At 42.9% G+C, this 72,089-nt stretch overlaps 1 protein-coding gene across 1 annotated transcript; it reads left to right on the forward strand.

Moving 5' to 3' along the window:
- The first annotated feature begins 10,086 nt into the window (after nt 1-10,086).
- Nucleotides 10,087-56,620, forward strand: OPRL1 (opioid related nociceptin receptor 1). Its single transcript, XM_061630980.1, has 3 exons — nt 10,087-10,307; nt 53,318-53,673; nt 56,097-56,620. The coding sequence occupies exons 1-3, from the start codon at nt 10,087-10,089 to the stop codon at nt 56,618-56,620; spliced, it is 1,101 nt and encodes a 366-aa protein (XP_061486964.1).
- Nucleotides 56,621-72,089: the final 15,469 nt, after the last annotated feature.

The following is a 72,089-nucleotide window of genomic DNA, read 5'->3' on the forward strand; positions in this document are numbered from 1 at the left end:
TTTTCGGCCCCACACAGGCAAAGCCCACTTTGATGTTAGGGGACATGAGGTAGGCTCAAGGTTTCATGAGAAAAACAAGGATCAGCCTTAAATTGAATCAGATCATTAGTCCATCTCACCTAGTACTGTCTACTCTGACTGGAAGCAGCTCCAAAGGTCTCCCATAGAGGTCTTTGCCATCATCTGCTAACTGGCCATTTAACTGGAAATGATGGAGGTTGAGCTCAGGACCTCTGCATGCAAACCATGGGTTCTATTGCTGAGCTGAGGCTCGACTGCCACAGAAACTAGTGCTGTGTTGAAACTTGAGCTCCAGTTTATTGAAAAGTTTCTTCCTTCATGTAAGAGGCTTCTATTTTTCTGTTTCATTCTCAGGTTTCTTTAGAATTAGGTTTGCCAGGTCTCCGGATTTTGCCCGGAGACTCTGGTTTTTGGGGGTCCTCTCCGGGTGAGTCAACTTAATCTCTGGACTCTTAGCTTTCATTTAAAAAAAAAAAAGGTTCGAGGTGGTCTAATTCAAAAGATATAAACCAAAATGTCAGCTCCCCAGCAGCTTTTGTTAGTATTGGCTGCTCTAATTCCTGCCCTTTCAGATTTTTAGCTAATAAGTGAAGTCAGGGTTGTGATTGACAAGATTTGTTGACCCTCAGGCAATACTGTACCTAAACCCTGTTTCAAGTTCTGAGAACAGTTTTCTTTTCCTACTTGTCTCACATCAGGAATTCAGTAAATATATAGCTTTCTGCAGCATAAAGAGTACTTTCTCTGTATAGGATTGGGACATGCATAGGATTGCACTACAACAGAAGATCAAAGAGGATCTTGGTAGGCATAAAATGTAAATGCAGGGATTTTTTAATTACTTACAAAAATGGCATATTATACTTTTATCTTTCAAATAATTTTTGAACAGAAGTTTTAAAAAGTGTACATGCTGCAGTATTATACCCTTCTAATTAAGGAGTCAAACAATTTAAAATTTTACTGGACTGTTGAAGAGGGTAGTTTATTTGTCTTATTCATAACCTGTTTTGAAAACCTTCCCAATACAAAGCTTTTCTGGAAGTAAACCTGCAATGCTAATTTCACATACCTGCACATACAAATTATTATTTCCTCTACATTTTCAGTGTGCCCTTCTTCCTTGGGGTGATCATGGTTCCCCTCTGTTGTTTTCACCCTGAGGGGCAGAATAGGCTGAGAGATGGTGTGTAGCCCATGGTCACCCAGTAAACTTTGTAGCTTATTTCCATTTTAAAATTTAATTAAAATAATTTATATGCATGCAAAGTTTATGAAGTAATGCAGATACACATTATACATTTAAAGAACATCCAATTTGCATTTACAGCACATGACTTCCCCCAAAGAATCCCAGGAAGTGTAGTTTCATTATAGTTCCCACCACCTTTAACCAACTACAGTTTCCATGATCCGGTGGTGGGATTCATGTGCTTCAAATGTATGTTGAATGTGCTTTAAATGCATGGTGTGGATCTGCCCTAGTATGCTATGTATGCATCAAAAAACTGAAAAGAACAATTTTAAAAGATACATTTTCAAACAAGGCTGTAGCTCAGTGGTAGGGCACATGCTTTGCATGCAAAGGTCCAAAATTCAATATTTGGAAATTCAGTATCCTGGAATCCTGGAGAGCCAAGGCTAGTCTATGTCATTAGTACTGAGCTAGATAGTACCAAATGGCCTGACTCAGTATAGAAGAGGAAAGATATCCAAGGGCCACAGTGACTCCGAAATTTATGTATGTATTTTATTTACATCATTTATATACCAATTGATAAAACCTCAAAGGTTTATAGAAGGAATTAAAACAATAAAACTATCGGCAAAAACAGTTAAAGGCGGGTATTTTATAACATTCAAAATAATAAAACCAACAAGTTAAAAACACATAAAAAATAGCTTCTACATGCCCGGGTATTAATTATTTATTTATTGTATTTATATACTGCCCCATAGCCGAAGCTCTCTGGGCGGTTTACAGTACCTAAAAACATTAAAAACACATATACAAATTTGAAAAACATCTTTTAAAAACAGTTTAAAACACAATTTAAACATTTAAAACAATTTAAAAACACATGCTTGCCTAAACAAAAATGTTTTTAGCATGTGCCAAAATGAGTACAATGAAGGCGCCTGCCTAATATAAATAGGCAGGGACTTCCAAAGAGTAGGTACTGCTACATTACAGGAGCGATTTCTTACAAGAGAAGAACAAATACTATGTGCAACCTGTAACAGGGAAAGCACACCTTGAACTCGTCCTGGTAGCAAATTGGCAACCAGTACAGATTTCAGAGCAGAGGTTGTGATGCATGGAGATTTCTGTGACCTTGGCTGACTGGCTGCCAGGTTTTTTTAGTTTTGGTTAGGAACCCTGACTGGTTATGCGATGCTGAGTTTTCTGTCTTACTCATAGGAATAGCCTGGAGAAGGGGAGATATGATAGCACTCTTCAAGTACATGAAATGTTGCCATGTAGAGGAGGGCTGGGATCTCTTCTCGATCATCCCAGAGTGCAGGACACAGAATAATGGGCTCAAGTTGCAGGAAGCCAGATTTCAACTGGACATCAGGAAAAACTTCCTAAGTGTTAGAGCCATATGGCAATGGAACCAATGACCTAGAGAGGTAGTGGGCTCTCTGACACTGGAGGCATTCAAGAGGCAGCTGGACAGCCACCTGTCGGGAATGCTTTGATTTGCATTCCTGCATTGAGCAGGGGGTTGGACTCGATGGCCTTGTAGTCCCCTTCCAATTCCACTATTCTATGATTCTATGAATCTTGTTGTGGTTGGTATGTTATTGCATTTAGGAAATCATCACTTTTTTTCTTTTCCCTTTTCTATTTGCATTTCATTTACATCTGATCTTACTCCCTTACATCCATAGAAGCAACAACAGTGGTTCCATGTGATCAGCTCAACCCCCTTAAGCCCACTGATGATGCACCTTTTATTTGCATGATGGTTTGTTTCTTGCCCGATAGTAGTAAAAGAGAATTCACATACTGCAAAGTGTGGCTTCAATTGCTTTTGTTCCCAAGTTACTGCCTGTGAAGGTAGACCAAACCATTTGTGTTTTCTTTCTGTCAGTTGTTACTCACTGGAATTAGGTTAGCTGTCAAAGTGAGTGTATAGCAGTCCACAGAGCAGGCCAGAAAGAGTAGAGAATCTTCTTAATTCTTACTCATTTTCTCAAATCTCTTTCTGCAGTGAAGGGTCAAGTCTGTAAAGAAGTTTGGAGCAACCATGTTAAAAAACAGGCAGAGTGTTCCTGGCAGGGGGTTGCCAACCTTGCTTTGATATGGATATCATTGCAGATGATCCCTAGTCAAGCCTTACCAACAGCACAATTCTAACAATAACTACTCAGAGGTAAGTCCTGTTGAGTTCTATGGGGCTTAGTCCCTTAATAAGTGTGTTTAGAATTGCAGCCTTCAGGGGCATCCATCTTTACTCCTGAGTGCTCCCATCTAACATCTCCACAACACTAGGCTCCCTTCTTCCTACAATGACCTTCTGGTGACTGGCCTGGCCTGAGGGCACTTAAACCCTTCTTGCCAGAAGCAGGTAGGCTAGATTAAATGTTCCTCTCCCAGGCTGTCTAGGCAGGTGAGAAAGAATGATCCCATCACTTTGGCTGGACCTGGAAACACCCTCATTTAGCTAAGATTTCTATCTTAATTTCTAATCAGAGATTTTTTGTTTCTTTGAATGGTATGCTCCAAGCAACTGTGGTTGATGCTTAATGCATCATGCTTAATGACATCACTAGGACACACACCCCATGAGATCACTAAGGCAGGCCCCTATGACATCACTAGGGCATGCCCCTGAAATCTCAGGGTTTGGGATGCTTCTGACCTGGCAAACCTAGTTAGAATATTGGTGGGCAAAGCCCTCCAGCTGATAATGCCAGAATATGGAATGCTTACGTTTGTTTTCTTCTGTGGTTTTTTTTTTTTTTGCTTTTTTCTTCTTGTCTTATGCAGCTGTGTCTTTTACTGATTATAGCATCACTGATAATGTTATTTTTTTTTTAATTCAAAATGTCACCAGTCCATATTTACATATTGGGGTATTTGTTAAGTTTTGTTATACAAATTTACATGAATTTTGTAATTCCAATATTGTTGATTACATTGCTCACTCTTTCTTTTTGGAAGTAATAAAAATTATATAAACACACACAACAAGAATATTAATAGGAGCAGGATTGATCTTACCTCATTATTGTGCAGTGACTGAGGGTAGTGGGCATTTTTAAATTTCATTTCTCCAATGCGCTGCAGCATCCCTAGATGCCTGCACTTCCTGACCTAGAAAAGGCCCAGATGGAGTGTTACCTGATGGCATTTCCCCTTGGGCTTTAATTGAAGCACAGGAAATGGGGGAGGCTGGCTACCAAGTGCCTGAGATTGTTGCACTTGTTCCTTTTGTTTTTAAGGGAAGTCCTTCCTTTTACCCTTAAAAATAAATCTTTCTGCACTGATTTCTTTAAAAGTGAAAATACTCCACTTAAAAAAAAACACCAATAAAAATGGCCAGCTGTCAAAAGCAGGACAGACAGCCTCCCAGGCTTCCCATGTTGACAGGAAAGCCCAGCCATGGACATAATGGGTTTAAAGGAAGTGTGGGCACCCAGGAAGGCTGCAGAATGCAGACAATCAGAAAAAAATCTAGCATGAAAAAGTACTCACAGAATCCAATGGTCACCTCAAAAGTAAGGTATGCACAATGAAAACCCTATACCCACACACACCATGAGAATTTAATTGCCATTTCTTCTCCCCTTTGAAAATTTGCAATGCAATTTCTTGTCCCATTAGTTGATGGAGAATGGTTGAAAAATGCAGAAAAAAATTATGGCACAGCAAGAGTGGGAAATTTGGCTCCCACAAGGTTCAGCTGCTCTGTTGTCACAGAGGAGGATGGCATACCTTGCGTCAGATAACAGATTGTCCAAGATGTATAGAGGTTGTTCATTTTATTTATTTATTATTTTATTTAATTTAATTTATATACTGCCCTAAGCCCAAGGGCTCTCTGGGCGGTGTACATAAAATAAAACAGTCAGGAATATATAAATACAATAATACAATAAAATCAAGCCAACAAAGGTAAACAAAAATAATCAAACAGTAGCAAAATACAACAATACATATAATAAAACGCATTAAAATGCCTGGGAATATAAAAAGGTTTTCACCTGGCGCCGAAAAGATAGCCGAAGCTGCTATCTTTTCGGTGCCAGGCGCACCTCATCGGAGAGACCATTCCATAGTTCGGGAGCCACAACCGAAAAGGCCCTAGTTCTAGTCACCACCCTCCGAGCTTCTCGATGGGATGGTACTCGGAGGAGGGCCTTAGATGTTGAGCACAGTGTACAGGTAGTTTCATATTGGGAGAGGCGCTCCACCAGGTATTGCGGTCCCATGCCATGTAAGGCTTTATAGGTCAAAACCAGCACTTTGAATTTAGCCCGGAAACAAATAGGAAGCCAGTGCAGACGAGCCAGAACGGGTGTAATATGAGCAGACCTTCTTGTCCGCGTCAACAATCTGGCCGCTGCATTCTGGACTAACTGTAGTTTCCGAACTGTCTTCAAGGGCAGCCCAACGTAGAGCGCATTGCAGTAGTCCAATCTAGAAGTTACCAGAGCATGAACGACTGAGGCGAGGTCGTCACTGTCCAGATAGGGATGTAGCTGGGCTACCAATCGGAGATGGTAGAAAGCATTCCTTGCCACTGAGGCTACCTGAGCCTCAAGAGACAAGGAAGAGTCGATAAGAACTCCCAAGCTACGAACCTGTTCTTTCAAGGGGAGTGTAACCCCGTCCAGAACAGGGTGAACATCCACCATCTGGGCAGAGAAGGCACTCACTAACAACGTCTCGGTCTTGTCTGGATTAAGCTTCAGTCTGTTAGCTCCCATCCAATCCATTATCGCGGCCAGGCAACGGTTTTCATGGCTATGGGAAAGTTTTAGTCAAAGTAAGAAACCAGTGACAGACAAAGGATGCTCACTATGCTTATAAGGTAGATGATATTAGAAAGAAGAAGAGTAACAACAATTTGTGTTAGCCACTGAATATAAGAGGCTTTTTAGTTTTTTTTAAAAAAAGAGTAAGGAGGCATGATAGAGATGTATACTATTATGCATGGCATGGAGAAAGTGGACAGGGAAATGTTTTTCTCCCTCTCTCATGATGCTAGAAACTCAGGGTCATCCAATGAAACTGAATGTTAGAAGATTCAGGGCAGCCAAATAAAGTACTTTATGCAGCATATATGTCACTATATGTTACTATATATATATGTGTGTCACTAGAAGCTAGAATGATGAAACTGAGGTTATCATACTTTGGACACATAATGAGAAGACATGATTCACTAGAAAAGACAATAATGCTGGGGAAAACAGAAGGGAGTAGAAAAAGAGGAAGACCAAACAAGAAATGGGTTGATTCCATAAAGGAAGCCACAGACCTGAACTTACAAGATCTGAACAGGGTGGTTCATGACAGATGCTCTTGGAGGTTGCTGATTCATAGGGTCGCCATGAGTTGTAGCCAACTTGAAGGCACATAACAACAACAACATGCAGCATATATAGTTAAACTATGGAATTGACTCCCTCAGCATACAGTGATGGCCACCAATGTGGATAGCTTTAAAAGAGGGTTCAACAAATTCATGGACATGCCATGATGCCTCCAAATTCTGAAAATCACAATGACTGCCAGCCATGATGGCTATGTTCTGTCTCCACTGTAGGAGACAATATGCCTCTGAATACCAAACTGCAGGGAAAGAGTTCTGTTGCACTCAGGTCCTGCTTGTGGGCTTTCTAGAAAAGGTATCTGGTTGGCCACTGCGAGAACAGGATGCTGGACTAGATGAACCTTGGACTGGATCCAGCAGCGCTCTTCTTAGGGATTGACTGTATTCCAAGTTTCTGCAGTCACAACAGAGAAATGCAAACATTTAGGAGAGGGTGAAGAATTCAGCACTCATCTTTAAAAAAAAATAAAAAATAAGAATTGAAACCCATGGATCAGTTAAGACAAACAGAATTCACTTTAATAATACCCCTGCCTGAAACTCTGGATTGCTGCTGCCAGTCTGTGTAGATACTGCTGAGCTAGATGGACCGATGATATGACAAAGGATAAGGCATGTTCCTGTGTTCCGATGTGCATAGACACCCCTCACTTGTACGTGCATTCTCACCTGGTGGTCTGAGTCCTGCACCTTCATGCAGAACATACACATGCAGAAGTAAATTGTGTTTTAAATTGTTTTTAAAAGATGTGTTTTAAATTTGTATATTTGTTTTTAATGTTTTTAGTTACTGTAAACTGCCCAAAGAGCTTCGGCTATGGGGCAGTATACAAATACAATAAATAAATAAATAATGATTCGCTGCCCTGGGCTCCTGCCAGGAGGAAAATGAAAAAAAATGGCCTGCCTTCATAGAATCATGTAATAGTAGAGTTGGAAGGGGCCTATAAGGCCATCAAGTCCAGCCCTCTGCTCAATGCAGGAATCCAAATCAAAGCATTCCTGACAGATGGCTGTCCAGCTGCTTCTTGAATGCCTCCAGTGTTGGAGAGCCCACTACCTCTCTAGGTCATTGGTTCCATTGTCCTATGGCTCTAATAGTTAGGAAGTTTTTCCTGATGTCAAGTTGATCCCGACTTATGGTGACCCTATGAATAGTGTTTTCATGGTAAGCTGTATTCAGAGGGGGCCTTCCTCTGAGGCTAGTCCTCCCCAGCTGGCTAGGGCCTGCTCAGCTTGCCACAGCTGCACAAGCCAGCCCCTTCTGTGTCCGCAACTGCCAGCTGGAGGGCAACTGGACTCCTTGGGACTGTGCAGCTTGCCCACGGCTGCACAGGTGGAAGGGCACGTAACCCCTGAGCCACTCCCTGTGGGGGTGATCTTTAGCTGGCCTTTTACACCCAGGAGACAGGAGCTGGGATTTGAACTCACAGACTCTGGACTCCCAGCCAGGCTCTCCTCCCCACTGTGCTATAAATCAAATAATAATTAAATAATGATTAACATTTGGCTGGCGCAAAACCTCCCATGGACACAGGTTTGTTATGTTTCGAATGGGCCTTATTTTAGGGGAGGATGTATAACTCTGTGGAAAGGCAACCGCAGAACATTTCTGGCATCTCCAGGCAGGGCTGGAAAAGACCACAATGTGAAACCTGGATTGCTGCTGCCTGCAAGTCTGTGCTAGATTGGCTAATGGCCTGTTATTTCACTGGATTGTGCTCAGAGGCTGCCATCTCCCCTTAAACCCTGCTGCACCTCCTCCAGGTTAGGGACCTTTCCAGCAGCTCAGCTGAACTATTTTAAGATTTAAGTCATGTTGGGGAGTGATGGTGAGGATGCATAAAGCCGAATCTAGCCCAAACACTTGTTCAGATTTTTGGAGGAAGGGTTAGTCTGCATTGTCTACAGACGGTTCTGGCTTGGAGACCCATGGCTTCCTGGGACACTGAGGCACAGGTGTGCGTGCAACACATTTATTTTGCCGAGGCCCGTCAGTCGCAGATGACATCCGCCACACTGCCACCACATCCCCAACTCTGCCGTGTTGTCTGAGAAACTGGTCAAGAGGTGATCTTCCCTCCAGTTTCTTAAAGCAGCTGGGACATAGGGATTTTTTTAAAAAAATTGTGCTGGTAAATAGTTTTTTGTGTTTAAAATTTGTATATTTGTTTTTAACGTTTTAATTGTTGTAAACCGTCCAGAGAGCTTTGGCTATGGGGCGGTATAGAAATGTAATAAATAAATAAATAAATAAATAGGGACGGGGAGGGGGGAAGAAAGCAGCAGCGGGGGGGGGATGCCCCTCCCCCTCTCCTTCCCACTCCCCCCCACAGGTATTTTAGGCTTTGAAAGAATCTGATTGAGCTGGCTTGCAACGGCGAGCCAGACAGTCTGCAATGGCACAGCAGCCTGCCCCTGGCTGGACCCGCTTTCCCCGTTTGATGACAGGCGACAGCAAGTCCTGCTTCCCTCTGCAAGCTCCCTTCCTCCACTCCCACTTAGGTTAGAGACATCTGTGTGCGTGTGTGCGTGCGCGCGTGTCCCTCTTCTCGGCATAGCCCCCACCCCTTCCCCTCTCCAAGTTGGCGTTTTCTTCTGCATCACATCCAAATCACTGCTGAAGCATCAGCCCTTCAGAGCCAGGGCGAAGGCGCCTGAGAGAGAGAGGCAGAGAGCGAGCGCGCTGCCTCTCTTTTTGGCTTGCTTTTGTCTCAGTCGACTCCCTTCTGGTGGACGTCACGCTTGGGCCACGGCACTGCTGAAAAGGAGAGATCACCTGAAAAAGGAGCGGGGGGGCGGGGAGGACTCCAAAGACCTGCTTTCCAAGGTGGAAAGAAAGAAGGTAAGGAGGGAGCTGGCATGCCCTTTGAAGTTTCCCTGGGGTTGGTTGGTTTGGGTAGGGAGAGCAGACCGGATGCAGCGGCAGCAGCAAATCATGCATGACGCTTGCTTCCACATAGGAATTGCTGTTAAGAAAAGCCCCCCTCCACCTCCACCCCCTCCGCCCCTGTATTATATGATAATTCACCTGTCAGTGTTGAGAAAGTGCACTTTAAAGGGAAGGTCTCTCTGCAGCAGAAAGCAAGATGGGCAGTAGCTATTCCCTGCATGCACAGAGGGAAAGGGTCTCACTAATGAAGGGGTTCAGAAAGGAAGCCAGCCAGCTGGAGAAAGACGCAGCCTCCTTCTTTGTGCAAAGGGGCGTGTGGCGGCTGCCTTGAGTCCAGAGACAAGTACCTTTAGAAAGTCTTAGCCAACCAAAGCATCTCTCTCTTTCTCTTGTAGATCTTTGTGAAGTGGATGGCAAGGCATGATATTATTGGCATCCGTGCATTGCTTTTGCAGGGCATGCTCTCCCCCCCCCCCAAAAAAATCTTCATTGCCCCCTGTGTTTAATTGCGCCAGAAATCTGGGTTATTGCCATTAACTCTGTCTCCTCTTCACACTCCCTGCAGCTCCAGAGCCTGGTTACTACGGTCTTGCTGCTATCGGAATGGATCCGCTCCTTCACATCCAGGCTGAGGATGTCTATTACATGAGGAAACTAGTCAATGACTCGTCCTTCTGGAACATCAGCATTGGCCAGTGGTTCCACAATGGGACGACAGACGGTTTCCTGCCCATGGGCATCAAGGTCACTATTGTGATCGTCTACTCCATCGTTTGCATCGTGGGGCTGGTGGGCAACTGCTCTGTCATGTATGTGATCATCAGGTAAGCAAACGTGTGGATGGCTAATCCGGGACGGAGCAGCCTTCTGTGCAGAAGGGAGTGTTGTGATGAATATAGAAGGGTTCTGTTGAGTGAGAGATCATCATTGCTTAGCTTTGGAAATTGCTTCTCAGAGGGCAGGGGCCATCAGACCCGGTTTTCAAAAGATAGCAATAAAGACAAGGGCGTCTCTGAGTATGTGCTGAATTCCTTTCTCTGTATTTAGTAACTGCAGTCAGACCCAGCATATCTGAGGGGAGAAGGGGAAGGGGAGATTGGAGGATTTTCCATGATGTTATTGTTGTTGTTATTTAATTTATATACCACTTACATGCCAAAATGCCTTTTAAGGGGCTTCATCGTCATCATCACCGAGATGAAAGAGCAACGTTTATGTGGCACTTCCAGACTCTTCAGAACCCTTTACATGCATCACCCTGTCCCAATCCTTGCAGTAACCCTGTAAAGTAGGCCACTATTATTATCTCCGTATTGTAAATGGGGGTTGAACCTGAGCGAGAGCACCTTGCCTAAGGAGAACCAGTGTGATGTAGTGGTTAGAGTGTTAGACTTGGACCTGGAAGACCAGGGTTCAAATCCCTGCTTAGCTATTAAGCTTACTGGGCCAGTCACTATCTCTCAGTCTAACCTACCTCACAGGGTTGTTGTTAGGATAAAATCAGGAGGGGGAGAACCATGTTTGTATGCCACCTTGGGCTCCTTGGAGGAAAGGTGGTATATAAATGTAACAATAAAAAGCCCTCCTAATAAGCAAATGGATTAGTAGTTTATTAGGATGATTGCCATGAAATTTGAACTGGGGACATCCTACGTCACAGCTCAGGTACTTAGTAACTACTTCTGCAAAAGAGGGCAGAAGACCAAAACAAAGTCCCAGCAACTCTCTGGATAGCTGGTGTTTGTTTGCCTGCATTAGAATTGAATAACAGAATAGTAGAGTTGGAAGGGGCCTATAAGGCTATCCAGTCCAACCCTCTTCCTGGCAGGAATCCAAGTTAAAGCATCCCTGACCAAATAGAATCACAGAACAGAGCTGCTTGAAATGGATCCAATGGGGATGCCATCCCAAGGAGGCTGTTATGCTAATATTGTGAGGAAATGGAATGCTTTGTTTAAATGTGGGAAACCCAGGTCCAGATCCCAGTGCTTAGACATGCACCTCATGAGCTGGCCCTGGATAAGACAGTGTCTCCCACTCTGAATCTCAACCTTATGAGGTTGTTGTGAAGATACATTGAACATGGACTTGTGGAACTCTTGGGCCACACAGAGGGCTATGGGAAAGCATATAAAAGACAATGAACCTGGGTTTGTTTGTATGTGTCTTCTTGTTCCAGGTACCTTGCAACATTTTCAAATATTGTTGTTGCTATATTTAATAATGTATATATACAGTACTGTCAAGATACGTAGACCATCGGGAGACAAGGTTAGTTTTTTTTCTTGCTAATGATGTATTGTCGCAATAGTACATAGTCCTTTGCAAGAGTTTTAAGAACATAACCTAGGAGAAATTCTCAGATTAATTCCAGAACTGGAGCATGCTCAGTTTGCTGGAGACGGCAATTTCTTCATTCCATTTGCATCTCTTCTCTCCCCTGCCCCCATTCTACATTACCAATGCATTCATAAAACTCTGCAAAAGAGGCAATTTTGATGCAATTGTACACATGATTGTGGCAAAATTCTTGTTGTAGGGTGTTTGTTGCACACAATGCTGCAATGGTGCATGTGTGAAACACAGAGCATAAAATGAATCTTGATACAACCATATATACACAATCAGGTTTAGAATGTTTTTATCAGTATTTTATCAGTATGTTCTTTGGGCAGTTTACAAACAATAAAACACACTTCCTCGGGGAGACTGTTCCATAGTTCGGGGGCCTTCAGGTCACCTGGTCCCAAGCCTTTCAAGACTTTAAAGGGTACTTTGAAGTGGCCTCAGAAATGGACTACAAGCCAGTATGTGTGTAAATGTTAAAGCACTGGCATAATATGGTCAAATCATCCAGATCCTTGTTAACTGTTTTGCTACTCTGTTCTAGATTAAATGAATATTCCAGTTCCGCTTCAGGAACAAGATAAGAGCCCTGTTCAGTCATTCTAAATCTCATGAAGTTAGATGCATGGGTAGCAGAGCTGGCCTTGCCTCTTCCGTTGCATTGTCCCACTGCTGCTCGTCCGATTGAGGAGCAGTAGGAAGCCTTTTCCATGCCTGTAGATTCTCCACATGATTTAGAACCTGGTGTAATCAGGGCTCTAAATCATGCAGGGAGCCTACATATGTAGAACAGGATCTCTGCTTCAGACTGTGGGCTGTATTCAACTCATTTTTACTCGGAGTAGACCCACTGGCATTAATCACCATGACTAACTTAGGTCCATTAATTTCAGTAAGTGTACTCTGAATAAAATTAGCTGAATACAAGCCCTTCTCCACAGTTATGTGGATGGTGGTGGACCTGGGCAGCAGGAATACAACAGAGAGGCAAGAGCCAAGCAGCTCATCCTAAGGGATGGGCAACTCTGTTAATTTTGGTTTCTCCCAGTTTCTCCTTTTTTCCAGTCTTATATTTTCCACATTTCTACAGCACTTTGTGATTATTATTTTTTTAAAGTCCCCATGAAAATTCATCAGCATTTTAGTGCAAATTTTGCCTAATATGCACATTTTAATGCATTTACCTAACATGCACATTTTTTGCAAGTAGTTTCCCCAAATATAATGCATTTTTGTATGTTATTTTTGATATATGAATTTTAATGCACATTTTACCCTAGGAAATGCATTTTTGTACACAGTACTTGGCTAGAGAACAAAAAGCAGTATATAAATGCCTTAAATAAATAAATAAATAGAGAGCTGCGTTGCAAAAATTCAGAGATGTTCAAATTTTGGAGGAATAGCTCCATTTGGTTCACATATTGTTTCAGGAAGTACAAACTAAATAAGTTTACCTTTAAACAAACTGAACTGAATTTCTCCCCCAGTCTCTACCACATCTCCATGCTCTGCTTCTCACATGATGAGATTTCGAATCACCGAATAGGATTAAGATAATTTGGAATCCCAGATTCCAGGGAGAAATTCAGATGAGCAGAATTTCAAAAGCGTCCCTCTAAAATAGAGAGCTGCCTGCCCACAAGGAGCTTACAGTCGACATTTTGATAGTGCTGAAAACCTCACAGCTTAAAGAGGAGTGAGAGAGAAAACAGGAGAGCAGTGCCAACAAGCTAGGATATTTACAAAGTTCTCCCCATCCAAATTTCATCCTCAATGCTGGGATTCACAGTGACCTTATCACTTCTTCTGAGGGATAAGAGTACATTGGCAATGTACTATCCTTCCATTTTTGACTTGCAGACTTTGTTCAAACTATAGTGAATGTGAAATTTGCAGTAGTGGTGAGTTCACATCTACCCCCTACCCCCCCCCCCAAATAGGGTACCATCGTATATGAAATTGATTGAAGCTGGGGATGGATAAATCTGTCAGTTTTACTTCTCTCAGTTTCTCATTTTTCCAATCTTAAATTCAGTTTTCCACAGTTCCGCAACAGTTTGTATCTTTTTTTGAAAAAAAAAATCCTCATTTAATTTGACAGTACTGTAGTGCAATTTTTTCCTAATATATATAGTTATTTATTACATTTATATCCCACCCTAACTCCTAGAAGGAACCCAGGGCAGCAAACAAAAACACTAAAAGCACCCTAAAACATCTTAAAAACAAAAGACTATAAAACATATTAAAACAAAACATCTTTTTGCATTTTTTTTAAAAAAACATCTTAAAAAGCAATTCCAGCACAGATGCAAAATGGGATAATGCCTCTACTTAAAAGGCTTTTTGAAAGAGGAAGGTCTTCAGTAGGCACTGAAACGATAACAGAGATGGCGCCTGTCTAATATTTAAGGGGAGGGAATTCCGAAAGGTAGGTGTCAATACACTAAAGGTCTGCTTCCTATGTTGTGTGGAACAGACCTCCTGATAAGATGGTATATGCAGGAGGCCCTCACCTGCAGAGTGCAGTAATCGACTGGGTATGTAAGTATAATAGGTGGGAAAACCTTTTCAGTCTGAGGGCCACATTCCCTCATGGACAACCTTCCAAGGGCCCCATTCCAGTAGTGGGTGTGGCCAGGGATCAAAAATGGGCAGAGCAACAGATATGACTCTTGCCTTTGTATAGTAGACTACATTTCTACTACTCAAAGATCAGAAGGTTCTACACACAGAGATGCGCACATACTCACACCTCTCTCCATCCTTCATCCAGGCAGGCAACAGACATTATTTTCAGAGATGCATTCCAATCAGACAAAAGCAATCGAAGGGGGTGTGGAGCAGCATCAGTGAGGCGTGTGGCCTCAGGAATATTCTGAGGGCGAAATAGAGAGACTGTGGGTGGACTTCATTTAGCACTTGGGCCTGAGGTTCAGGAAATCCACTGACATTCAAACGCAAAGGCAGTTATGTGCACATTGGCCTTAGTTCAGCTAGTAATGGCTATGGGCCAGGCTTCTCCATCTCCAGATGTGCCTGTGCCTGCACTAATATTTTCAGGAAGGGAGTCCGAGGTAAACAGTGGTAGTGAGAGATGAGGTTCTAGGCCTATCAGACAAAATAAAAACTGACAAATCACTGGGTCTCAAAGTACTCAAATACAACATTGCTGATCTTCTAGCAAAAATGTGTAACTTGTCCCCTAGATCCATCTGAATACCTGAGGACGGAAGAGTGGCTCATATAACACCAGTCTTTAAAAAGGTATTGTGGGGGGGACTCAGAAATTACAGGCCAGTTAGCTTAATGTCTGTCCTGGGAAAACTGATAGAAAGTATTGTTAAAGATTAAATAATCAGACATATAGAAGAGTGAGCCTTGCTGAAGCAGGACCAGCATGGCTTCTGCAAAGGTAAGTCCTGTCTCACTAACCAATTACAGTTCTTTGAGAGTGTCAACCAGCATATAGACAGAGGTGATCCAGTGGGCATAGTATACTTGGAATTTCAAAAAGCTTTTGACAAGGTACCTTACCAAAGAGTATTGAATAAGAGGAGAGGTCCTCTTGTGGATCAGGAACTGATTAAGTAACAGGAAGCGGAATAAACTGACAGTTCTCCCAATGTAGAAAGCGGAGGATTAGTTTTGGGACCTGTGCTTTTTAATTTGTTCATAAGCAATTTAGAGTTAGGTGGCCAAGGCTGCTGATTATACTGAATTATTTAGGGTTGATAAAATGTAGACAAGTGTAAGATTATGCATATTGAGGGGGGGAATCTTAATTTCACATATATGCTCGTGGGGTCTGAACTGGTGGTGATTGGCCAGAAATGAGATCTTAGGGTCATAGTGGAGAGCTTGATGAAGATGTCAACCCAGTGTGTGGTGGCTGTAAAAAAGGCAAATCCCATGCTAGGGATCATTAGGGAAGGAATTGAAAATAAACTGCCAATATCATTATGCCTCTATACAAATCTGTGATGCCACCACGTTTGGAATACTGTGTACATCTGGTTGCCTCACCTCAAAAAGGTTATTGTAGAGTTGGAAAAGGGTTGGAAATGGGCAACGGGAATGATCAAAGGGATGGGGTAACTTCGCCATGAGGAAAAGTTAAAGCATTTGGGGCTTTTTAGTTTAGAGAAAAGGCAAGTAAGAGGTGGCATAATAGAAGTGTATAAAATTATGCATGGCATGGAGAAAGTGGATAGAGAAAACTTTTTCTCCCTCTGTCAGAACACTAGAATTCATGGACAGTGGAAGATTCAAGACAGAAAAAAGCAAAGTACTTCTTCACACAGCACATACCTAAAGTGTGGAATTCGCTCCCACAGGAGGCAGTGATGGCCACCAACTTGGACGGCTTTAAAAGAAGATTTATTATTATTATTTATTTATTTATTTATTTATTTCCTGCCCTTCCTCCCAGCAGGAGCCCAGGGCTGCACAAATTTGATTAGACAAATCCATAGGGGATAAAGCTATCAGTGGCTACTAGCCATGATGGCTATGCTCTGCTTCCATGTTTGGAGGCAGCATGCTTCCAAATACCAGTTACTCAAAACCTCAGGAAGGTAGAGTGCTCTTGAATTCAGGTCCTGCTTGTGAATTTCCCATTGGGGGCATCTGGTTGGCAACTGTGTGAACAGGATGCTGGACTAGATGGGCCACTGGCCTAATCCAGCAAGTTTTTCTTATGTCACTGTGTGGCGGACTCCAACTCTCATCAACCCCAGCCAGCATGGCCAACGGTTGGGGATGATGATCAAACAATTATAGCCAAACAACATCTGGAAAGCACCAAGTTGGGAAGGTTGGGCTAAGATAAAGGTTTTTATTGGGAAAATGGGGATTTGAGGAGGGATTTGAAAGACAAGGGAAAGATGTGACACCAGGACATACATTGCTACAACATTAAGGATTAGAAACAAAAGAAAACAGAATTGCAGTAAGTGCAATCATGAGCCTGTCCCATGTGTCTCTGAGGATGCACAAAATCAGGAGCCTGTAGGGATGCTCGAGGAATCTGATTTCTTTGCCTATTGATGCGAACTGACCTGATCTGTACCTACCAGACTAGTTTGTGGAACAAAAAGTAATGGTTTTTTCAGATTTGTAATACAAAAATGCATTAAAATAGATGCTCTAAGCTTAGAAAAGCAAATATGGAATAATAATAATAATAATAATAATAATAAATTTAATTTTTGTGTCGCCTATCTGGCCGAAACCACTCTAGGCGACGTACAACATTAAATTCAACAATACATCATAATACAATACATAATAAAATACAATGCAGTCAACAATAACCATTTTAAAAAGCGGCAGTACAGGGCCATCAATAGACAATTTTAAAACAATATAAAGAAATTAGCCCACCCCGGGGACCCCAAAGGCCTGTCCAAAGAGCCATGTTTTTAAGGCTCGGAGAAATGTATCTAGGGAAGGGGCATGGCGAAGATCGAACGGGAGGGAGTTCCAGAGAGTGGGGGCCGCCACTGAGAATGCCCTCTCTCTAGTCCCCACCAACCTAGCTGTTTTCGTTGGTGGGACGGAGAGAAGGCCCTGTGTGGCTGATCTGGTTGGGCGGCTTAGTTGGTGGTACTGGAGGTGCTCCTTCAGGTAAACTGGGCCGAGACCGTATAGGGATTTAAAGGTTAAGACCAACACCTTGAATTGGGCCCGGAAAACAACTGGAAGCCAATGTAGATGAAATAACACCGGCGTGATGTGATCACGGTGGCGGCTGTTTGTAAGCAGGCGTGCCGCCGCATTCTGCACCAGTTGTAGTTTCCAGACCGTTTTCAAGGGTAACCCCACGTAGAACGCATTGCAGTAGTCTAATCGAGAGGTGACCAGGGCATGTACCACTAGTGGGAGCTGATGAATAGGAAGGTAGGGTTGCAACCTCCGTATGAGGTGTAGTTGATACCAAGCTGCCCGGCTCACTGCCGAAATCTGAGCCTCCATGGACAGCTTGGAATCAAGAACAACCCCGAGGCTGCGGACCTGATCCTTCAGGGGCAATTTTACCCCATTAAGATTCAGGTCAGCAACACCCAACCTTCCCCTGTCACCCACAAGTAGCACCTCGGTCTTATCAGGATTGAGGTTCAGCCTGTTTCTTCCCATCCACCCACTCACGGATTCCAGGCACTTGGACAAGGTCTCTACAGCCAACTCCGGTGAAGATTTAAAGGAGAGATAGAGCTGCGTGTCATCAGCATATTGGTGACACCGCAGCCCCAAACCCCTGATGATAGCTCCCAGCGGTTTTACATAGATGTTAAATAGCATGGGAGAGAGGATAGAACCCTGTGGTACTCCACAAGTGAGGGGCCAAGGGTCTGAAACCTCATCTCCCAATGCTACCTGTTGATGCCTGTCAGAGAGAAAGGAACGGAACCACTGTAAAACAGTGCCTCCTATTCCTAATCCCCCCAGGCGATCTAACAGGATACCGTGGTCGACGGTATCAAAAGCCGCTGAGAGATCCAGGAGGACAAGAAAGGTGAATTCTCCCCTGTCTAATGCCCTCCTCATATCATCTACCAGAGCGACCAAGGCTGTTTCAGTACCATGTCCAGTCCTGAAACCCGATTGGTATGGATCTAAATAATCCGTTTCATCCAAGTGTGCTGACAACTGGTTAGCCACCACTCGCTCAATGATCTTGCCCAAAAATGGCAAATTCGAAATGGGGCGAAAGTTGTTCAAAACTTGGGGATCCAAGGAGGACTTTTTTAGAATGGGTTTTATAATTGCCTCCTTGAGGGCCGGTGGCATTACACCCTCCTTCAAGGATGCATTTACCACCGCCCTGATCCCTTTGCCCAGTTTCTCCTTGCAGTTCATAAGGAACCATGATGGGCAAGGATCAGTCAGACAGGTGGTAGGCTTCACCGTTGAAAGTACCTTGTCCACAACCTCAGAAGGAAGAGGCTGGAACCGATCCCACTGAACCGGATTGCAACAGGTTAACTCTGGATCCTCTACTGCATCCACAGCGTATGGAATCGAGTTCTTCAGGTGTTCGACTTTATCGGCAAAGTGCCTTGCCAATTTGTCACAGGAAGCCTTTGAATGCTCCAAGGGTTCCTGAGCGACTGGACCGACCAGGCTTCGGACCACTTGGAACAGCTTCCTGGGACAGCACTCTGCGGATGCAATAGAGGCAGCAAAGAAATCTTTCTTTGTTGCCTTTATTGCCACCTGGTAGGCAGCTATTGCTGCTCTAACCTGTGTTCGAGCATCTTCAGAGCGGGATTTCCGCCACCGGCGTTCTAGTCGTCTCACCTCCTGTCTCAGACTTCGCAACCGAGGTGTATACCACAGTGCTGTCTGAGTTCTGTTCAGGGGGAGAGGACGTTTTGGAGCCACCTGGTCTAATGCCCTGGTGATTCCCTCGTTCCACTCCGTCACCAGGGTTTCAACCGGACGACCTTCAGCAGGTTCCAAATCCCCCAGCGCAGTCAGGAATCCATCCGGATCCATCAGGCGCCTGGGTCGGACCATTCTAATAGGTCCTTTACCCCTGCGGAGGGTGTGTGGCATCGAGAAGTCAAAATTCACCAGATAGTGATCTGACCATGACACGGGGGTAAAAGAAATGGCCCCCAACTTCAGAACACTCCCCGCCACTCCCAGGACAAATACAAGGTCGAGAGCATGACCGGCTACATGGGTGGGCTCAGTGTTACTAAGGTGCAGTTCCCAGGAAGCCATGGTTTCCAGGAAATCCCGAGGGGCTCCAATGAGAGTGGTCTCAGCGTGTACGTTAAAATCCCCCAGTACTAACAGTTCTGGGGTCAACGTTCGCACATCCGAGACCACCTCCAGCACCTCGGTCAGGGAGTCTGCCGTGCAGTGGGGCGGGCGGTACACAAGCAGGATCCCCAGACTGCCCTTCGGGCCCAACCTCCAGTACATGCAATCAACAAACTTGGTCCTTGGGAGCGGAGGCCTGGTGAACATCAAGGACTCCCGATAGATGACTGCCACTCCCCCTCCCCGCCTTCCCACCCTCGGTTGCTGCGCATAGCGGAAAACTGGCGGACACATGGCCTCAAGAGTGGGAGCTGAGGCCTCGTCCAGCCAGGTCTCCGTAATACATACCAGGTCTGCGCACTCATCCAGTATCATATCATGGATGACAGATGTTTTTTGTGTCACAGACCTGGCATTACATAGCAGCAATCGAAGGTCGGTAGGAATCCTGCGTCCCCCAGTTAACTTCTGGTTTTGGGCGGACCCAGAACAGGGGATGGGTATTACGCATCTATCCCCTGTTCTTCTGGATTGACGTGGTTTGCCCTTAGCATCAGTCCAGCGCCTGCCGCCCAATCTTGATATAACTTGGCCCCCATCCTTCTCTGTTCCATCCCCCCTTGGTTTACACATGCCCCTATCCCTGCAGCCTAATGGACAGGCCTACCTAAGACAATAATAAAAGCAAGACCCACCCCATATACCCCGGAGACTACCAGCCACTCCTTTAGGACTGCAGTAAAAATGAAATAGTTTAAATCACAAACTATCCACTTATATGTGCAAACAATTTATAAATGCAAACATACACACTCATTCACAACACACACTCATATGTACACTCACTCCTCCAATTCAAACCAACACGTCAGACATAGTCCTGTACTCTGTGCAACGTCGGCAATAGCAGCTCTCCTTGATATTCCTCCTTCGACGATGTTCCTCTTCCAGCAGGCAGATGGTCTCCCCAAGCTCCCCCCAGCCAGCCAGCCTATAGATCCCTCCAAGGAGGGACAGATGGAAAAAGGAAAACTAGCCCCAGCTGGCTGGAACCAGGGACCTGGTCCTGCAGGGAAATAAAACATATTCACATACGGATTATCCTGCAGATTTAAATTAATTTAAAATGAAATTATTATTATTTTAAAATGCAGATAAATGCAGAAAGGGAGTGAAATGCTTAGGAATAAGTAGATTCTGTACTGACATGGGTTTAGAAACAGTCTGATCCACCTGTCCTTATTAGCATAAGTGCTTTCTACCTTTGTTCTACCTTTGTTCTTGGGGGAGGGCTGTAGCATCTGCTCTGAATGGCTAGGAAAGACTTCCATTTCTGAAACCCTGGACAGCCCCTGCCAGTCAGTGTGCACAATACTGAGCTTGATGGGCTACTGGTTTGACTCTGTATAAGGCAGCTTCCTGAGTTCCTATGTTCTCTTCCCCACCTGTTCCCAACAGCTCTGGAATGAAGTGAGAAAAGGAGGAAGATAATATGCTACTGTGGAGCAATGCCAGTGTGGACCATTGGTCCATCTAGCTCAGTATTGTCTACACTGACTGGCAGCAGCTGTCCATGGTTTCAGGCAGGAGTCTCTCCCAGCCTAATGTGGAGGCACTGGGGATTGAACTAGGGACCTTCTGCATGCAAAGTAGATGCTCTGCCACTGAGCTATGGCTCTTGCCTGTGGTTTGGGCAAACGTTGGCCTCCTCTTTGGCACACAAGGAAATCACCTTCTGCTGAGTCAGGCTATTGACCCATCTAGCTCAGAATTATCTATTCTGAGTGGCAGAGGCTCCCCAGTCCTACCTAGAGATGCTGGGCATTGAACCAGGGACCTTCTGCATGCAAAAGAGATATTCCAGCACTGAGCCACGCCTTTACCACTGGGTCAAGAGAGCTTCCCTTCTCTTTCTCCCCCTTGTCACAGATGATTAAAGATGTGGGTGGGTAGTGAATAGCCCTCCGGTGCCTCCTAAAGGAAACAAATTAATCTAGAAGATGAAATGGGAGGGATGCCCGTTGCTTAAATCAATGTGTCTGGACAGTGTCAGAATGCCTTGAACTGAGAAAGAAACAAGGAACAAGAGAGAGGGAGTGTTCACATGTTACGTTCAACAAGTGTACAATCTGTGTACTTGTGTAGACAAATAGCTGAGCTGTACATTCACACAGTGATTCACATGTTCAATGAGTGAACAGTCTGTCTGCTGGGGTGCACAATGGTTGAGCTGTACAAATCAGTGTGAACATCAGGCATGGGATCCATTGGCTGGAGCCGGTTTGAAACCATTCCATTGATCTAACAGACCGCTATCGATTTGAGTTTGTACTTTGTCTGCTAGCTGCTACTTTAACCGATATTGATATTGTGAAAGGGAATATTGATAAATGAAAGGTAAAGCAATAAAATTGTTTTTAATATCAATATTTCAGAGGTGGATTAAAAAAAAAAAAAGAGAAAAGCTGAGGAAAATCCCTACATAAAAATCCGATCCACAACCAGAGAGAATAAACGCATTAATGGAAAATTCAGCACCATTTCCTAATTGGACAGAAGGCTAGCACATCCTTAGTGTACAGTTTGTGGTTTTCTGCAGGTGTATTCAACATGTCATTGACACAATAATAGTGTATTAGTGGTGGATTTATGCTGTACCTTTCATTCCTCATTCCATTTTGTTAATTATTTTGTGATGCTTCCACAATGGCACCACATGATTGCCGTCTAGTGCAACAAAAATGGGATGGAAAGGAAAATAAAATAAACCCCCCAAACATTTGTGGTATAAAAAGTTACAAAAAGATTTCTGTGGTACATGCATTGACTTGAAACAAAACAGTATGTTTGCCCCAAAACTTTTGCAGACACAAACAGTGTTGAAAGTGGGATGGCATATAACTACCCAAATACCATCATGAGCACAAATGATCATGAATGCACAATAAAAAGGATGTCTGGACAGACACTCTCTCACACAAACATGTGTAAACACTTATGTTCAGTGTAACATGTGAACAAGCCTAATGTTAGCTCGCTTGCTGTGAGCCGAGAGAGATACTTTGAATTCTCATAAGAAGCTCCAGTTAACTGCATTTGCATACAGTTAATTAGCTGCTAACATTTAGATGATGAGCAGAAAGGAAATACTGGAAAGAAAAGGTGTGTACATTGGAAATGGAGGGGAGGTGGAGCTTTAAGGAGCAAAACTATAGCCATTCAAAACATGTAGAACCGCCTCTTCCCAGGATAACAAACCTCAAATAATAACCATACAATTATACCCATCCTCTGACTAATGAATGTGTTGCACAGCTGCCCTCTGATGTGAACCTTTCATTAAGAGACTGCTTCCATGTCCTAAGCTGTTTAAAACCGGTTTTTGTGAATCAAAAACCTACCCCAGTGCAGTTTTCAATGTGCAACTTACACATTTGTAGACCTGCAGGGTAGTCTTTCTACGATGTTGCCACAAATGGTCTCCTGTACAATGTCCCCAAATTTCAGCCAGTTAGCATTTACCGTTTTCCTTCTGAAAACAAAAAACGACTAGTAGCAGCAGCGTATTTCAAAGACCAGCGAATATTAAGTAGAAAATATCAGGTATGCAGTATATAGAAAGAAGAAGCAAAAATTTTAAAAAATTCAGCACTGATAGTAACATATACCCACTTCTGTATAAAAATATAATAAAACATTAAAATAATATTATTATTATTCCTTTCCAACAAACAATAGCGGGTGCAGAGAAACTAGCCACCTTGATTGTGAGCTAGGGTTGCCAGGCTCAGGGCCTGAGACTGATCCTGTATCTTTAGGAGAAGAGAAAGTCAGCCAAGTGCAAGCGTTCTTGAAACTCTGTAATGGGAAAAACCACAAGGTGGAATTCTCCGTCCCGCCTGCACAACTTTTAAAGATACAGAAGACCTCTTGGAGGCTGGGCCGGGCAACCAAGAGGTCTTCTGTATCTTTAAAGGTTGTGCAGGGGGAAGGGAGAATTCCACCTTGTGGATTTTCCCATTACAGTGTTGCAAGAACACCTGCACTTGGCTGAATTTTCTATTCTCTTAAAGATACAGGATCATTCTCATGCCCTGAGTCTGGCAACCCTAATTGTGACCTGTGGGTTCTCGTCGGCCCACAGATAATGTAAGTAAAACACATCTGAGTCCCTGAGAATTTTTTGTAAGATTGTAGTGATAAAAATATAAATGATAAAAAAACTACCTGGGGCATAAAATATCCCAGAAATGCATTGGGGTATATTTCCTTCCCCAGCCAATGTTAGTGGACTAGAGTAGTAAAAACACCCCATTGTTTCTTCCTAGAAAAATGGTCAGGGACAGGCCAGCAAAAAGCAAAATTCTACCTCTTCTGAATAAGTGTTTTCTGCCTCTGGATGTTTGGGTATTGTCAAGCACACTTCTTCTGACACCACCACAGACACAAAAGTGATCTGGGGTCAAGATACCAGTGCACTATACATTGGAAATCTCATTGTGGTAGAAAATTCACCCCAAAAATCTTAAGTGTGATTTTTCTTTCTCAGCATTAGATGTAAGTTTTAAACAAAAGCTGAGATTCCCTGAGCTCAGGACACATTGTTCTTTGGACTGGAGCAACAGGAAGACCAATGACTGGAAAGTTCCTTTTAAAAAAGGAACTGGTTCAAGTTTCAAGTTCATCCTATCCCAAAAGGAACAAGTTCCAGTTCTAGTTTGTTTCTTTAAAAAATAAACAAGTTCAGGTTCATCAAAATGGACTTAGTTCATTAAAAGTTCATCCTCAGCAATTTTTTTCCAGCATTCAGAATGTTCTAAGTTGTTGTGCTAAAGCCTAGGGTCCAAAAGTAAATCAGGGGCCACACACAAGTAATGAGAATTGTGACAGACAGAATGTCAACAGGTGAAGCATACTAGAAGAGATTTACTCTGTTTAATTTGAGGCACCCACACAGCTGTGAAAGACGTATGACATCATTCACTTTGCTCCATTACCTGTACATCTTGCTGTAAGTTGCTCCTTCTAGGACATTATCACTTATTTTCACCCATACAACACCCCCAAATTTCAGCCAGTTACAACTTTAACACTGGTGGCCAAAAATACCCCCCAAACTGTTATTTACTCAAAATGTATGGAGAAGGGGCCAAGGTATATTGCTTAGAAAAAGAGTGTTTTTTGACTAAGGTATTGCTTTGGTATTGTCAAGCACACTCGTGGTGACAAGACAGAAAAAATTGTCTCTTGGGGACACAGGTTCCCCATCCTTCCATTGGAAATCTCATTGGGGTACAAATATACTCCAAACATGGGCAGTGTGATTTTTTTGCTAGGTCTGGATGAAGGTTAAATGTTTAACTGACCTTAACAACAGCAGCACCTCGGTATCTGCCAAAGAAGCCTTAGAATGTTGCCTCCAACTTTTGCTTTCTAACTTACTTAATAGATGTCCAATTGATTTACTTTTTGTAATTAAAAAAAGGAAAAGAGAACAAAGAGCCTCTTGCTTGGGGAGAACCCAAGATATGAGTGTGAGAGTGAACTAGAAATTGTTCAAAGTTCTACCCCAATATGAACTTAATTCACCCTTAGTTCACCCAGCAATTATGGGAACAACTTGCAGGTGCCCATTAGATACCGGGCCAAGTTCAAGGTACTGGTTTTGGTGTACAAAGCCCTATATAGCGTGGGACCAGAATATCTGAAACATTGTCTTCTCCCTTATATACCTAGTTGATCACTGTGCTCTGCAGGTGATGGCCTCCTGCAGATACCTTTTTATCAGGAGGTTTGTTCCACACAACACAGGAAGCAGACCTTTAGGCTTGTGGCACCTAACCTCTGAATTCACTCCTCTTAAATATTATACAGGCACCATCTCTGTTATCTTTTCGGTGCCTACTGAACATCTTCCTCTTTCAACAAGCTTTTTAAGTAAAGATTTTATACCAGACTGTGGTGGAATTGCTTTTTTAGATTTTTTAAAGGTTTTTGTAAAAATATGTTTTTAAATTGTTTTATTGTTAAGAAGTTTAATTTATTATTATGATTATTATTATTAGTTATTATGTGCCTTCAAGTTGATTACGACTTATGGTGACCCTATGAATCAGTGACGTCCAAGAGCATCTGTAGTGAACCACCCTGTTCAGATCTTGTAAGTTCAGGTCTGTGGCTTCCTTTATGGAATCAATCCATCTCTTGTTTGGCCTTCCTCTTTTTCTACTCCCTTCTGTTTTCCCAGCATTATTGTCTTTTCTAGTGAATCATGTCTTCTCATGATGTGTCCAAAATAGGATAACCTCAGTTTCATTATTTTAGCTTCCAGTGACAGTTCTGGTTTAATTTGTTCTAACACCCAAGTATTTGTCTTTTTTGCAGTCCATGGTATGCGCAGAGCTCTCCTCCAACACCACATTTCAAATGATTTTTCTCTTAGCCACCTTTTTCACTGTCCAACTTTCACATCCATACATAGAGATTGGAAATACCATGGTCTGAATTATTCCGATTTTGGTGTTCAGTGATACATTTTTGCATCTGAGGACCTTTTTTAGTTCTCTCATAGCTGCACTCCCCAGTCCTAGCCTTATTCTGATTTTTTTACTATTGTCTCCATTTGGGTTAATGACTGTGCCAAGGTATTGATAATCCTTGACAAGTTCAATGTCCTCACTGTCAACTTTAAAGTTACATAAATCTTCTGTTGTCAATACTTTAGTGTTTTTGACGTTCATCTGTAGTCCTGCTTTTGTGCTTTCCTCTTTAACTTTCAGCAGCGTTCGTTTCAAATCATTTCTGGTTTCTGCTAATAGTATGGTATCATCTACATATCTTAAATTATTGATGTTTCTCCCTCCAATTTTCACACCTCCTTCATCTTGGTCCAATCCCATTTTCCGTATGATATTTCCTGCGTACAGATTAAACAAATAGGGTGATAAAATACACCCCTGTCTCACACCCTTTTCTATTGGGAATCAATCAGTTTCTCCATATTCTGTTCTTACAATTGCTTCTTGTGCAGAGTATAGGCTGTGCATCAGGACAATCAGATGCTGTGGCACCCCCATTTCTTTTAAAGCATTCCATAATTTTTTATGATCTACACAGGCAAAGGCTTTGCTGTAATCTATAAAGCATAGGGTGATTTTCTTCTGAAATTCCTTGCTCCATTATCCAGTGTATGTTTGCGATATGATCTCTGGTACCTCTTCCCTTGCTAAAGCCAGCTTGGACGTCTGGCATTTCTCACTCCATATATGGTAAGAGCCTTTGTTGTAGAATCTTGAGCATTACTTTACTTGCACTGGATATTAAGGCAATAGTTCGATAATTACTGCATTCCCTGGGATCCCCTTTCTTTGGAATTGGGATATATATCGAATGCTTCCACTCTGTGGGCCATTGTTTAGTTTTCCATATTTTTTGACAGACTTTTGTCAAAATTTGGACAGATTCCATCTCAGTAGCTTGTAGCAACTCTGTTGGTATGCCATCTGTTCCTGGTGATTTGTTTCTTCCAAGTATAGTAGTAGTAATTTCAGAGATTTTGAACAAGTTCAATGAACTTTATTTATTCCAAGTTCATTCCAAGCACTGAGGAAGACCATGGTGATGGCAATGAGTGAATTTCCCTGATTTCATTCCATTGTTGTTCAAAGAGTTTGCTCTGTCCTGTGTTCCATTATAGAATTTTGTTTAAACTAGGAAAATGTCTGCATTAATTCCTGAAGCAGAACATACACAGTTTGCTGCAGATGTCTGTATCTTCAGTTCACCTGTGCCCAGTGCCGGTGCCAGGCTATTTTGCGCCCTAGGCAAAGCTAACTACTTGCACCCGCCCCCCCAAAAATTGCTAACTTCAATTTTCAAAAACAGATGTCTTGTAGAAAAAATGAAAAGCACAAAACTTGAAACGGCTAAATTTATTTTAGGTGCATTTTTCCAAGCAAAAAAACTAATCTGTATAAAACTGTGCCCCTCAAAGGTCTTTACTGCACCCGAGGTCTGCGCCCTAGGCAGCTGCCTAGTTGGCCTAATCATAGCACCGGCCCTGCCTGTGCCTCCTCATAGGTCAGCATTACTCATTTACACAAGCACATAGAGAAAGCAGTGCAACAAATCTATCTGGATATCCTTGTACATATGATTTTGTCAAGATTCATTATGTGTAAAACACTGCAACAAAGCAATCTGGATGTCATTGTACCAATGATTTCATAAAGTTCGGTTTTGTGTAGCTATTGTATATCTGCATTCATAAAAAAATCACAAAATCTTGATGCAACAATAATACAAATCCTTAAAGTTTGTTTTTTCAAACTGTTCTGTCAATACTCACATACATGTGAGTAACATTGAAGGAAGCAGGACAGAAAGACATGAATGAACCAAAGGAGGCTTTGCATTCATAGCACTCCATACAAAATTTAAAAGCAACCAATTGAACAATGGAAGATTCTTAAATGCACCCATTTCACCTTTTGAAGCAAATTGTCTGTGTAATGTATCCGTCCAAGATGTAATTAAATGGAAGTGCTCAGAGAATAGAATGGATGGAGCTCTGCGGATCAACTATCTGTTAATCTTCCTCTGATATCAGGGAAATAGATGCTCTTCCAATGCTCTTTCTTCCTTGCTTCTCGTAATTTAGGCTCCTGTGGCTATTTTCTAAACTTGCCTATAGTTACTTACCATAGGGATTATCTTCTCTAGGAACTAGACATATTTTCTTAAACTGGGAGGGTAAATTTCATATTGCTCTCTGTGTGTGTTTCATCTCCAAATGAACTGTTCATTCCTCTGAATTTCTGAAGCTACTGGCTTTCCTCCCCTGCCCATGCTTTCTATTTAATATCCTTATTTGAGAGCAGCAATAAAAGCAGCCATCCAATTGATGAATGTTCCTGCTGTGAGGGATAGCTCAAAATGATTCCACAATGATGTGCTGTGAAACTGTGTGATTATTTGCGTCTCTCTTACAACTCTCATTTTTCAGCCGGCCCATTAACTAATGCATTTTCAACTGAAGGGAATATACTCATGGAATGTTTTCTCCCTTCACCCTTGTTGGAGATGTTTAGCCTTGTGTAAGCCAGGTTGATCTCAATGAGACTGATGGCCAATGGGACAGGTTTAAAAATCCAATGCACAGAGATGAGGGTCTCCATAAGGTTTCTTCTAGGAATGGCAAAACCACCAAGTCTGCATGGAGCTGCATGTAAACTACCCCCACCAGGCACTTCCCTGTCCCAGAGTTTACCATTACAAAGAAAAGGCTGCAGTAAGAGTAGAGGGCAACAAAAGAGGGAAATGCCTCATATTTAAAGCCTGGGGTGCACTGGGCAGTGTGAGAAATGGAGTTTCCCATGACTCCTGACTCTTTATTTGCAGTGGTAAGTTATGAAGAAGGAGGTGGAGCTATTGGCAAGGAAGGCAGTCTGGCAACAGGGAGTGCTTGCCATTACAAATGAAGTTCAGACTTGAGCCAGGAGGGTTTGGGCTTAGCTTGCAATGGCTCATTGTTTTCTACCACAGACCTAAGTGGCCTGGGCCTAGCGTGTTTTAAGGATTGCCTTCTTCCATATACACATCATCTGGAAGATCTGTGCTCCAGGATGAGGCACTTGAGTGGTAAGATTAATGAATGCTCCAGGCAGGGCTTTCCTGATGTGCCAGCCTTGCATATGTAGACTAGCCTCCCACAAAAGGCCTACTAGGAAACACTGCTTCCTAGCATTTGATTTCATTAAGATATGCTGTTCTCCAAAGCCTGTAAAATATTTCTGTCATTTTGCTGTGTGCAACAGGGATAGGGGGTAGATCCCTTTAAATTTCCACCTTGTACTTACCTAGGACCTTGCACCATTTCCACTGTATTTTATTAGGTAAGGTTTAGTGTACCATAACAACATACCAACCATGGTATTCCCGATCTCTGTGTATGGATGTGAAAGTTGGACAGTGAAAAAAGCAGATAAGAGAAGAATCAACTCATTTGAAATGTGGTGTTGGAGGAGAGCTTTGCGCATACCATGGACTGCAAAAAAGACAAATAATTGGGAGTTAGAACAAATTAAGCCAGAACTGTCACTAGAAGCCAAAATGATGAAACTGAGGTTATCATACTTCGGACACATAGTGAGAAGACATGATTCACTAGAAAATACAATAATGCTGGGAAAACAGAAGGGAGTAAAAAAAGAGGAAGGCCAAACAAGAGATGGATTGATTCCATAAAGGAAGCCACAGACCTGAACTTACAAGATCTGAACAGGGTGGTTCACTACAGATACTATTGGAGGTTGCTGATTCATAGGGTCGCCATATGTCATAATCGACTTGAAGGCACATAACAACAACATACTGATTGAGCTATGAGGCTTGGCCCTTTAACTGCAGGAGATTGCTCTATGCCTAGCCTTGGATACATTTCCCCCTGTTGCTGCCTTCTTTGCCTGAGATTTTTTAGGTTAACTTGTTTTTAATATCTGATTTTATCTGACATTTTAATGTACAATTTGTATTTTATGTAAACTGCTTAGAGATAGACTTTGATGAATTAGTGGTATAGACATCCTGATAGAAATAAATAAACGGATTCCCTTAAACCAATATTCCTTCCATCTGTCCCAGAGAATATCTTCTGGGAGAGTGCATTCCAACAGCTTCCCCTGCCCCAAAGTTCTCAGCTGCTCACCCCAAAGCTAAAGGCTTCACAATCTCTTTTTCCCTCTGCAGGGCCTTCCAGGACCCTGTTTCTTTGGGGAGTGACTATAGCTCAGTAGTCATAAGAACAGAAGAAGAACCTTGCTACATCAGGTTTATAACCCATCTAATCAAGCATCCTGTTCTGACAGTGGCCACCCAGCTGCCCATAGGAAGTCCAGGATCGGAGTGTCCATCTCCAATCCATGGCATCTCCATTTAGAAGAGTAATGGGGAAGCTGTGGGCCTCCAGGTGTTCTTGAAAGTTACTGGACCACATAGACTCTTTGTTATTTTTAATGCAGGGATGGACATTAGCTTGTTTATTAGAATCTCAGTGCCCAGCTCATAGAGCCACGTGCCAAAGCTGGCCAAGGAGCCTGCCATTGGGACACCATTTCTCCCTCTGTGTGTCCATTTAGTCCTCCATGAACTTTTGAAAAGTGTTCAAGTCATGCTACATTTATGGGATTTTGTACTGCCTCTTTCACAATTAGGTAAGAGACCCACATATGTCTTCTGTGTGGGTTACCGGTGCAGATACAGAGAGGTGTGCATCTAGATTACACAAAGACATGCTACCTCAATACCTGGTGTCAATATGCTATGTGACCTTTGGTGCAATTTTTGCTCAGGATGTACCAACACAGGTACCCTTATTTCCCCCCAGCCTTCTGTCATGCATTCACTTGCTGTTTGTGTAAACTAGACTCATTTCAGACTATCTGGCTTCTGATGTAATGTTTACTATTTATTTCCCTTCCTCCCAGAATTTGCCCAGAGCAGCAAACAAAACACTAAAACCACTCTAAAACATCTTAAAAACAGATTTTAAAATATATTAAAACAAAACATCTTTAAAACGAAGCTTTAAAAACATCTTAAAAAGCAGTTCCAACACAGATGCAGACTGGAATAAGGTCTCTACTTAAAAGGCTTGTTCACAGAGGAAGGTCTGGTTCTCTTCTTAGCATTGGAGAGAATACCAATACTCTTACATTTTCCTCCAGCTGAGAACACTGTCCACTGTATCTTTTAAATACAATTTTTTAAAGAAGTCCAGTACAAAATGTTCAGATCTTTGTCACACTGAGACACTGCAGATAATTAAACTACAACAGGAGGCCCAGTTGGGTTGGAGTTCTGTTCTATAATGTATTTAGCATAATTGTCAATATGGTCCTGCAATGCAGCAGAGAAGGTTGGGTCACAGGCTTATTTCTTTATAGTAGAAATGGTTTTATTGCCTTGTTATTAATTGACCTCCGAAGATGAAGGTAAAGGTAGAGGGAAGCGGACAGCAGGAAGACAGAGACAAATGAAGTTAATATTCTTTCAATAATCTGATCTCTAATGATTTAAAAAGAAATTGCAAAACAAGCTGCACATTGGAGGGATTAAATTCAATTAAACTTCATTTTAATGCAAGGCAAATACATTATGAGAAGCCCATCAAAGAATCCCTGCCTTTCATTTTTCTTTGCATTTCAGCCCTTACACACAAACATATACTTTACAACAGGCAACTGGACAGGCAAATCAACTACAAATGTAATTAACGTGGAGTGGATGTCTTTCTGCAGAGTAATCAAAAGCCATGCTATATCAAGGAGCATTGGCAGGGCCGTGAAAGATACATCCACAGCAGTGAAGAGGCAAACTCCTTTTATAAAAGACATCTGATGGTGGATTCAGATGGGTGTGCAGAACTAATCTGAGAAATTTCACAAGCATTATTGAAAGCTCTTTTTGCTTCTCTTGAAATTCCCTGAATAATTATCCTGAGGAGGAGCTCCCCGAGGTTGCTTCAATTTTCACCAGGGAATAGATACAGAACTCTCCCAACGGAACTCTAGTTTTGCTTTGTTTTGCTGTAAAGCATATACCATTGGCAACTCTCATTTATTGTGGCAGGCCAAATAACCCTGGAAATGCTTGCCCAGTTGAGCTGGCTGGGGCCAATGGAGTTCTGATCCAAAACATCTGTACAGCTCCAAGCTGGGAAAGGATGGATTAGACTAAACAGAAGACCCCCTCTCAGACGCACTGGAAACAAAGCCCTATGAGGAGAGACTGAAAGAACTGGGCATGTTTAGCCTGGAGAAGAGAAGACAGAGGGGAGACATGATAGCACTCTTCAAGTATATGAAAGGTTGTCACACAGAGGAGGGCCGGGATCTCTTCTCGATCGTCCCAGAGTGCAGGACACCAAATAATGGGCTCAAGTTGCAGGAAGCCAGATTTCAACTGGACATTAGGAAAAAGTCCTAACTGTTAGAGCCATACAACAATGGAACCAATTACCTAGAGAGGTAGTGGGCTCTCCGACACTGGAGGCATTCAAGAGGCAGCTGGACAGCCATCTGCCAGGAATGCTTTGATTTGGATTCCTGCATTGACCAGGGGGTTGGACTCAGTGGCCTTCTAGGCCCCTTCCAACTCTACTGTTCTATGATTCTATGAGAGTTCTTAAGTGAGAAAAGCACATAATAGTAGAAGAAATAAGAATAGAGGCCCTTAACACATTCCTGCCCTGACAAGCAAAGCCCACCAGTGAGTCAGAAGAGTACAGCTCCAGCAGAACCCTTGGAGCAGTAAGGGAGAACAAATAAGGCTTTGTCAACGTTGTTGTTGTTATGTGCCTTCAAGCTGATTATGATTTATGGCGACCCTATGAATCAGCAACCTCCAATAGCAAGAATGGCCAGGGAAGGAACTGGCAATCCCACCCCATATATACGGTCTGCCTAGTAAACATTGCAAGACGTCACCCTAAGAGTAGGAAACGACTTGCACTACAAGTGCGGGGACACCTTTACCTTTTCAGATCTTGTAAGTGATGCCTGAAACCAGGGGAAGGCTGAAGCATGTCTTTCAGCACCCTGGACAGAGCCCAGGGAACACACAACTTGAAGAACTTTTCAACGTAGAATCATAGAATAGAATCATAGAATCTTAGTTGGAAAGGGCCTATAAGGGCTTCAAGTCCAACCCTCTGCTTGATGCATACTCAGCAGGTGGCTGTCCAGCTACCTTTTGAAGGCCTCCAGTGTTGGAGAGCCCATCACCTCCTAGGTCATTGGTTCCATTGTCATATCACTCTAACAGTTAGGAAGATTTTCCTGATGTTCATCTGAAATCTGGCTTCCTGTAAATTGAGCCCATTATTCCACGTCCTGCACTCTGGGACGACTGAGGAGAGAGCCTGACTCTCCTTTGTGTGACAACCTTTCAAGTACTTGTATGCATGCAAAGTTGATGTTCATCAAAATATGTTGCAATGTAGTTCTTGTTGTTGTTATGTGCCTTCAAGTCTATTATGACTTATGAATCAGTGACCTCCAATATCATATGTCCATGTTGCATTTTGGATGCTCTGTTCATAGGGTTTTCACGGTAAGAGGTATTCAGAGGTAGTTTACCATTGCCTTCCTCTGGATGCATCTTTGTCTGGTGTCTCAGCTTTGACCATTCCGCCTTGGGTGCCCCTGCTAGGAGTCTAGTCTCTTGGTCTAGACTCCTGATGGCATTGCTCTCAGCTTCAACACTCTCAAACCTCCTCACCACATTAAGGTGTGCATCCTTGAGAGGGTGCAATGTAGTAAGGGTATTAATATATTTAGACCATTGCATAATAGATGGTGGGTATTTACCTTTCCAGTCTCTGAAATATACTGTGTGTCTCTTAGTGACCATTAAGAGCTCACCAAATCCATTTTTGTTGTCCTGCTATTAATCCCAATAACACTGGAATTATACAGCCACAAAAGTGGCTGTATACTATAGAAAGCATGGATTTTTCGCATTCTGCAGTGTTAAATTGAAAATACACCCCATGCCATTCTGATGCTTCCTATAAGTTCATTTCAAAACAAAATCTTACAAAACATATAGTCCTGAACTCAGAAACGCTTGCTTAACAACCCTCTCAATTTTCATGGTGATTCACAATACAGTCAGAGAGAATTGAGAGTTCAAAGTGTAAAAACAGAGAGAGAAAAACCAGTTTGGACTTCTTTCTGTCAGAGTTCTCATAATTTGTTAAAATGCATTAAAAATTACCAATGTTCACACAGTACCTGTAATCCTGTTACTGACCTTGCCCCATACTCTGACCATCATCTTCTACAGTTTAAGAGTTAAAAAAAAAAGCCTGGCTGATATTTAATAATTTAAATTTTTTGGCTTGAACTCAATGATAATGTCGGGCATTAGTAAGAACCAACTGTCAGTTTTCTAAAAGGCAGACTCACAGCTGCTGGGCTTAGCTAATCAGTTGGCCACACCCACGCCAGACCTTTATTTCACTTGAGACAGTCATAGCTTCCCCCAGAGAATCCTGGGAAATGTAGTTTGTGGAGGGTGCTGAGATGAGACGTCTATTCCCCTGACAGAGCTTCAGCAGCCAACGTAGTTTAACAGTCAGCCACTCTGATTGAAGCTCTGTGAGGGGAACAGGGCATCTCCTAGCAACTCTCAGTACCCTTCACTAACTACACTTCCCAGGATTCTTTGGGAGAAGCTATGACTGTCCAAAGTGAAATAAAGGCCTGGTGTGAATGTGGCCTGGGACAGCTTTGGTTTAAATTTGGATGGGAGTCTACATGTGTCTGCTGTAGAATAAAAAGGTGGGGAAAACCCTGAAAAAGTATGATACTGTTCAGAATGTTTTCATCTTGGAAAGGAAAGGGGCTTCCCCTCTGCCCAGTGCCCACCCACCCACCCTTCCCTTTCCTCCCTCCCACTCCCCTTCCTTCCCTCTCCCTGCCCCCTGCCCCCCCAGGTCAGTTTCACCTATCCTAAGCATGATTGCACAGGAGTAAATCCCACTGAAGTCAAAAAACATGCAAATGATCAAACCAGCCCTCCCCTTCTCCTCCATCATACCCCTTCCACTTGCCCCTTCCATCCCCCTTCCTTCACCCCTCCCTTCCCTTCCCCTCCCCATCCCCTTCCAATCTCCTCCTTCCCTCCTCCCCCATGGTCAGTTTTACCTATCCTAGGACTAAGACCTGGGAGACCAGGGTTTGAATCCCCACACAGCCATGAAGCTCTCTGGGTGATCTTGGGCTAGTCACTGCCTCTCAGTCTCAGAGGAAGGCAATGGTAAACCACCTCTGAATACCGCTTACCATGAAAACCCTATTCATAAGGTTGCCATAAGTCGGAATTGACTTGAAGACAGTCCATTTTCAAGCATGTTTGCATGGGAAAATCCCATTGAACTCAATAAGCATGCAAATGATCAAACCTGCTCCCCCTCCCCCCTCCTATCACCTCCCTTTTGCCCCTTCTGGTCCCCTTCCTTCACCCCTCCCCTTCCAATCCCCTCCCCTCCTTTCCCCCCCACTCCTTCTGCTCCCCTCTTCCTCCTCCTTCCTTCCCTCTACTCTCCCCTCCCCCTCCCCCATGATTAGTTTTACCTATCCTTGCCATGATTGCACAGATGTAAATCCCATTGAACTCAATAAGCATGCAAATGATCAGACCTGCCTTTCCCCCCTTCCCCTCTCCTCTCCCTTCTTCCTCTCCTCCCCTCTTCCTTCTTCCTCCTCCCCTGCACACTCCAGGCTTTCCTCCCCATGGTCAGTTTCACCTATCCTAAGCATGGACTTCCGGTCAGGGGAAGATGGCGCTGCCAGCGTCTTGCACAAGCTCCCTCCCCTGATAAGTATATTTTATCCTTTTTAAACTATTTTAGCCTTTTAAATAGCACTTGACTCTCCCGCTTCTGCGGCCGTGCTTTCAGCTGTCTGTTTTATGTTCTTCCTTGGGTGCAGAAGGAGAACACAGCCAAGGCCATAGGATAAGAAAGGGAAACAAGTGATAAGGCAATCCTTTGGCGTTTAAGCAAGGTTCTGCTGCTCCTGTCTCACTTGTCAGCGCTGATGATATAAAGAAGACCTAAAGTGCAAAGAAGGTCGGATGGTTTGTTTTCCTTACCCTCGCTCCTGTTTCCGTCCATTTTTCGACTATAATTCTTACAGCCAGTGATAAGACACAGCTTCTACCGTACACTATGGTCCTTCTCTCGATCCCACTGGTTAAAACAGCTAGACTGGTGAGGACTAGAGAGAGGGCTTTTTCAATAGTGGCCCCCACCCTGTGGAACTCTCTCCCAAATGATCTCTGCCATGCCTCTTCTATGATGAGCTTCCGCCGGGCCTTGAAGACCTGGCTCTTCAGGCAGGCTTTTGAGGTGGGTTAGGTTTTTACTGTTATGGTTTTAAATTTTAACGTTTTAATGTATTTTTTTTTATCTTGTGCATCGCCCAGAGTGGCTGGACAACCAGCCAGATGGGCGACTAATAAATTTAATAAATAAAAAATAAATAAATACAAGGAAAATGTGTCGAGAGTGGGAGGCTCAGCAGGATGATATCTTAGAAGACATTTTAGGAGCTGAGAGTCAACTTAAAATAACTCAATTCTTTTTCCCGGCAAATGTGGAGAAGAGAGTTTCATGCCCCTGTCCGTTGGAACTTGACCCCCACTTAAAGGAGCCTGGCTGCACCTCTAATCCTAATTCTACCACGCCAGTTTATCTATCTGGAGCTGAACTGGACTGGTCTTTAGACTCTAGAGTCCTACATATGCTTCAGGAACCTTCACCACCGGATACTCCTAACCTTGCTTTGGAGTTGGCACAAGCTGAGTTTCTGTCAAAGTCCAGGGGAGTCTCAGCTTTGGCTACAACCTCTTCCGAAGCCTTGAACCCTCAAAGCCCCCCCTTCAGGACACCTGCAATTCCCTCGGTTAATGAAGGCGTGAGGCAAACTCAATCTCACCTCGACCACCCTTATCTGATTCCTCAAATGGCTATAGTTTCGGATGAATTAGCCTGTATTAAAAACTTCATCTCGGTGACCAACGGTCTATTAAGAACGCTCACTGAGGAATTTGCGAAGATAGTCTCCTATGCTAAGCCAGATAGCCTTACTGGCAAACCACCTTCTTCGTCTGCTTGTGGTCTTAAACAAAAACAGAACCGTAGCCTGAGACGCAAAGCTCCCAGGAATGTAAAACATATCAGAAAATCTAAAAACATTAAAAAATACAAACTTCCTAGAGGCAGGAAGATGGACTTCCGCAAGCTTTTTAAATTACTCGAAGCACCGTTGCCTACTGAGAGGGCTAAGGGGAATCACAGTCAATCGACTGCCTCTCGGGATCCCCCACGTATAGCCCCCGCTGTGCAGCTGTCTTCGCCCCAAGCTGCTCCATCTTCAGTTGTTGCACCTCCTGCGGTTTCCTGCTCCGCTGAGCCAGCGGTTTACTCCTCTAAGCCCTCCGTGAAAAATGGCGAAGCAGAATACTGGTCCCTAAGGCTGAGCCGGAATAGGTTAGTCTTGTCTAATGTCCCATGCCTCAGCACCAGAGTGCAACAACTCAACTGGAAAATGCACATTTGTAAAGTTCTACATTCCCTGCACCTGGCCTTTGTTAAACATGGTGACATACTTAAGGTTGAAGCTCTTTCTAAGAATTTCACTAGCTTGGCGGTCTTACTTACTTTCAAGTCTCATTAGTTGGTCGACATGATTCTAGCCAGTAATTCCTTATTAGTCAGGCATGGAATTTATGTGCAAAGACACTTTGTTAACCTAGCGAAACCGCGATCTCTGTGCCCTTTGTGGCGTCGAGTTGATCCATCATCTCCAACTCGACCTTTGGTGGTGGAGGAGCAGTCCCGGGACGACTGTACATCTTCAGCATTCATTAACTCCAACTCTACTAGGGGCTTCCTAGATGTCTCCAGCAGCAACTTCATTGTCCTGGACAGGTTCAGTGCCTCCGCCTGCCCCTCGCCCATGATCGTGCTTCAACAGTGGTCCCCAGAGCCACTCAGCACTGATGAGCCAGCAGACAAATCCTTTGTTTTTTCCTGTGATGGAGAGGATGAGCTAGTGTCTAATTTTTCCAACTTCCCTGATTATGCCCAACAAGATATCATAAACAAGTTACAAAACCTTCTCAAAAACCTTCAGGTCAGGAGACCCCCTTCCAGATTTCTGGAGGACTTTGAACTAGGCTCCCCTTTTAAAGACTGCTTTCTGGGTCTGCCATCTTCTGCTTCCCCTTCCCACTTGCCAGGCCCGAATGCTCATAGAAACGTCCTGCGCTGCGAGGCCCAAGTCCATCTGGAGGAATCCCCTTCACCTTGACTTCATCCAACCGCCCTGAGCGTATCTCCCTCTCTGTTAGCAGTTGTGTCATGGAACGTGGCTGGTTGGCACGCCAAGCTGGCTGACTTCAGTTTTGTGGAATTTTGCAGGAAATTTCAGATCATTTGCATTCAGGAATCATGGATCACCTCTCCCTCCTTTCCTTCTTTACCTGGTTTCACTGCCCACATTATACCTGCTACTGCTTCCCTTAAGGGGGGCAGACCGCAGGGCGGTCTGGCGACATTAATTTCGGTCGACCGGAATCCTACAGTTTCTGAGATAGAGGTGCTCTCGTCCAACAATATTCTTATAACTAAAGTTTCCTGGCCCAGGTCTCCTATGCTAATTGTGATCAACGTCTATGTACCCCCGATGAGAGCCAAGACAGGGGATGGGAGTCCCTCAATTTGGGCCAATTTAGATCAGGCATTGCTTGCCCTGTACCACCAGTTTCAAGACCCCCTAATCCTGATGACTGGAGACTTTAATGCCAGACTAGGCCCAAACAATTCGGCCATTGGCAGTAGAATGGGGTTATCCCCAGATGACCTCTCTGATTTTCCCTGTAGGAATTCCTTGGATAAGTCCATTAATCCCGCGGGACTATCCTTTTTCAGTTTAGTTTATAAATTTCATCTATTTATCTGCAATGGTTCGTACTTAAACCCGGCGTCCAACGCACATACCTTTCTTGGCCCAAGGGGTAGGAGCACAATCGATTATATGGTCCTATCCCAACCCCTTATTTCCTATATAACAACCTTTGGGATAATTTCCAGACCTGAGAGTGACCATATGCCCCTATTTTCCCTCTTTTCTATCTTTCCTCTCTCTCCCCTTACTGCTTTTCCCCACCCGGCTCTTTGGTGCCCCAGGGGGATAGAAGGATCCGTTGGAGTGGGGAGTTAAGTGAATCAATAAACCTTTTCCTTAAATCTCCCCTGATGTTGGACTTGAGAGATCATCTCTTGTCCTCTACGGACCCATCTCCCTTATATGACTCCATAGTGTCCAAGTTAAAGCCCCTGCTGTCCACCTCTAAACCTAAAATTTTAAAGAACAGAGGGTGGTTTGATAAAAGCTGTGCCCAGGCCAAACGCAAGCTAGGCCAAGCCATTAGGGCCAGCAGGCAAGATGACTCGCTGGCTAAATTTAAGGTGTACTTATCTCTTAGGCAGTCCTATAAAAAACTCTTAAGAGAAAAAAAGGCCTCCTATGTCCAACAACAATGGAGAGAATTAGGCTTAGCTTCTCTCGAGAGAAATGCCTCTAGATTTTGGGATCTTGTTTCTAGGGGCCTGAAGGAGGCTCAAATGGGTTTAGATAACCTGATAACATTGGACCAATGGAGTTTGCACTTCTCTGCTCTTTATAAGAGCACCTCGCCCTTCCCTCAACCTTCCTCATCTTCTCTCGCCAGCTCCTTAAATTGCTGCCCAGAGTGGGACCCGGTCTCGCCTGGGGAGGTTGCTTCGCTGATTAATTTGATGTCAAATAATAAGCCCCCCGGTGAAGATATGCTCTCCGCAGAGCTTTTTAAGTCCAACGCCGACTGGTGGCCACCTATTTTTGCAAAGCTCTTTACCTTTATTAACTTGAGGGGAGTGATCCCTAAGGGTTGGAGAAGTAGCATAGTTATACCTCTCCACAAAAACGGAGCCAAAATGGATCCTAAAAATTTTAGGCCGATCAGTCTATTAGACATAGCATCCAAACTCTACACCAGGTATCTCCTTGTGAAATTGGATAAATGGACCCAAGAATATAATGCAGAGCTTGGAAAAGTTACTTTTTTGAACTACAGCTCCCATCAGCCCAATCCAGTGGCCATGCTGACTGGTGCTGATGGGAGTTGTAGTTCAAAAAAGTAACTTTTCCAAGCTCTGGTAATGTTATTGCTCCAGAACAAGCCAGGTTTGCAAAGGGTAAATCCACGGTTGACCATTGTTTTGTATTGTCCCACCTCATCCAAAAATATGCATTCCATAATGGGAAGGAATTTTTTGTGGCCTTCGTGGATTTCTCCTCTGCATTTGATCTCATTGAAAGAGGCTGCCTGTGGCAAAAGTTGGGTGATACTAATATTGACAAACAATTACTCTTGCTCCTGCAGTCCCTGCATTGTGACACTTCTCTTAGAGTGAGACTCGGTGCAAATGGCATCCTTTCTGAGTCGATTTCCACCCATCGAGGGGTGCACCAGGGATGTATTTTAGCCCTCTTTCTTTTTAACTTTTATATAAATAACAGTGTCCAGGAGCTATCTGGCCCTTTGTATTTTCCCCCTTCCATTTTATCCTCTAAAATCTCTGTTCTGCTTTATGCGGATGACCTTGCCCTCATGTCAACCACACAAGTCGGTTTGAGGAGGCTGTTAAACAGCCTGGGCTGTTTTTGTTCTAAGGAAAGCCTTCTCATTAATTATGCAAAGACGAAAGTGGTTGTGTTTGGGAATAAGAGCACCAAACATGTTTGGAGATTAAACAACCAAATTATCCAACAGCAACGGAGTTACTGTTACTTGGGTGTTAATTTTACTGCAAATTTGTCTTGGAAATTTCATTGTGACTCCGTTAGACTGAAGGCAGCTCGTTCTGTCCATCAGTTATGCCGTTTTTTCCCCTATAAAGGTGGCAAATTGGTCCCCCCAGCTCTGGAAATCTTCCGTAGGAAGATAATCCCCCAATTACTATATGGGGCAGAGATCTGGGGCCACAGTGACACTTCATCGTTAGAGAAAGTACAGAATACCTTTCTCAGGTTTATCCTGGCCACTCCCCGTGGTTCTCCCGCCAACCTACTGAGACTAGAAACTGGTCTCCACCCGTTAGAATCTTTGGCCCATGTGGCATTGGCTTCGTATTGGCTGCGGCTCGTTGGCATGGATGACACATGCCTGCCTAAAATGTGTTTACGTGAATAACTTCAGTCATCCTACCATTCTTCATGGTTACTTCGAGCCAAAGCCAAACTGTCTGCCTATGGGATTTCCATAACCATTCCTCCATCACACTACTCCTTAAGGGCGAGAAGTTTGCTTAAGGAAAGAATTTTATTCTATGCCCAACGCTGGATGCTTTATTCGGCCTCCCAAACCTCCTTTTCAGTATGGTACCCCTGTTTCAAAACAGCATTTGGTGCTGAACCATATCTCTCCTTTCTATCGGCCCCTCTGCAGAGATGGTCCTTTACCGCCCTGCGTCTGCAAACCATGCCCTCTGCAATGCTGGCGGGCCGTTATGCTAACACCCCCTATGATCTCAGAGTTTGCATTTGCTGTGCGGGTGAGATTGAGGACGTGGCCCGTTACCTCCTGAGATGTCCCCTTTATCAGGTGCCCAGAGCTAAAATTTTAGACCCTGTAATTCTTCTCATGCAGGACAGACCTGCTTTTGAACAAATAGCCATCCTTCTGGCGGGTTCAGATATTTACATAACATCTAAGGTCGCCACTTTTGCCCTCGCAGCCAAGGAGATTAGGGCTAGCTTTGTAAAACACTCGGAACTGTTTTGACGTTGTCTCACTGTTCAGTTTTTAATACAGAACTTTAAGGCTGTTTTAAGAAGAAAGATCCTGTGGTATATACATTTCCTGGTTGTTTGACTGTTTTTATTGTACCTCTGTATTTTATGCTAGTGCACTTTATGCCCTTCAGTACTTTTTTTAACCTTTTGCAGTGGCTAATAGCTTTTAGCAATAAAGAATTGTTGTTGTTGTTGTTATATCCTAAGCATGATTGCAGGGGAGTAAATTTCACTGAACTCAATAAGCATGCAAATGATTGATCCGTTCTCAGCAAACTTGTACAGGATCCCATTTCTTTCCTCCCAGATTAAAAAACAGAGAAATGTACTAATAGGCAAAAAACCTTGCGGTTTAAGAATGTACTTATAGCCAATAGATATTTCTATCAAACTTTAAAAAGTAGGGAAATTGGGCAGCTATGGTAAATGCACCAGGGGAACAGGAGACCTGACCTCCTCTCTGAGATATTGTACTGCCTACAAATTTGTCAAAGTGCAAACACAATTTGGATTGGTCTTTCACCATCCAATCCACTTCCTGTGTAGCTTGGAAGAATGTGGTAACTTGTGCCTCTGAGCATAGGGTGAGTGGTGGCAACACCTGCAGTCAGCCCAAATAACAGAAACAAGATGTGTGCTGTGCTGATCTTGTTTTAGCAGGGAGGAAGCAACAATATTAAGACAGTTGATACAGTTCAGATAGTAACTTTAAATATGTTTGATTTACTTTGCAATTTTAGTGAAGTTTCCTGTAGTAAATCATTCTCTTTTGCTTCTGTTTCTGTGTATATGTGAAATGCAGCAACACTTTGCAACACTAAAAAAAAGCTCCAAAAACAATTGTGGAATAATGGCAGAATAGTCTCCACTGGACATGAGGAGTGTCTCAGTTTGCACAAGATAAAACAGTGGGAGGTGAAATATATGCTGGCAAAATTCTATGTGTGCTCTATGTTTTTAATTGACCATGTCCACCTTTCCTTAAGTGGAGTTGTTTAAGCATAGCAGGCTGAAAACATGCATCTTGGGCAGGCCATGTTTTTTCCAACAGCTAGAGTAATTGTTTAGGTAGCAACATACTGTAATCAGTCTGATATTACATCAAACTGCAGTTTCAGATTCAACTGTTAATGCACCCAAAATAGAAACAGCACATAACCTGCAGTTTGAAACACAAAAGGCTGTCTTCATCATCATATGACATTGACCAATAAAAAGGCTTTGAAGTTAATAAAATAAATTTGACACAGATTTCTAGGATGAATAATGAGAAAAATATAATTTTCTAGGTTAAATTCTCTTTAGAAACAGTATTAAAACAGAAAAGAAGCAAAGTAAGAAGAACAACAACGAACATGGCAAAGAACCATCAGAGAAAATTCTTCAAAGTTACTTTTTTATAGGGCAAGGGTGAAGGGTGAGAAAAAGAACTATCAGAAATATTCTTGTAAATGTCTTATGAGAAATTTCAGCTGGGCTCTAAAAGAAACTCACTGATTATAATACTTAGTACAGGGGAGGGGAGACCTGAGGCTGAAAGGATCCACATTGATTTTTGCTAGAACCCCAAGATCTGCAACTGGAGCCAGGTGCAAAAGACACACACTTACGATTGAGGAACACGGTGCCTCTGAGCTCCTGGTGAGCACCAAGTTTTATTCTGAATACCAGAACTGAACTGAGCTCATAGTCCATTCTTAGTTATCCCCAAGATTTCTTCATCTCATCCTAATCAATGTTATTTATTCATTTATTTATCTTAAAAATATAATTCCTGACTTCCGGGAAGGGTGACTTCGCTTGTGCCTGCTTTTGGGACGGGTTCCCGCCTCAAAAGAAGCTTATTCAGATATAAATCAGTCAGAACATTTTTTTTTTGACTGATGAAATTTCTCCCGGGCAGGGAGAAACGTAGAGATCAACCTCAAAAGCCTGTTTTTGTTGGGAGGACTGGATTTCATTAATTTATGAGATAAGGTCCAGCCCACAATGCCGGACGGACTTCCTAACAAGCTCTATCTGCTTAAGCGATACGTTTATCTTTTCTTTAAAGAGAGAATGGACTAACAGGCAAGCACCCTTCTTTCTATTATTTTTTTTACTTGGTTTAAATTGTTGCAGCAAAAGGAGATTTGTCAGATTGATCGGCTTTGGACAACTTCTGGGTGAGATATAGCTCTTCTCTGTTATTCACGAAATTAACAGCTTATCTCTGTTTCTGTCGCAAAAAGCTGTCCTGGAAGTGCATTCTAAAGATAATAAACAGAAGAGGGATTTCTATTCCTGATTTCTATTCCAAGGAATATTATATTGTCTGGGACTATTCTCTTTTTGGTCTATTTTATTTTGACGAATCTGCTTCTTCACGACGCCACTAACTGTTTTGATGCTGGGAACTAAATTTGTTTTGCATTCTTGAACATAGAGAGATAAGGCAGGTTGCTCTGTTTATACTGTGATGTCATCAAGCCTGGAATATTAACCCAATTGTTGCTGAAATAAGAAGTGGTTCTTCTTTATTTTTGTTTTGCTTTGTTTTCGTGGTTTTAAAAATGGCAATCAAGAAAGTGGCTGAGAATCTGGAAGTAATTATGTTTCAGAAAATAATGGATGAGATTGAGATAACGAAACAAACCCTGCGACAGGGTAGTAAGGAGCTGAAAATTGAACTGAGCAAAATGACGCAGGAGCTTAAAGAAATAGGGGATCCTGTGAGAGAGGAGAATGAGATCAGAGATGAGAAAAGAAAAAATAAAGGGAAGATACAAGCCCTGGAGATTGGAACAAATGTGGAATTGGAAAAAGATCTGGAGTTTATGGATTTTAGAAATAAAATCTACTGTTTGGAATTTAACGTTATCTCTGAAGAAATTAATGAAGATATTAGAGATAAAGTTATCAATGGCTTGGATAATCTTCTGGACTGGAATGATGTGATGGAGCTTGATATAGAGAAAATCTATGGAATTAACTGCAGCCATGTGACAATGGAAAAACTCTTAAGAGATGAGCCAGTGCATTTTGTAAAAAAGAAGAACACAGATATGACTTTACAACAGTATTTCAGCAACTTATTCAGAATGGATGGCAAGAAAATATTTGGGATAGAGGAAATTCCCATCAGACTCTTATTATATGACTATGGCTACAACAGCAAGATTATTATGGAATACTGATAATGGAAGATTGGACACTGAAATTACTGGACTTAACAGGACTATTGAAGAAGGAAGATGGAACTAATAGGGATAATGGAATAATGGCTATTGAAATTATTGGACCTAACAGATTCTGATGAGATGGATTAATCGAAATGTTTATTTGGACTATGGTTATGACAATAAGATTATTATAATTATTAACGAGATGGATTAATTGACATGTTTATTTGGAGAAAAATTGATAGATATATTTTTTAAAGAATTGAAACCTCTCTTTGACTTTTTGTGGAAAGAATAAAGTAATGTTTATGAGATTTGATGATTAATTAAGATAACTACTGGAGGAAAGTGATTTTATAATATGATTTAAGAGACAGGATTGTTATATATTGTAGACCTATAACTGATTTGATATGTGACAAATGGGAAGTCAACATTTTATTTTTTTTTGTTTAATCATTTTTGTTTTGTTTTGTTTTTTGTCTTTGAATGTTTTATGATTTTGTTTTCTATGTTTTATGAAAATTTGAATAAAAATTATTGTAAAAAAATATATATATATAATTCCTGATTTTCACTGTCTATGTCTCATAAAATCACAGAATTGTATAATCGTAGTGTTGGAGGGGCCTATGAGGAATCCAAATTAAAGCATACCCAACAGGTGGCTGCCCAGCTGCCTCTTGAAGGCCTCCAGTGCTGGAGAGCCCACCACCTCCCTAGGTAAAGTGGCTTACAATGATAAAAATATACAATACACAAAATTAAAAAGATAAATTAAACCTCAGAAATTTCAAAACTTCAGAAATTTAAAAACAGACCAAAAGAAGAAGAAACAGAAAATTTTGTTGTTTCTGCTGGGAGTCAGAAATCCTTGCTGATCTATTGTGAACCACCCAGATATCTACCAGTAGGTCCTAATCTACATTCTGCCCACCCCACCTTAGTATATCATGCATGTGGAACAACTAGATTAAAACAATCTAAGGAGAAGCTCATAAACTATAAGATACTGTGAGAGCTCCCATCCTCGCACTATGGATCCCAAGGATGTTTGGAACCTCAGGGATTCCCTTGCCTTCATCCACCACCACCCCTTGGATGAGTTTAGAATCCATCTCACCCTCAACCCTTCTGAGATTTCATCATTGAAGCAATCTTACTTCCCCATTAGTCACCCTGTCCTCAGGTGGGTAAGTAGCCTGTTCCTTCCTTTCCCACCTTAACTCGCCACTGGGGTAGCCAGCCCCAGAAATGCAGCCTCTGCTTCCTCCTACGCTGTGTCCACAAGACGCTGTGGCAATGTTTGCCTATAGCCTAGCTCTTTCCTCTTTCCTGGAATCAGGGCTCCAGCATCTTGAATAGTTGCACAGACGGTGGCATTTCAGCAGATGCAGGTTGTCATGCAAGCAACACCTGCTGAAATTCCTTCTTCGGCACCACTATTAAAGGCGCAGGAGGCCTGCCCTCTTTTCCAACTGGCTACCTTATACACATGTTTAGGCTACCTGTCACCCTTATGCAAAAGTCATCCAAATGTCAGGGGTGGAGTTGGCATAATTAAGACAGCAGTGCTGGGGAGTTCAGGCGCCTGGCCTGGATCTCCAATCACAGCCCACCTCCTTCTCTGCTGCAGGCAGGCACTCTGCATTCCTGCCCACCTGTGGTGGTGGTGTGGTGACTTGGTAGTAACTTGGGAAGGGCCATAGCTCAGTGGTAGAGCATCTGCCTTGCATGCAGAAGGTCTCAGGTTCAATCCTACTGGGAGGAAGGGAGGGATATAAATAAATAATAAATTAAATCAACCCATGGCACCTCCTAGTAAGGTTAGGCAAAGCTTCCCTGGGAAACTCTGGAGAGCCATTGCCAGTCAGTGCAGACAACACTGGGCTAGATGGTCTGATGGTCTGAGTCAGTATAAGGCAGCTTTCTATGTTCCTTGCATGCCTCAACTCACTGATCCAACTGCTATAAATATGCTGGGCCTGCCCCTAACGTACATAGGGCCAGCATAATTAGAAGAATAGGAAGTTGCCTTATACTGAGTCAGACCATCGGCCTGTCTAGCCCAGGGCAACGGCTGTCCAGAGTTTCCAACAAAAGTTTTGCGTAACCTTACTTGGAGGTGCCAGGGATTGGACCAAGCCAATGTTCTGCCAGTGAACTGGCTCTTCTTCTAATGAGAACTGCAAAGTCTACAAGTCTGGGTATGTAGCCCAGAGCTCCAAACAGAGCCACTCCCTTCCATCCCTGCTGGCTTCCATAGAAGCACCAACAACAATGGCGGCAATGGGAGCCAGTGGAGGAGCTGGTGTCAGCAGCCTGGCGGCGATGGGATACTTGCCCAAGGATGCCATGTGTTGGCATTAGGCCAGCCTAGATGTTTTATACTGAGTCAGACCAATTTGGTCAGCCCTGCTGCACGAAATCTTTTGCGTTGGAGTAGCTGGTAATGGAATTTGGGACCTTCTACGTGCAACGCCTGTGTTCTGCTACTGTGCTGTACATATACCCTTTATCTGGAACAAAACAGTGACTACCTTTGAGTTTTTGCCTGATGACTCATACAGTTCTCTGTCTTTTAATATATGGATGCAGTGATTGGCCTCTATTCTGCATTCAATGAAACCCTTTCCCTCCAAACATGCCTGTAAATATTTTTAGCTGCTCTCCAATATTGTAAAGATTTTATTAATAATAAATACATGTCTGTGTGCTTGTATTATTCTAGTAAGAAGCATGCATAGATTCACTTAGTAAGTTGCCAGATTGCTGAATCGGAACAAGACTCTTTCTGATCACAGAGAGGATAATGAAATCTTCTAGAAATCCCTGCATCTATCTTTTTTTTTAAAAAAGCCCAATATTTAAACATTGAAGGTTACAATACTTTTTAGATATCACTGAATAATGGTGAATATCACAGCTGTGGAGAATCCCTAAAAGTAAATGGTTATATATTAAATTTAGGGCATGGACATTACAGGCGTATCACCTACACTACAAGCTTCAACTCGTTTTGTATAATTTCCTCCCTGCCCATGGGATCTTGGGATCTGTAGTTCTGCAATGGGTATCCACTCAGAAAGAATTCGCAGCATTGGATTCCTCAGCTAATGAAAATTCCCATGTTACTAAATTTACTGCAACAGGGCCACAGAACTTCCCCTCCCTCTCCTCTACCCCTCCTCTGCGCAATCTGCTCCACAGGGTTGAGGGGCAACCTAGAACATATTTGGGGGGACACGTGTGCAGATAAGAGGGAAGGGAAGTTCTACTGTGCAGTCCCTTGCGCTGATGGAACTACTTGGCTGGGTACTACCCTTAAAATGTTGTTCTTAAGCTCTTTGACCGCCCAGGAGCCAAGCTAATGTTCTATAAAATCATTCCCATTTTAAAATGTCAAGTCAATTTCAGCAAGCGAGGACTGAGATACCCAGCAAAGGCTAGGGACCAAAATTTCAAACATGGATCTTTTCTCTAAATACCAAAATACAAAAGTCATTATTACAGTGCCATTAGCCTTCTGTTGACAGGTGAGGTCAAGCACACACCTGACAGCTCTGGCAGTGGTGGAGGGGAGACAACAAACCTTTTGCATCAGTCTTCCAAACCTCCATGTTCCAGGAGGCCCTCAACCATGATCAGGTGTGAATTGCCATATAGTGTTTTATTTATTTATTACATTTCGACTCTGCCTTTCTTTTCATGATAGAAACCTAAGGCGGCTTACATATGGTTCCCAGGCGGTCTTCCATCCAGGCACTGACCAGTCTTGACCCTGCTTAGCTTCAACAGGTAGCTGGCCTTATGTGCCTTCAGATCATAGCCTGGTGGTGTACCCCTCCTTCATTTATCTAAAGACCAATACTTTTATATTTTATGGGATCAGTTTCTACCCCTCATGGAAGGACTGAGAAATCATAGGAGAATAGGAAGTAGCTTTATACCAAGTCAGACCATTGCTTTATCTAGCTCAGTGTTGTCTACACGGACTGGCAGCAGCTCTCCAGGATTTCAAGCAGGGTTCTCTCTCAGCCCTTCCTGGAGTTGCCATTGGGGATTGAATCTGGGACCTTCTGCATGCAAAGTAGATGCTCCATCATGGAGCCATGGTCCTTCCCCGTGCATATAAGGTGCTAGTGGCCAAGGTTACCCCACAAAATGCTGTTCATTATTTGTCATGTCTACAAATGCTTAGTCCAGAACGTGCTGTGTCCATTGTAAGAATGTAAGATGAGCTCTTCCATATCAGGCCAGAGATGCATTCTAGTTCACCATACTGTTCTCACAGTGGTCAACTAGATGCCTCTGGGAAGCCCACAGGCAGGACCTGAGTGCAACAGCACTCTCTCCACTTGCAGTTCCCACGGACTAGTATTCAGTGTCATACCACCTCCAACAGTGGAAGTAGAAATGTGTGTGAAAAAAAACCTCCAATATTTTGTCTATTATCATAGTAAATAAATCACTCATTTACCTTAATATCACCACAAATAGTATCACGGGCCAATAGTATTCTGTAAGTTTTTTTAAAAAAACCTTTACAAACCAGAATTTTAAAACATTCCTCCCAGTTCTGTTGTGCAAAAGTTACTAATGTGTTTTTTAGGATCACTGAGATCCGGGTTATATCTGCAAATCATTGCAGAAACCTTTACTCCCTTCAGCAGGTGGCCAGATTTAATGGTACCTCTCTATCCAGGATCTTTCTATGACCATTTTCTCTGTTCTTGGAAAGATCTTTGCACAATGTGTCATTGAAGGATGCTCTCGACACCTCCAGGGCACAGCGTCACTGGCCTCCTTCAAAAAAATTAATGAAAGTCCTCAGATTTTATTTATTTATTTATTTATTTACATATACCGCCCCATAGCTGAAGCTCTCTGGGTGATTTACAGTACCTAAAAACATTAAAAACAAATATACAAATTTAAAACACATCTTTTAAAAACAATTTAAAACACATCTTTTAAAAACAATTTAAAACAATTTAAAAATTTTAAACAATTTAAAAACACATGCTAAAATGCCTGGGAGAAGAGGAAAGTCTCGACCTGGTGCCGAAAAGATAACAGTGTCGGTGCCAGACACACCTCATCAAACAGATCACTCCATAATTTGGGGGCCGCCACTGAGAAGGCCCTCTCCCTTGTTGCCATCCTCCGAGCTTCCCTCGGAGTAGGCACCTGGAGGAGGGCCTTGAATGTTGAGCGTAGAGTACAAGTGGGTTTGTATCGGGAGAGGCATTCCATCAGGTATCGATTGTTGGCTTCAAAGCTGAATGACCAATGTGAAAGGCAAGTTTGCCCCTGTATCCAACCTGGGGGATATTTTTTACCAACGCTCTGCCATGGTGCTTTGGATGATATGAGATTGCTGCAGCCAATGTCCAGCTAGTACCATTAAGTGGAAGATGTCCAGTATATAACATCCAAACCCAGAAACTAATGTGAGAGATTAAGAAAGTGGCCCACTAGCTCAGGGCCTAAAACAGTGTCCGAGAAATTAACAGCATATGAATCCAGTTCATATGCCACATTAAACCATAGTTAAAAATCAACTGTGATTTTTCATGTGAATGAGTGAATTAGCTCAAAAGTTGCAGTTTCACTCCTCTCCTGATGCTGGCACACTGTGGATATGGTGGGGGGGAGAAATCTGGTTCAGTTTCCCTTTCAGGCTGCATCTACTCAATTCTCACTTTCTGAACTGAAACAGAGCCATGCTTTGAAATTCACCCTTCTCTGAATTTTGCAATGTTCTCCAGTCAAGTAATGTGTACAAAAAGACATATATCAAGGTAAAGTCTGCACATTATGTGAAAGTGAAAGCAATATACAGAAATGCATTATATTAGGAGAAGGTTCTTTGCAAAAATGTGTATTAGGAGACATTTGCAGTAAAATGCTGCTGAATTTTCATGAGGACTTCTTTTTGAATAATAAATAAATTGCAAACTGATATGCATATGTGGAGAACTGAAGACTGGGCAGCATGAGACACCAAGATAAACTGAAATTGATCGCTTTGCCCATCCTTAACTGGGGATAATACAAACCAGAAGCTGACTTTGCACTCTGTGCAAATCAATGTATGTGGTATGCAACAGTATTCTTGATACTTGAATGTTGTCATGTTATGATATTCTGGCAGCATTTCATAGTGACGTGCTACAGAATTAGTACTTGACATCTGACAGTTTTTGAGTTCTCACATTTGAGGCTTCTCAAAACAATCAGGAATGCCAACAACTCTAAAACACTCAAAGTTGCAGGTTATGGGAGAAAAATGACACATTCAAAACATGAATTCAAATTTTCAATTAAAATATTCACAGATGCAGCAAAGCTGGAATTGCCTTCATTTGCTAAGTCAATGCTTCTGAATTTTCCTTTTAGCTCTATAAGAGAGCATCCCTTACTGAACTAAGAAGGCACCCTGAGCTGATGTGCTATTCTGTGCCACTTCAAGTTTCCACAAGGAGCCAGTCCAGAAAGGGGAAATGCTCCCCATCGTGTGTCTATGGTGCCAGACTGGGAGGCAAGAAAACTGCAGTCTGGATGATGCTAGCTGCATCTTCTTGACCTACGGTCTGTAGAACAGAATCTGGGGTTATCCAATGGAACTGAGTAGTGTGTGATTCAGGATAGACAAAATGAACTTCTTTGTGCAGTGCATAAATCATTTATGATATTCAGCACCACAAGATGTGGACGATAAGTCTATGACTGGCTAATCGTCATGATGGCTATATACAACCTCCAGGATGACAGAAGCATTGTGCCTCTGAATGCCAGTTGCTGGGAATCAACAGCAAGAAAGAACTATCACCCTCTTGTTCTGCTTGTGTTCTGCTTCCCATTGGAGCATCAGGATGCTAGGCTAGATAGATCTTTGGTCCGAACAGGAAGGCTCTTCTTATGTATTTACATTAAATTGTGGGAGTCAAGCAACCATTTTTTTTACTGTACCAAAGTGCTGAAGTGGCAGTGTGGAATCTCAGGGCCCGTCCATACAACTGTATAATCTGCAATATTATAGCTTTGCATCCTCATTAATTCACCATCGTCCATAGGATGTTGCAAGCTAGTACAGATTTTCATGCTAACAAATCTGCATTAGACATACCACCAAAAAACCAATATACTTTCCTAAGCCAATGATCAATTGCATTAACATCCATGGGCTCGGATGCAGTGCTGTAGACTTTCCTGCAATAGGCAATCCATGGGCTTTCCTCCATCATGCGCATGCGTGGGATTTTTTTTAAAAAAAGGTATACGTTTCTGCATTCCTTCAAAAAAGTGCACGAAAAGCAAACTACCGTGATGGATCAATCATTAAAATATGGGGGACTTAGGGGAGTGGCCAATGCTAAAGAAATATTCAGACGTGAAACTGGGTGAAAATTCTAATCAGGAGATAGAAGAATGATCTGTAGGAAGTTGTAATTGCTGCTTTTTAAGAATGTTGTTTGTTATTTAATTTTTGTAAATTGTATTGTTTTTATTGATGTATTTTATATTTGTTTATCTTTTGTAATCTGCCTTGAGGGCCTTTTGGCCAAAAGGCGGGGTAAAAATAAACAACAACAACAACAATAATAAAGAAAGTTAGACAAAACAAAAAGCCCACACATATGGATGCTTGATAAGAACATAAGAACATAAGAAGAGCCTGCTGGATCAGGCCAGTGGCCCATCTAGTCCAGCATCCTGTTCTCACAGTGGCCAACCAGGTGCCTGGGGGTTTTACAATAGTCTGATGACAAACACAACATATATGGATCTCAAGGCCACCAACCAAATATGGAAAATGCAAATTTTGCCGGTAGGTATGGATGAGCCCTCAAGCAAATCATCTTAGTTAGACTCTGCTTGTAACAATTTGAATCAGATTCCCCTTCTCTCAGCATCCCCAACTGTGGATGCTGGTGGCTTTGAAGGATGGGGGTAGGTTAGCAAAAACCTTACTGAACTTGGCAAAGGCATAGTACAATTGCTTTACAGTCCATCAAGACAATGTTTTTTAAACAACAACAATCCACTGAGATCGAAAAATAATTGAAACTGTTGCACAGAAGATCAACTGTGTGCAACATTCCGTTTCAGCTGCACCTTTCTGTGTCTTCCTTGCTCTAGATTCACAAAGATGAAGACAGCGACCAACATCTACATCTTTAACCTGGCCCTGGCTGATACCTTGTGCCTGATAACTTTACCTTTTCAAGGTACCGATACCTTCCTGGGGTCCTGGCCATTTGGGAATGCCCTCTGCAAGATTGCCATCTCCATTGACTACTACAACATGTTCACCAGTACCTTCACCTTGACTATGATGAGTGTGGACCGCTATATTGCCATCTGCCACCCCATCAAGGCACTGGACATCCGCACCCCCCACAAGGCTAAAGTAGTCAACATCTGCATCTGGGCTTTAGCCTCAGTCTTTGGCATCCCTGTGATGGTGATGGGATCAACTGAGAATGAAAATGATGGTGAGTAAAATTAAATTAACCAAGAATGCAGGGTGGAAAACATTTTTATCACTAACATCTATATCCTGATAATAGGGTTGTATTCAACAAAGCCCTACTCAGAATAGACTCAATGAAATGAATGGCTCTTAGTCATGTCTATTAACTTCAGTGGGTCTTCTCTGAGTAGGATTTAGCTGAATACAACCCTTTGTGGCTGCAATCCTTAACCCACTTGGAAGTAAGCCTCACTGAATTCCAGAGCTTGGACAAGTTACTTTTTTGAACTACAACTCCCATCAGCCCCAGCCAGCATGGCCACTGGAATGAGCTGATGGGAGTTGTAGTTCAAAAAAAGTAACTTGTCCAAGCTCTGCTGAATTCAATAGATCTTACTTCTGAGCAGACATTGATAGCATTGCATTGTTAGCCTGTGTTTCCTCACCAGTAATGTAGTGGTAAATTCAGAAGTGCAGGGTCCCTATGTGATAGTCACAGCCACCACCCCCTTTTGCTGTTGGGTTGAGAATGAGATCCTTATTAATGCCTTCTCCCACAACAACAGACATCCCTAGGAGCCAATCAGCATGAAAGAGGAGAGTGTTAGTTATTGAGAAGAGTCTTCTCAGTCTTGCACACCAAAACATCTGGAGGACACCAGCAGGCCAAAACCTGTAGATAGCTGTAGACAGGAGTCCAGACTAAAAGCCTAATCCCAGGGGCCTGGACATCCACTCCATTCCCTTGGATTATTTCTGATTGAGCCGAATGAATGACCCCATATTCAAGGAATGAGAGGTCTGCCATAAATAATGGGAAAAGATGTGCATGTAGGAATATGGGCCCCTTTTTGGAGTGCCCTTTAAAGATAATAAAGCCACATGAAAGAATATTTCTGTCATTATTTCTTATTGTTTCCCCTTCTCTTTGTTACTTTCATCTCTGATTTTCAGCATACACAAACACTTAAAACACATGTATGGATATATATTACTTTGTTGTAAGAGGTCCCTGAAGTGGTTGGCTAGGTAAATTAGCTGAAGGATGATTGGCTGGGTAGATTTTGTTGCAGCAAATTGCAGATTTGGTTTTGAGTGTACATATCACTCAGAAATGTTTATGCTTACACACACGTCACATGAAATATATGCAAATTGTGGAGGGGACAGTTTGGCGATTTTTGTGGGGTTGGGCTGATTTTCAGGGCTGAGGGAGTAAAACTGACTGATGGTGGAGGAGTTCCACCGAGGAACTGGCAAGTAAGGCCAACATCCCCCCCCCATCACTCTCTGAACATCAGTACATGATGTCATGGCCTTGATCTAAGGGGCATTGTGAGAAATACAAATGGCAAGCCCCTTCCCCAACATCTCTTTCTGGGTAGTGCATCTTGAGTAGATATCAGCCCTCTTCAGGTGGTACCCTCACGAGAGTCCATCTATACATGTGAAGGCCCCCTTCCTGCAGATGTTGGTGCTGTGCATGTGGACTCCAGTGAGTGGAGGTACTCAGTCAGCATGCACACCATCAGCGCTATTTGTAGCTCTAAGTCAAAGTCACTTAGTGGTATATGTCTTCTGCTGATGAAATGTTTTCTTCCAGTGGAAGGTTGTTGTCCGAGAGAATGAATAGACAGGTTCCTGGTCACTTTGTTGCACTACAGATTGTGCAATCTATTTCGCAATGAGTTTCTGCTAACACAGCTATTGTGTTGGATTCCTCTGCTGTTCAACACTAAAACTCACCCATCCGCTAGTGCAAGAGCTCTTGTGTTAGCAGGTAGAGGATGCTGGATACAGATGGTGGGGGTGGGGGTGACGATGGTTACATTTATATCCTTTCCTCCAAGGATCTCAGAGTGGCATACATGGTTCTCTCCCTTCCCATTTTATCCTCACAACAACCCTGTGAGGTAGGTTAGGCTGAGAGACGGTGACTGTCTCAAGGTCCCCCAGTGAGCTTCATGGCAGAGTGAGGATTTGGATCCTGGTCTCCCAGGTCCTAGTCCAACATTCTAATCACTACACCACACTGGTTCTAAAAAAATTCATCCCCTTTTATGCTGGCTTACATCACTGAGACCCTTTGGAATCTGCATATGTCTGAAGAATTCCTCTCAGATTCAATGTTTGCTTGCTTATTTATTTATTTATTTATTGCATTTCTACCCTGTTATTGAGCCAAAACGGCTCCCTGAGTGGTTTACACACTATCTCTTAAAACAAAACAGCCCCCTTGCCTGCAGGTTACATTGTGATCATATCCTTGCAGATTGTAGCATTCCCACCTACCCCCAAAATGACAGATGCCTATATTAGCACAGTGAGTTTCAGATTTGCTCTCTGTAAAAATGAGAATGGCTGGAGGAGCATTGCTGAAAATGTACCGTAACGTCTGGTGGGGTTTTTTTGGCGAAACATTTTCTTTATTTCTTGCCTCTGCAGAGATTGACTGCCTAATTAGACTCCCTGAACCTGTACAATATTGGGATCCAATATTTGGAATCTGTATATTCCTTTTCTCCTTTATGATCCCCGTCATGGTGATCACTATTTGCTACAGCCTCATGATCAGGCGCCTGAAGAATGTCCGTGTTCTCTCTGGATCAAAGGAGAAAGACCGAAATCTCCGGCGCATTGCTCGGCTGGTTCTGGTTGTGGTGGCCGTTTTCATCATCTGCTGGACCCCTGTCCATATCTTCGTCCTGGTCCGGTGTCTCGGGGCCAAGGCTGACAACGAATTCAAGCTGGCCATCTTGTACTTCTGTACTGCACTGGGATACACCAACAGCTGTTTGAACCCAGTTCTTTATGCTTTCTTAGATGAGAACTTTAAGACGTGTTTCAAGAAGTTCTGTTTCCCGTCTGCATTTAGGAAAGAGCTCCAGATGTCCAACCGAATGTGCAGCATTGCCAAGGATGTCGCTTACGCTTGCAAGAACTCAGATGGGACTAACAATCCGGCATGACTAGGCGTGGAAATCCCCATGGTGCCAGTCAGCCAGCAAAGCCCGACAACGCCAACATCGGAGCTAACTCAGATAACAGCTCTTTAAAATGCAAGTGGTTTGACCCATGGGCAGCCAGGAGGAGGGATGTATTAGAGCATCACTCCCAGAGTACAGAAAAATGACCTCGGAGTGTGACACTCTTCTTTCTCTTTAAAGACTGTATTTTAGTTTTGACTCTTGGATTCTGTGAGCCCACAGATCCTGTAGACGTGGCACAGATAAATACCATTTGGTTTGAAATGAACGAGTTAATGCTGAACTTGGGCAATTTGCTGGACTCATTGTCACTGCCGCAGCAGTGGAGAATTAACATTTCATCACTATGTATACTGCTTTGATCAGCTTCAATAGAGCACATGGCAGAGTATGGATTGAAAAAGCATTGCGCGGGGATTTCCAACATGCTCCAAAATCAAGTCGCGTTGGAGCTGAAGCACACAGCGACCCTGAGAGAGGAACAGAGAACCTTTCTCCAAATTGTTATGCGAATGAGAGGGTTCACATTATTATTATTAGTGTGCACCATACAGGGCACCATATGTTTGTGCCTTGAACAATGGAGGCCTAGAAGGATTTCTTCATGTTCTGCTTTGACCCTCTGAAGAGTGCAGCCTTCAGCGGTTGGGTGCCCAGGGACAGAATCAAGCACCTACCTGGTGTCGGAGGATGTAATCTCCTTTACATTAAAAACAAACAAACACACACACCAACACCCTTACTTCATCTACAAAAACTCTATAGTGAGCAACCTGGGGAGGATTTTTTTATGCAGTGCAGCAACAACAGTCACAGATGGGCATGACTAGAATGAAATGAAGGGGTAACATCAGGATGTACAACATCCATTCAAGCCATGACGGCAGAAGGGATGATAAATGAAGAGATGAGCTCACTCCCCCCCCCCCCGTTCTCCCATATAATAAAACTGTGGCAGCTGTTGTGCTTGTGCATATCAAGTATCTAAGGACAAGGACACAGCAAATAGCTGCTTCAATCTAATTATCCTCTCATATTGCAATGTGGATTCCAGGCAGGTTTCCCGATGGAAACCTGAGATGAAGCATTTTGTCAATTAAACCAATTCAAATGTCTTAATGTAGAAAGAACAAATGTTTCAAGCTCATTATGTGTGTGAAACAGGGGATCCAAAGTATTGTGTTGTTGACTCCTAAGAACTCATAAGCGATTGTTGCCTTGGCAAATCACATCAAAGTCCACCTTAGATGGCTTGAAAAGGGGGTCAGCCAGATTCATGAAAGATAAAGCTATCAATGGCTACCAGACATGATGGCAGTGGCAGCTAGTGGCTCCATGTCAATGGGGCAGTGGAATCCGCTCTGGATTTTAGTCCACATTTTCAAGCACTTTGGACAGCTCCTTGAAAGTTCACACTAAAACCCAGAGCAGATTCCATTGCCCTACTGGCATGCAGCCACCAGCTGACACTGCAGTATCAGAGACAGCATGCCTCTGATTACCAGTTGGTGGAGATCACAAGAGGGAGAGTATTACTGCACCCATGCCTTGTTTGAGCGCTTCCCATAAGCATCTGGTTGGTCACTGTGGGAACAGGATACTGGACTAGATAGGCATTTGGCCTGATCCAGCAAGGCGCTTTTTATTCTTTTTTAAGCAGAGGCCAAGAGACTGCTGGTGGTGGATTCACCCTGTCATTTATCCCATTGTATTTGATATTCAAAGACATGCTGTCCCAAGAGATTCCACCCATGCACCTATGCAGCCAACATGCCAACAGCTTCCTGTTAGAAAATGACACATTTTGCAGATTTGTTTTAATGTCATTGTAAAGGGAATGGTGAGGGAAGGAGTTAGCATTCACCTGAAATGCTCAGGGAACAGCCTGATCAACAAAGAGTCACAGACATTCTATATGGCCCTGCAGATACATCAAACACATTTATAGAGGCTCAGAAGAACCTCAATAACATCATCTGTGAGATTTTTTTAAAAAAAATAGAAAACTAAAAGGGTTACAACGGGCTTCTTTTTGCTCAACGTTTTGGGTCAGGCAACATAATACATGCAAAAGCATGCAATGAAGCCCCAGTGGAGTTTTTGGGTGAAGAAAAGCAGGTTCTAAAGGCGGACGTTTTGAGCAAAAACGTGATGGATCAGGGTTGTGTTTTGTGGCAGCCAGGTTGGGGGAGAGATGTCAGAAAGCAATAAACAGGTACAGAGCAGGGAGAGAGAGAGGAGCCTGTTGTCTTTACCATGGAAAAGGCTCACACAGGCCCGTGCATGTGTGCTGCTGGTGAGAACAGGCCAGATGCATCTCATGCTGATGTGGGCTGGTGAGGAAATCTCCCAGGAAATCGTGTGGGCAGTCAAGGTGGCGAGCCTTGTGAAAATGCTGATTTTTCACATGGCTTTTCTGCTTAGAGATGAGTGGGAGGGAAGTCTTGGTCATAGCAATAGTTTTGGCTTGGGATTGGCTGAGCAGTTCAAAGAGCTGATTGACAACAGAGTGGAAGATTGACAGAAATATTTCCAGGAGTCCCTCTAAGTTCAGATTGAAGGATATGAGTATGTGGAGGCCAGGAAATAGTGTGGATTTGTGCTTTGTTGGTGGCATTTTACCTTTTCTCCTTCCCAGGGCACCAGCCTCATCTGAGCTGTCCCGCACACATTGGTTCCTGCTCAGCAGCCTCAGTCACTTGCTGCTTTCCAGCCATCCTCCATTGTGCTTAACCCTTTCCCCACCACCTGTTGTTCCACTCCAGACCATCGCCACCCACCTGCTAAGGCCGCTATGTTGTTCCAGGCAACTCTTTTTGCAAGGTGTAAAACACATGGCTAGAAATCTGTAGGGAGGGGGAAATAGCTTGGGGGAGATGGATGCAGAAAGCAGAAGGCAGGGAAAGGGTGAAGCACTCCCCTCTTGCATCTCTGCTCAAAGCTGCCCCCTGTCATTGCTGCTTTGCTTTACAAAAAAAAAGTGCCCGTCAAAGCTTCATTAAATGTATTGATGTGTAATGTGTAGGGGAAGTGGAATCTTTGCCTGCACTGCCAGAGAAAGCGTATTTTAAAAAATATTTTTACAAAAATAGCATGAAGGAAGGAGACAGTAGAGAATCTCCTCCTCCACCACCCCTGCAGAAGTGAATCAAAACAGAAGAAAAGAAGCGTGCCTCTTCCTCTTACCGTCGATTGTACAGACTCCTTGTGGAAATATTTCTTGTAACTGGTTTGACGAGATGATGTATTTTTTCACTTGTCGGTCCGCTGGATGTGGGAATGCTTCCTATTTATGCTGTATGACTATAACCTGCTGTGTTTCTATGTTTTGTAGATTTGGGCTGCAGTCCTAACCCCGCTTACTTGGGAGTAAGCCCTGTTGAATTCAATAGGACTTACATCTGAGTAGACATGGTTAGGATTGCCCTGTTTGTCTCTCACAGTCGGGCTTCAGAAACAATCACCACGCCACAGGTGAGTAACTGCTTGCTTTTCATGTGAAATATGTCAGGGGCTGATGGAGAAGCAGAAAGCGCAGCCTCTTGGAACTCATTTTGGGAATGGCTGAAAAGTGATGCTTGACCAATAGCCAGTAAGTGGCCCACGTTAATGTTGAAGGCAAAATGGAGGCGTAGCAAGCTTGTTACAATGAAGAGCAATTCTGATTCCCTGTTATTGCCAGAGATCAGACACCCCAGTTAATAACAATGCACTGGATTCTGACTGAGTTAGTTGAACTTTGGTCCCAATGGGACAAATTTGTCATGATTTAACCATTGGCTTGTATCGAATGCTAGTCCTGCTCAGAGAAGACTCGTTGAAATTAATGGACATGGCTCACATAGGAACATAGGAAGCTGGTCCACTGGTCCATCGAACTCAGTATTGTTGACTCCGGCTGTCTGCTCTCCAGGATTTTGGACAGGATTCTCTCCCAGGCCTACCTGGAGATGCCACTGGGAACCTGAGACCTTTGCCATGCAACACAGATACTCTACCATTGAGCTACAGCCATTCCCACTAGTTTCAAAACTCTGCCCTGAGCAGGATTTAGATGAATACAACCCATTGATTCTAGTGGGACCGAAGTTCATCTAACTTAGGCTGCAATCCAATACACACTGACCTGGAAGTAAGTCCCACTGAACCCAATGGAGTTGACTTCTGAGTAGACATGTATTGGACTGCACAGTTAGTCTGGAATCTGGATTTAGCCTAATACCTATATTTGTATATCACCTTTCCTCTAAGGATTTGAGGAATTATTATTATTATTATTATTATTATTATTATTATTATTATGTCCACTATGCCTAAAACCATTAACCATCTGAATAATTAAAAAAAGAAAGATTGGTCCTGATCACCTACTTTGCAATTTAATTAGCATTTTGCCTAGTTTGGATTGTCCCATTTTTTTTTCATCACAACTAGCGTCTAGGTTAGACTGAGAGATAGCAACTGCTCCAATGCATCTGTTTAGCTTCACGGTTGAGCAAGGATTTGAACTCAAGTCTCCCCAGCCCAGTGCTTTAGCTGTTGCACCATACTGACTTATGATTATTAACTTTATCTCAATTATCTCCAGGGAATCCAAGTGAGGCGAGCCACTGATATTGGTAATGAGCAAGTATAGTGCTTCAAGTCTAAAAACCCCAAGCATGTTTAAGCCATTAAACAGATAATATCTGGAACCTCGCTAGCCTTCTGGGACCTTCTCACATGTTTAAAAGGTCTCAGGCGTGAGATACCTTCTTAAGAACATGACGGCTTTTAAAATCTTCAGTAGGCTGCTGGGCTTGTGAGCAGAAAGGTGGGCAGTTTCATGGTAATGATAACACATTGTAATTGCTTTTCAAGCAGACAGAACAAAGCAGTTAAAAATTATCCACCCGCCAGCCTGCTGGGTGGATTATCACAAAAGAATAGCTATTATTATGAATAGGATTGCTTGGCACAAGCCTAGCATCCTCTTGGGAGTTTTTAAGCACAAGTAGGAGCTGAAACAAAATGTTACCATGTACACAGTGCTCCAGCCAGCTAGCCAGCCATGTCCTCCTCCAGGATACCCCATTCCATTCTTCTTCTCCCCTCCATTTTCTGTTCCACTCCCAAACAATCCCTCAGCATTCTATAGCCACTGTTAGTTCTCATTAGGCTGTTTTTGCCTTCCCTTCTCCTTTAGGATTTTTTCCCACCAGCTTTTTTTGTATTTTTTGAACTCTTTGGCCTCTGACATACCTGCTTGTACCTCAACATTCCAACAAATCCAGGTTGTGCAATTAAAGTGGATTTGGCATTCTTGCTCAACAAATCCATTTTTTTGCAGTAAGGAAAGTGATGGGGAAATGCGCAGGAAAGTGTGGGATAACAATTGCTCGATTCAGCATTGTGTAACCTCCCTGCAATTGGAATGAATGCTCAATAAACAGTGGAAGTTACTGAACCTCCCCATAAACCGTGTGCAAATAAATCAGGACAAATGCTCAATAAACAGGCCACTGGAAAGCAGGGATGGAAGGATCGATGACTTTTAGTTCTCTTTCATCTGCATGAAAATTCTCCAGCATTTTAGTGAGAATTTCTCCTACTAAGCATGTTTTCGTAGGCAGTTTTGACTACTGTACACATTTCTGTAAACAATTCCCCTAATATAATGCATCTTTGTATTTTATTTTCACTACCAAATTCATTATTATGCACGCTTTCCCATGATATATGCATTTTGCAAACATTGCTTAGTTGGACAACTGCATCGCTAACAAAATTTGGATAAGTGCAATTTTCGAAGGATGGCTGTGTTTTGGCTCTCACATTGTTTTGGAAAGTGCTCATTTGATAAATTTGGCTTGAAATTCAAACTGAATTGAATTTCTCCCCTAACCCTATCTGAAAGTGGCCCTCAGCATTCTTATTTTCTGTACGAGATTCCTGCGCACAGATCTAATTAGCATTCTCCTTTTCTGTCTGAAGAACTGAGGCTGAAGAAATAAAGGATGGAGGCTGGGAGATCATGATAGGTATTTCATGGCTGATGAGGAGCAGGGATTTTCAGCCCAGCTCTGCTAGCAAAGCAAATCTGTAATGCATGAGCATGATGAAAATGGAAATGGACTGCCTTCAAGTTGATCCCAACTTATGGCGACCCTGTGAATAGGGTTTTCATGGTAAGCGGCATTCAGAGGGGGTTTACCATTGCCTCCCTCTGAGGCTAGTCCTCCCCAGCTGGCTAGGGCCTGCTCAGCTTGCCACAGCTGCATAAGCCAGCCCCTTCCTTGTCCGCAACTGCCAGCTGGGGGGCAACTGGGCTGCTTGGGACTACGCAGCTTGCCCACGGCTGCACAGGTGGCAGGGCACATAACCCCTGAGCCACTCACGGTGGGAGTGATCTTTACTTTAGGTGGCCCTTGACACCCAGGAGACACGAGTGGGGATTTGAACTCACAGACTCTGGACTCCCAGCCAGGCTGTCCTCACTACTATGCTATACCAGACCTAAACAGATGCTGAGAGAGAAGCCTACTACTAAACAAAAGAGCCTTAATGTTAACTCTGGTGATATAGCATAATAAAAATGACTACTGCCCTAGTCCCTTGCTTTACAAGATATTCTCAAGAACTGCTTCCCCCAACAAGAATAACCAGTGGAACACTTGGGCTCTGCATTCACTGACACTTATGTATCAATACTCTTGGAAGACTGTAATGAAGTCCTTTGTGTTGCAGAATTATCAGCTTAATAACTGGTTCGATAAGTCACTGGTGGTGAGTGTTGATGGAAATGGAGCCAACACATGCTCACTGAGAAACAAAGGGGTGGTATCAACATGCTCAGAGGCACCTTGAATAAAAGCCCCGCCAAAAACAAAAGAGTTCCCAAAGAGCTCAATGAGTTTTCTTTCTCTCTGTGTGTATGGAATACAGTATGCTGGAGATGGCAAGGCTGCTGGCTGGAACACAGAACAGGACCAGACTTGTTAGGTGATGATGCACCACCATGCTTTATTGCAGGTCCAACATATAACTAACAACCACTTTGTTTGCCTTTTCCATACATGGAATGATTTATTTATTTATTATTTGATTTATTGCACTTGTATACCGCCCCATAGCCGAAGCTCTCTGGGCGGTTTACAGCAATCAAAAACATTAAAACAAATATACAATTTATAACACATAATTTAAAACACAATTTTAAAATTATTTATTTATTTATAAGCCACAGTTTTTATAAAACCACATCTAGGCGGCTTACAACATCTAAAGACACAATGAAATTTAAACATAAATAAAAACATCATTAAAAACTACAATAAAGGCATCAGTAGATACTGCCCTGGTTAGAGAGAAACTTTGCTGTTGCAAAGGCCTGTCTAAAAAAAATTCCGTTTTCAAGAGGTGCCTAAAAAAAAGAAGAGACTTTGATTTCTGTGGGAGAAAAATAAGAATAGTTGTATGTTCCCCTTTTCCATCAAAACCAATGTCACTTCTGATTGCTTGCTTTTTGTTATTGTCATAATGCACCTCTGATTGTTTCTGTGCTTTTCGGCTGGCCTCTTGAAATTCCATCTATTTTTCATCCAAGAGGTTAGTATGAAACGTGCAAGAAAAAAATATCTCCAAAAGGTTGTGTATAGTTCTGGTTGCCTCACCTCAAAAAGGATATTGTAGAATTGGAAAAGGTTCAGAAAAGGGCATCCAGAATGACCAAGGGGATGGAGCGGCTCCCCTAGGAGGAAAGGTTGCAGCATTTGGGGCTTCTTGGTTTAGAGAAAAGGTGAGGATGAGGTGACATGATAGGAATGTATAAAATTAGGCATGATATGGAGAAAGCAAACAGAAAAAAAGTTTTTCTCTTTCATAATACCAGAATTTGCGGACATCCAATAAAGCTGAATTGTCTGAAGGTTCAGAACAGAACAGAAAGGACTTCACACAGTGTATAGTTAAACTATGGAATTCACTCCCACAAGAGACATTGATGGCTGCCAACTTCGATGGCTTTAAAAGAGGATTAGACAAATTCATGGAGGAAAAGGCTACCAATGGCTACTAGCCACGATGGCTATGTTCTTCCTCCCGTGTTGGAGGCAGTAGGCCCCCAAATACCAGCTGCTCGGAATCACAATTGGGGAGAATGTTTTTGCACTCAGGTCCTGTTTGTAGGCTTCCCATTGGGGCATCTGGTTGTCCACTGTGAAAACAGGATGCTGGACTAGATGGGCCTTTGGCCTGATCCAACAGGATCTTCTTTGTTGTTGTTATGTGCCTTCAAGTCGATTACGACTTATGGTGACCCTATGAATCAGTGACCTCCAAGAGCATCTGTCATGAACCACCCTGTTCAGATCTTGTAAGTTCAGGTCTGTGGCTTCCTTTACGGAATCAATCCATCTCTTTTTTGGCCTTCCTCTTTTTCTACTCCCTTCTGTTTTTCCCAGCATTATTATCTTTTCTAATGAACCATGTCTTCTTGTTATGTGTCCAAAGTATGACAACCTCAGTTTCATCATTTTAGCTTCTAGTGACAGTTGTGGTTTAATTTGTTCTAACTCCCAATTATTTGTCTTTTTTGCAGTCCATGGTATCCACAAAGTTCTCCTCTAATCTTCTTACAGGGTTTTTAAAGACACCAAATATCTGTGCAGTCCTTTAGCCAGCCTACAGGAGAAAGGGCATGAACCTTCTGGGTCATGTGATCCATGGCAGTATGAAATGCTCAGGGGTTCCCCCATCTGACTGAGCAGGGGCAGAGTTCCTTTGATATGGTCTCTTTAAGCCCTCCTCTCCTGACCAGGTGACCTGTGATAGCCCCAGCCCAGCTCTGCCTACAGTCACATGACAGTGACAAAACTAGTAACCTCCTAGTGAACTGGTATGGAGTTGGGATGTTTTGAATTCAGATTGTCAAATCCAAGCAACATTAGATAATCTAGAGTGGGGGAGAGGGTAGGGGACAACTGAGCTACAGTTAAGCCCATTCAGTCCTATTGGTTTTAATGCAGGAAAAAAATGTTAATTCTTCCAGACTTGAAAGTATTTAGCTTTGACTGATCATGGTTAAAATTTCTCAAAAGTTTAAAAAAATGGTGGAAACTTGAGACTCAAATCTTCTGATTCAGAAACTGTTAGATTTTAATTTTAAAATGTTGAAATCCTCTCTATAAAACACCAGATGTTGATTTTTTTTAAAAAAAAAAGTTGAGGTTTTAATATGTAAAAACTTGCCAAATCAATGTTTATTTCCTTTTTAAAACTTCTCAATCCAATGACATCCCACACTAGAATGGGCACAACCCAACTAATGTTGAACATTTTCAAACCTCTTTAATTCCCCCAGATCTTATTGGAAATAGACTTAATTGTTTCCCATTGAAATCAAGGGGACAGAAAAGTGTTCAATTTTGACTGACTCAGGCCCGGTATAATTTTGATTTCTCCACCTTACAACAAATTCTAATCAGGAAAATGTGATTGTCATTCCCCCAGACCCATTTTTTCCAAGTCTACTTATACGACTGAAACAAGTATTACAGTTCTGTTTCAAACTTTTCTGATAGTCGTGTATTGTACAGGATTTTTTGACAATGAAGATCCAGGTTGTCCAAAACTTGTTTAGCCTGAAACTCACTTGGGTGACCTTGGTGTGGTCACTATCTCTTAACCTACTTTTCAGGGTTGTTGTGAAGATAGCCTGCTCTGAACTCCTTGGGAATGAAAGGATGCAAATTTGGTACAAATGAAACACATTCTTTTAATGTTTATTTGCTTAGTATACTTATATCCCAGACATCTTCCATCATGGAATTCAAGGTGGCATATATTAGGTTCCCATCCAGGCACTGACCCGATCCAGACCTGCTTAGCTTTAGCAAGGTGACTGCAACATGTACACTCAGACTATTTTTTAGGAATGCTCAAATTTAAAGCAAAACCAAGTTGGGGGTATTTTGGATATTTTAACTATGATGCTCTGACATTTACACATTCCATTTGAATTTCAGTCTTTAAATCAGTCTTCACCAACCTGGTACCCTTCAGATGTTTTGGACTACAACTCCTATCAGCCTTGGCCCTGTAGTCCAAAACATTTGGAAGATACCATCTGGAGGGCGCCAGTTGGCAAAGGCTGCTGTAAACCTTGATAGCATTTATTATGTGCCCATTTACAAAGAACATGCCAAAAGTGGTGATTCCTGAGTAGTAGGCTCTTTCCCTCCCACCCCTAGTTTAAAGAGGAGCATTTTAAAAAAGAGTATAGCTTTATTGCTCTCTGTCCATGGAATTAAATGGGCCGTGAATGGTTGGCTGTTTGAAACGCAGTCTTCTTAGTTATTCGCTGAAATGTCCACGCTGTTGATATGATGGAGCTTTATAACTATTGCTGTGCAAATGGCCGTTTTCCTAGGCAGCTATGTTTGCTTGAAGAAAAATAAATAAAAAACCTGCACTTGGAAAGCTGTGACAGTATTATTATTATTATTATTATGCTCTGGGGTGTAGTCGTCCAGGTCCCAGGGGGTCTCTCCAGCATCCTATGAGCTAATCAGTAAGAAAGGAGAATGTGTTAGCCACTGAGAAGGGTCTTATAGCATGCTGCCTTGTCCTTTCCTGCTGATTGGAGCCAATCAGAGTAAAAGGAGGTGAGTCAGGCACTGAGAAGACTCTTCTCAGTAGCTAACACATTTCCCTTTCATGTTGATTAGCTCTTAGGGACATCCGCTGTTGTGGGAGAAGGCATTAACAAGGACGGAGAAGCAGAAAACCGTACCCAAACCTGGCCAGGTTATTCTATAATATTAGGTTGTATAACCTTAGGAGGGACGTGGCTGTGAGGGGGCGTAGCTGTGGCTATCATGAAGGGACCCTGTACTTCTGAATTTGCCACTACACTACCAATTATGCTTTCAATAGCTACTAGCCACGACGGCTATGTTCTCCCTCTTCTGTCAAGGCAGCATGGGTCTGAATGCCAACTGCTGGCAATCACAAGTGGGGAGAACAGGATGCTGGACTAGTTGACCTTAGTCGATCTAGCAGGGCTCTATTGTTGTTACTGTAATTATTTGACATTATTAATCTCAGATATAAGGTTTTTATTATTGAACCCTTACAATATTTCAGGGCCAGCCCAAGACATTTTTGCTGCCTGGAGCAGAGCACTGGCTGCCCCCTCTGCCCGTCCCCATGCAACCCTTTGCTGCCCACCCCGCCAGGGCCAATGAGCCATTCAGACATCATCCCTGCCTTTGTCTGTCTTCTTCAATGGAGGGCAGTGATTTGCATGGGATAGGACGTTGTGGCTCCCCCAAATGGAATTCCCTCCCACAAGAGGCAGTGATGGCCACCAACTTGTATGGCTTTAACAGAGGATTGGACAAATTCATGGAGGAGGAGGCTATCGATGGCTACCTGGCTATGTTCTACCTCCAATGTCAGAGGCAGTATGACCTCTAAATACCAGTTGCTGGGGAAAACAGGTAGGGAAAGCACTGTTACACTCAGATTCTGCTTATGGATTTCCCATAAGCATCTGGTTGGCCACTGGTATTCAGAGTGTTGGATTAGATGGGCCTTTGGCGTGATCCAACAGGGATCTTCTTACGTTCTTCTTATGTGGATGTTCTGGGGGAAGGCAGCTCCTAAAAGGAGTCCAGATTCTGCCACCTGAATTTCCAGCCCACTTTACTGCATGGTGGTGCTAGCCCTGAGACAGATACAGATTGGGGTCCCCAAGTTGTGGTCTGTGGACCACCAGTGGTTTGCAGGCTTCATTCAGGTGGTCCACAACATGTCTGTGAAGAATGGCGGCAGCTGCTGCTGCTGCTCCATTGTTCTTAGAACTCAGCTGTCACTCATTTCACAGATGTAGAGCAGAGAATGAATGATGACCCCCATTCCCTCTAGTCCTACCCGAGTGGGCAGCAGCAAATAAGAGATATTTCATAAATACAGTTCTGGTCGCTCACTTCAAACAGGATATTTTAGAGCTGGAAAAGTTTCAGAAAAGGGCAACCACAATGATCAAGGGGATGGAGTGACTCCCCTACGAGCAAAGGTTGCAGCATTTGGGGCTTTTCATTTTAGAGAGAAGGGTAGTAAGAGGAGACATGATAGAAGTGTATACAATTATGCCTGGCGAGTGGATAGAGAGACATTTTTCTCCCTCTCTCATGGCACCAGCATCTGTGGACATGCAACACAATGAAGCTGAATGTTGAAAGTTCAGGACAGGCTAACAAAAGTATTTCTTCACACAGTGCACAGCTAAATTATGGTGTTTGACCCCACAAGAGGCAGTGATGGCCACCAACTTGGGTACCTTTAAAAGAGGATTACATAAATTCATGGAGGATGAGGCTATCTGTGACTACTAGCTACAATGGCCAAGTTGCTTCTCCACTGACAGAGGCTGTGTATTCTGAATATCAGTTGCTGGGAATCACAGGTAGGAAGAGCACTGGTGCACTCATGCCCTGGTTGCGGGCTTCCCTTGGGCATCTGGTTATTGTTGTTGTTGTTGTTAGTTTATTTATACCCCACCCTTTGGCCAAAGGCCCTCAAGGCGGCTTACAAAAAACACAAATATAAAATACAATATAAATTTGCATCAATAAAACAATACAAAATACAATCAGCAAAAATTAAATAACAATACACATAACAGCTCTTAATGGTGGCTTTATCCGTGGTACAAGTAACTGCATTTTCTGTGTTAAATTCCAGTCTCCTCAAAGCCAGCCAAACTGCATTTGCAACCAGGTCTATAGTTTCATATGTTTGTTGTTGGGAGGGGAATGTCCTGATTTTCTTGGGCGTCCAGCTGCCCCTGCGAGGCGACAGAGGGCAACCCCACTGCCCCTTCGGGGACTCCAGGGGTGCCTTGCATGGAACTTCCACCTCCTCCTCCGCTGCTGCTGCTGCTGCCGCCCACATCACTCCCGGCTTCGGGCGGCATCTGAGTCTATCTGGGCAGGATGAAGTTGGTTGGCTAGTGTGAGAAGAGGATTCTGGACTAGATAGGCCTGATATAGCGTGGGCCTTCTTAGGTTGTTAGATTAAATATCCCTTGCAAATGACTGAAACAAAGGACCTGTGAAGATTTGGCACAAATAACTAGCATAAGATTGAGTCAAAATGTACAGTTCTGCCCTGAAAATGTAACTACGTTAAGTGGCTGTGTTTTTTCAGCACAAATATGTGACGGTAAGACTGAACCTTCAGGGTCAGGCTGTTCACCTTCCTTTTCTATTAATCCCTGAGTGAGGTGATTATCTCTTAGAATCCGCTCTGCATTTTACCACAGCTAATGTGTTTGAAATGGCGAGATTAGAGTCAATCCAAGATGCCAGACAAATTGGTTCTATTAAAACCCCAGGAGGTACTAGCCTTAATATAAAGCTCACTGTCTGATAATGCACCTTAATACACTGAAGTCCATGAATCACATTGCAACCCGGGCTTTGCTTCGTGGAGCTGAAAATAAAAGGGACATTTTATCTCGCTTTGGCCAAGTGCATAATGTATGTATGGGTTGAAAGGCTTATCTGTGAAATATTGATTATAGCACTGAGTATCTGTTAAGGCTGTGTGAACACACAGACATACCCTGGATTTGATTTGGGGCTTGATGTGGCGCTCCAAAATGGCCCAGATCGGATTTGACTTTGGATGATCCGTGGCTTGCTCAACCAAGATCCGTCCCGATACTGAATCGGTGGACTTGCACAGTGTTTAATTAGGGGTTTAAACCCTAAGTAAACATGCTGTTGAGTGTGTGTGTGTGTGGGGGGGATATTAAGGCACAGGCTTGCCTGCATCTCCTTCACCTCCCCCACAGCTTGTTTAACATGTTTAATCAGGGTTTTAAACTTTCAGTCAGGAGATGCAGGTGCGCTGCTTGCACCATTTTCTTGCCCCTCTGTCCCTTGCTGACTTTGTATTTCTATAAAAGCATAAATTGGCCACAAACAAGGTCTTCACACCCTTAATTCAACCTGCACATTCTGAATGTGCTCTGATGACCACCTTCCCCGCCAATTGATGTGACCCACCCTATTTTTGTGACGTCTGTAAGTGGTATTTTAAATTGTTGTAACCCACTCTGGGACTCTTTTGGTGAAGAGAGGGTACTACTACTATAACTACTACTAGTAGTAGTAGCAGCAACAGTAGTAGTAATAATAAATAATTTTCAAGTAGGTAACGTCACCAAGAAATACAAAGCAACTGTCTAAAATCAGTGGATGCACATCAACTTCCATGATTTCATTTTGTGATGCTGTTCAAAAAGAAACAGAATTTAGACTGGGCATTGTTCCATTTGGTGCATGTGGGTGGGGGAGTAACCAGAAGCGTGGAGAGACCCATTGACTGAACTCGGCTGATAAGAAGTGAAATATAATTAACTGACTGTATCATTTGCATAAGCAGAAAAGAGTCAAACTGCAGAGCCCCATGTAACCTCTCTTATTACATTGAAAGTTTGCCTTAATAATTAGCAACCGCTGGTCTTTTCTGTAGTTAATTACAAAAACACACACACACACCAGTGCATACAATTAAATCTGTCTATTTTTTAGTTAATCTTACCCAACTTTTTGGAAACCTACTTGAGATGTCATAAACAGCAGTGCATTGGTCTGGTCTCCCCTTCATAAATATTCATTCTGCAATGATTAACAGTAATAAGGACATTCTGCCTTCCTAATGTCTCCAGGGTTGATTATAAAATATGACACATATTCTACATTTCAAAGTTTCAGATTTGCCTGGGGAGACATCCTTAGGAAAGCACAGGGTGTGTTACGTTTCCATTGTCAGACTGGTGTTATGGCTGGCGAAAGCAGATCTGGTGACAGATGTGCAAAGGAAGTTCTCAGATCAGGGCCAAGAGCTCACTAGTAGAATGTACCAGGTCCCATGTTCAGCATCTCCTTCAAAAGATTTTCAGCTTTCAGGGTTGAGAAAGACCCTGTCCAAGAACATGGAGAACAACTACCAGTCAGAGGAGGCACCACATGTGTGGAACTCCTTTTTGTTTTATTATATTGTTTTGTTCTTGCTATGGAAGCGTCTTTGAGGTCACCTAGTGATGAAAAGCAACATACAAATGTACTAAACAAACAAATAAATAAATAAATAGTAAACTCCATCAGGTCATCTAGCCACCTGTGAAGACGGAGCAGAACGAGAGGATCAGAGCAGCATGCCCAAATTTATTGTTTGTGTGATATTTTCCTCTCAATCCTATCAGAGAACAGTTCATTTATTATTTTATTTTTTGCATCAATGAGTTAGAGATGATGACTTGTACCTAAAGGACAATACGGCTTGTTCCACACGTCCAAGGAGGCCCTGGGCTTTAGACAGCATTCTTTCCAGGGATCTAGTGCAGTATGTTTCTGTAAAGTGTCCTATGGTCAAGTGTTTTGCAATGATAAAAAGGGGA

Source organism: Rhineura floridana, chromosome 6, assembly GCF_030035675.1.
Source record: "Rhineura floridana isolate rRhiFlo1 chromosome 6, rRhiFlo1.hap2, whole genome shotgun sequence".
NCBI classification, from domain to species: Eukaryota; Metazoa; Chordata; class Lepidosauria; order Squamata; family Rhineuridae; genus Rhineura; species Rhineura floridana.

What these genes read in the sequence shown, in the direction of transcription:
- OPRL1 (XM_061630980.1), top strand. Translation starts at nt 10,087, where the DNA reads ATGGATCCGCTCCTTCACATCCAGGCTGAGGATGTCTATTACATGAGG. An exon ending in GTCATGTATGTGATCATCAG is followed by an intron (nt 10,308 to 53,317) that starts GTAAGCAAACGT and finishes TCCTTGCTCTAG; the next exon opens with ATTCACAAAGATGAAGACAG. An exon ending in AACTGAGAATGAAAATGATG is followed by an intron (nt 53,674 to 56,096) that starts GTGAGTAAAATT and finishes TTGCCTCTGCAG; the next exon opens with AGATTGACTGCCTAATTAGA.